This window comes from Aedes albopictus, chromosome 2 (genome assembly GCF_035046485.1).
Source record: "Aedes albopictus strain Foshan chromosome 2, AalbF5, whole genome shotgun sequence".
Classification (NCBI taxonomy): domain Eukaryota; kingdom Metazoa; phylum Arthropoda; class Insecta; order Diptera; family Culicidae; genus Aedes; species Aedes albopictus.
This window is the reverse complement of record NC_085137.1, coordinates 112,117,727-112,189,815: the sequence shown is the minus strand read 5'-3', so window position 1 is coordinate 112,189,815 and position 72,089 is coordinate 112,117,727. Positions and strand designations below refer to the sequence as shown.

Sequence of the window (72,089 nt, the reverse complement as noted above, 5' to 3'; positions counted from 1 at the left end):
GATGAGATGAGATGAGATGAGATGAGATGAGATGAGATGAGATGAGATGAGATGAGATGAGATGAGATGAGATGAGATGAGATGAGATGAGATGAGATGAGATGAGATGAGATGAGATGAGATGAGATGAGATGAGATGAGATGAGATGAGATGAGATGAGATGAGATGAGATGAGATGAGATGAGATGAGATGAGATGAGATGAGATGAGATGAGATGAGATGAGATGAGATGAGATGAGATGAGATGAGATGAGATGAGATGAGATGAGATGAGATGAGATGAGATGAGATGAGATGAGATGAGATGAGATGAGATGAGATGAGATGAGATGAGATGAGATGAGATGAGATGAGATGAGATGAGATGAGATGAGATGAGATGAGATGAGATGAGATGAGATGAGATGAGATGAGATGAGATGAGATGAGATGAGATGAGATGAGATGAGATGAGATGAGATGAGATGAGATGAGATGAGATGAGATGAGATGAGATGAGATGAGATGAGATGAGATGAGATGAGATGAGATGAGATGAGATGAGATGAGATGAGATGAGATGAGATGAGATGAGATGAGATGAGATGAGATGAGATGAGATGAGATGAGATGAGATGAGATGAGATGAGATGAGATGAGATGAGATGAGATGAGATGAGATGAGATGAGATGAGATGAGATGAGATGAGATGAGATGAGATGAGATGAGATGAGATGAGATGAGATGAGATGAGATGAGATGAGATGAGATGAGATGAGATGAGATGAGATGAGATGAGATGAGATGAGATGAGATGAGATGAGATGAGATGAGATGAGATGAGATGAGATGAGATGAGATGAGATGAGATGAGATGAGATGAGATGAGATGAGATGAGATGAGATGAGATGAGATGAGATGAGATGAGATGAGATGAGATGAGATGAGATGAGATGAGATGAGATGAGATGAGATGAGATGAGATGAGATGAGATGAGATGAGATGAGATGAGATGAGATGAGATGAGATGAGATGAGATGAGATGAGATGAGATGAGATGAGATGAGATGAGATGAGATGAGATGAGATGAGATGAGATGAGATGAGATGAGATGAGATGAGATGAGATGAGATGAGATGAGATGAGATGAGATGAGATGAGATGAGATGAGATGAGATGAGATGAGATGAGATGAGATGAGATGAGATGAGATGAGATGAGATGAGATGAGATGAGATGAGATGAGATGAGATGAGATGAGATGAGATGAGATGAGATGAGATGAGATGAGATGAGATGAGATGAGATGAGATGAGATGAGATGAGATGAGATGAGATGAGATGAGATGAGATGAGATGAGATGAGATGAGATGAGATGAGATGAGATGAGATGAGATGAGATGAGATGAGATGAGATGAGATGAGATGAGATGAGATGAGATGAGATGAGATGAGATGAGATGAGATGAGATGAGATGAGATGAGATGAGATGAGATGAGATGAGATGAGATGAGATGAGATGAGATGAGATGAGATGAGATGAGATGAGATGAGATGAGATGAGATGAGATGAGATGAGATGAGATGAGATGAGATGAGATGAGATGAGATGAGATGAGATGAGATGAGATGAGATGAGATGAGATGAGATGAGATGAGATGAGATGAGATGAGATGAGATGAGATGAGATGAGATGAGATGAGATGAGATGAGATGAGATGAGATGAGATGAGATGAGATGAGATGAGATGAGATGAGATGAGATGAGATGAGATGAGATGAGATGAGATGAGATGAGATGAGATGAGATGAGATGAGATGAGATGAGATGAGATGAGATGAGATGAGATGAGATGAGATGAGATGAGATGAGATGAGATGAGATGAGATGAGATGAGATGAGATGAGATGAGATTCCCCCTCAAAAGTTTCCCAAGAGTTCTGTCTAGGAGTTCCTTAGAGTTTCTTTTGAGGGATAATCCTAGCAGCTCTTTCTGGGGTTAGGAAGGATTATTTATTGAGTTCCTTTAGGGACTCCTCCCTAGGTATTCTTTCAGGAATTTCAGTAAAGCTCCTGAAATTCTGTTTGTCATTCCTATAAAACTTCAATCAGATTTATCTTGAATTTTTCAGTGATCGCTCCATGGGTTCCATCAAGGATATCTTCAGAAGTTCCTTCACAGATTAGTTAAGGAGTTCCATAAGGGATTAGTCCAGGACTTCATTTAGAGATTACTCCAGGACATCATTCAGGGGTTTGTCTAGGAGTTCTTTCAGGGATTCCTCCAGGAGTCACTTCAAGGATTATTTGACGAGTTCCTTCAGGTATTCCTCCTGGAATTTCTTCTAAAATTCCTCTTAAATTTCAGTCAGAGATTTCTCCACGAGTTTCTTCAGAGATCTCTCCAGAAGTTCCTTTAGAGGCTCATCCAGGAGGATTTTGTGTTTTCTCCAGGAGTTCAATCAGGGAAGAGATGAGAACTTCTTTCAGTGATACATATAGGAGTTCATACAGTAATTGCTTCGAAAGCCCCTAGCCAGATCTCTACAGAAGTTCCGCTATGGATTCCTACAGAAGTTCGATTAGGGATTACTTCACGAATTCTTTCAAGGATTCCTGCAGAAGTGGCATCCATAAAGTACATCACGCTCATAGGGGGGAGGGGGATACGGAAAGTGTGGCAAGCAATGTACAGTCGAACCTCCACGAGTCGATGTTCCTTGACTCGATATCGACTCATGGAGGTATTTTTTTTTTCATACTGAACAATAATTTCTGGCTTACTATGATGCCCAACCCCCCCTCCCCCCCAAAAAAAACTACCTAAAGGATTTTTGTTCCACGACTCGATGTTTCCTTGAGTCGATGCCATCGATTCGATGGTCCCTTCAATATCGACTAATGGAGGTTTAACTGTATTTTGCATACGAAAAACCCGTTCGAAGGTACGGAGGGTCTAAAATTCCAAAATTTTGCGTGACGTACTAAATGAATGCACCCTTAGAGATTCCTCCTGGGATTCCCTCAGAAATTCCTCTATCTATTCCATCGGGGATTCTAGCTATAATTCCTTAGGTGATTCCTAATTTGAACTATGTCAAACTAAAAATTCTACGCTGTTCACAACCGCTGGGAAACATGCGGCGAAGCCGCATATAGAGGATTGAGGAAACAAGGCGGCAGCAGGCCGCCGAAGTTTCCGATATCCGACGCGCCGTGTTTGTATCGGTTCGGTTCTAGGCAAACCGCAGATCCAAGATATTGCTCGGTATAATGCAAACAGAGATGTTATCCTTATTTTTAGTCCGACGAGCGTTAGCGAGTTCGGACAGCAAGCGATTTCTCGGTCTATTGCACGCATAGTTTTTTAACGTCTCTCTAATCTTTCTATCATGTGCCATTCGGCATTTTGTTTTCTTTAATTTTCTATTAACGGATTATATGATAATTTCTTCAAACTATTTTTTCGATATTTCCTTAATATGAATTTTCAAATATATTTGTCGAAAAAAAAAATCTTGGCAGCACTTTTTTATGATAATTGCAAGGATGTTTATTACACTGTTTTCATTGCCTAATATTTAATTCCGTTTGTTTTATTGAAATTTTATTGTGCATTTTTTTTATTAATTTGTGTTTGATTCCACCAATTTTTCATGCAGTTTTAGGAGAGGGATTAATCGAAGATAGTTTTATCCAAAAGTGCACACAAAACACCAATTGGAGAAGCAGGCTCAATTCCAAAGGGAGCAGTATGTCAATAAAAAAACAATTTTGAATGTTATATTCATGAAACAAAACAAAAAAATGATGACAAAAGAGCACAAAAGAGCAAACTGCTGACGGGCGCCACGGCGCCTTCATATTCACTAGTTATGCAATAACAAGCTAACCGGAGCCGAACGGCTAAAAACGATTAGAATAACAAATTTGAAAAATAGCATGTATGTCGCTTAGTGGCGATACTGGAATATTAACAGCATACTAACGAAGCGGTGCGCATAGCATGAAGAAGACTAGGATAACAAATTGGTGATGGTGCACAAAGCACATAACGCCTCCCCTCCGAAGAAATACTGCATGGTGGTACCGGAGGGGAATTTAAGGTGGAGGTGAACTAGGAGAGTGTTTTTAGTGGGTAGGCGTACATTCGAATCCCACACAGCGTCACACAGCGTCACACACACACACACACACACACACACACACACACACACACACACACACACACACACACACACACACACACACACACACACACACACACACACACACACACACACACACACACACACACACACACACACACACACACACACACACACACACACACACACACACACACACACACACACACACACACACACACACACACACACACACACACACACACACACACACACACACACACACACACACACACACACACACACACACACACACACACACACACACACACACACACACACACACATACACACACACACACACACCGTCGGGGACAATACCGAGTAGACCGTGACGTAGTACTGGTTTGTGGTCGTCGGGGCGCCAGTGAACCGGAAGCCAACCTCCAACCGGAATCGCTGGGTCGACCTCGGCACCTGGCCGGTCGTGATTGAACTGCGCGTTCGGGAGAACTTCCGTCGCCGGGGATTTTCTCCGTCGGAGTAGGCTAGGTCCACCGCCGGGGACTAGACAGAGTAGGCCGTGAAAAGCACCGGAGAACGGTCGTTGGGGCGCCTTTGAACCGGAAGCCAGTCTCCAACCGGAATCTCAGGACTGACCTTGACGCCGACCCGGGAAGATCGGTTCGGAAGAACTTCCATCGCCGGGGAACTCTTCGTCGGAGTAGGATGGGTCCACCGCCGGGGGCTATCCGAGTAGCGAGCGACCGTGGTGAACTGATAGTTTTGGACTAACAGGAGCCGAAGTAAGTCGCTTAAGGACAAGGTATTTGGAGTACATAGCTCAAAATTTCTAGAGCACCGTTTTTCAGAACCGTTGAACGGATTTGAATGAAAATGCATCACGCTAATTGTTCAGTGGTTGTCAACAGCGTGATGCATTTTAATCCAAATCCGTTCAACGGTTCTAAAAAACGGTGCTCTAGAAATTTTGAGCTATGTACTCCAAATACCTTGTCCTTAATGGCGAAAAAACGTAGAAGATTAACAAATTGCAAATTAACAAATTAACAAATTGTAATGTGCACTGACTGGAGTTGAAGTGTCGCTGAATGGCGACAAAAGTAGGAAAATAACAAATTCACTAACATGAGCTAAATGGCTCAGCACGACGCATGTTGCACGCTGATCGGTGAAACGCTAGAAATTAAACAAATTAATAGCAAGAGCTAAATGGCTCAGCATGAAGGTAGCGAAAGAGCTTAGGAAACTATAACAACAAAAGCGTAGAATAACAAATTGGTGATGGTGCACAAGGCACAAAACGCCTCCCCTCCGAAGAAATACTGCATGGTGGTACCGGAGGGGAATTTAAGGTGGAGGTGAACTAGGAGAGTGTTTTTAGTGGGTAGGCGCACATTCGAATCCCACACAGCGTCTTTAGAAGATTTTTGGACTCCTAGAATAAAAAAAAAAAAAAAAAACACACACACACACACACACACACACACACACACACACACGCACACACACACACACACACACACACACACACACACACACACACACACACACACACACACACACACACACACACACACACACACACATCACCTCAATTCGTCGAGCTGAGTTGATTGGTATATGTGACTCGACCCTCCGGACCTTCTATCAAAAAGTCATTTTTGGAGTGAATATATAGCCTTTCCAGTACACTTAGTGTACGAGAAAGGCAAAACCAGAGCCTAAAGATAGATTATTGATGTTTTTTGCCTTTCTCGTACACCAAGGTGTACTGAAAGGCTATATGTTCACTCCAAAAACGAAAGTTTGATAGAGCCCCCGGAGGGGCAAGTCTTATATACCAATCGACTTAGCTCGACGAGTTGAGGTGATGTCTGTGTGTGTATGTGTGTGTGTGTATGTATGTGTGTGCGTATGTGTGTATGTGTACAAAAAAGGTCACTTAACTTTTAGATAGTAAATATCAACCGATATTAACGACCGACGGCTTATTCGACGCAGAATCTGGTCCCATTGTTTCCTATTGAAAATGGTTTGGATGCGTCCAGCCGTTCCGGAGTTATGGCTATTTAGGTGTTCCGGACCGGTACCTCTTGGAAGAGGCCAGACATGAAAATGCAACAATCCCATACATGCGGCACATCAAACTGCGGCATTTTTAATAACTTGATCAACCATTAGCAAGAAAATAGTCTCAGACCATATCTGAACCGGTAGTGTTTCGGAACCGGTTCCGGGTGTTCCACCGGAAGTGGCCTTATATAAATGTGAACCAAACCCATACATGCGGCACATCAAATCACGGCCTTTTCAATAACGTGATGACCAGTTATCAAGAAAGTACGCTAAGACCACATTGAGGACTGCTGGTAGTACAGGAACCAGCTCCGGGTGTCCCTCCGAATGTGGCCAAATATAAAATTGAACCAAACCCACGCATGCGACACATCACAGCGCGGCTTTTTGATAACCTAATGAACGTTAAAAAGCAGATAGACTAAATAAGTCTATATAAGATGCTACCGGTAGTCTTCCAGAACCGGTTCCGGGTGTCCCGCCGGAAGTGCCCAAATCTAAAAGTGAACCAAACCCATGCATGCGACACCTCAAAACACGGCTTTTTAGGTAACTTGATGAACAGTTGGCATGCAAAAAGTTTCAAACCATATTTGAACAACATGTCGTGTCTGTGATCCGAATCTGGTTGGTCAAATATCAACCCAAAACTTCAATTAGTTGTTTTTTAGGTAACCTGGTGAACAGTTGACAATAAAATAGTCTCAGACCATATTTGGGACAACCGGTAGTGTCATGGAATCGGTTCCAGGTGTCCTGCTTGAAGTACTCAAACGTAAAATTGAACCAAATCCATACATGTGGCACATTGAATAGCGAAATTATAGAAGTGAACAAAACAATGTTAGTGATAAATCAAATCATGGCATTTTTTATAGCCTGGTAAACTTTGGGTAGGATTAAAAGTGAGGAAATGATCTACATATATGCAAGAGAAAAAAATCGTTACCAAAGCGATCTCATCAAATCACACCATTTCAGAATATTGAGGTGTAAATATATTGTAGGATGGATCAACGTTTTATGGGAAAATTATATTTTGAACACATCAACAACCGAATAAAAGAGACGAACCAATCAAGGGCTGAAAGTCTCTTAAATAATGACAAATCAATCAACCGAATGAAGTTTTTCAATGTCCTTTTGCGTCCAAAATTTCTGTTCACAATTTAGGTGTGGCTGGTTGAGCCTTCACTCTTCTCATTACGATTGAAATTCAAATGGAAAATTTTGCTTTTTTGCATTTTTCTCATAAGGAGGTCAATTTTTTCATGATTCGTGTTACCAAGTAAAATATAGCCTAATGTGTGCTGAAAAAGACTTTGTCGAAGATCGCAAAGTGATCTGTGATTGTGAATGAAGTTTAGGTGGTCAAGCAGTCAACTGAGGTCTAAAATTTTTCAGCTCTGTCTTGTCATTGAACATAACATCGGAATATGTGCCATCAATAAGTTTCCAAAAACGAAGATGGCTTTATTAAAATTGTTGCTTTTCTATATAAAGTGTTCTCAGGATTCAGGAACATTTCGGCTAACGTCTACGAAAAGATCATATTCGATCCACCACTAGGTGGATTAATCTGGTTTTTTTTATCAGAAACGCGCTTTTGAAACAATTTCGCGGCTCTTGTTGTTGAAAACAATTAAGTCCTTTGGATTTGCGGGTTCTGCATATATGTAGATGTTTCGAAAGCTATTTGTGTGACAGAACCCAACGGACTGTTTTCAATGATTCAAATTTAAGCCCCGTAGCGAATAGCCTTGGCGTACCACAGGGGAGTGTATTAGGGCCTGTTTTATTCATTCTGTATATAAATGGCATGCGGCGAGTTTTACGATTTTGCAATATTAATCTTTATGTCGATGAAACCGTTATATAAATTGCAGCCAAAGATTTAAGGGAAGCCGTTTCACAAATAAATGCAGATTTACGTTCTCTGAGTAAATGGTTGAAGTACAAACAGATCAAATTGAACATAAGTAAAACTAAATTCATGATCATTTCGCTGAATTGATTAAGCTATGAAATCTCTGTAGGAATTGTCAGTGAGACAATTGATCTCGTGCGCGAAACCAAACATCTTGGCTTGATTATTGATGACAGACTAAAGTTTAACGCTCACATCGACAATGTCATCAAGAAAATAGTCAAAAAGTATGGTATTCTATGTCGATTAATAAACGATTTGACTATTGCTAGTGAAATACAGTTGTACAAATCAATCATTTCCCCACACATTGAATTCTGCCCGTCTATTTTGTGTTTAGCTAATTAAACACAAATATCAAGCGTTTGCAAAATAAAATAGAGCGGCTGATTTTAAAATGTGACAGATTCACATCCTCAACTTTTTGTTGGACGCCCTTCAGTGACATTCATAGTTATAACACTAGAAACGTGGATCAAATACGATCACCCCACTTTTTGCATGGTGCTTCACAAAATTGCTTGTAATATAAAGGTATAAATGTTTTCAATTCGATGCCTGACCACATCACGAATGCAGTAACACTATCACACTTTAAGAGACTATGTATCTCACTATCATAAACTATCAAATTCAATTTTGTAAAATGAAATATTTTACATGAGTCGTTAACATCTTCTTCTTCTTCTTCTTGGCGTAACGTCCTCACTGGGACAAAGCCTGCTTCTCAGCAGTGTTCTATGAGCACTTCCACAGTTATTAACTGAGAGCTTCCTCTGCCAATGACCATTTTGCATGTGTATATCGTGTGGCAGGCACGAAGATACTCTATGCCCAAGGAAGTCAAGGAAATTTCCTTTACGAAAAGATCCTGGACCGACCGGGAATCGAACCCGTCACCCTCAGCCTGGTCATGCTGAATACCCGTGCGTTTACCGCCTCGGCTATATGGGCCCGAGTCGTTAACATACATACATATTAATTGACCAATTTACCTTTTGATGATATAAAAAATATTTCCATGCTTAATGGCTTGATGTAAAAAAAAAGCCCTAAATCGTATATTATACTGTTTAAATAGGGGTATAGTTCAAAATTGTGACGTGATGGAGCAAATCTGAGCTCGGATTCGGATTCAGCGGCCCAAAATCCGTCAGAGACACATTAGTTTGCTCTTGAGGCAGACCAATTGTTTTGCTGTGAATTTTATGAAAAAAAAAATAAAATACAGTAACCTTAGACGATTTTTTCAAAAATATATTGAAAACTTGTCCATGATCCCCGCTAATTTGATAGAAACTACTTTACCTATTTCGCTAGTTATCACAAGCACTATAGCCATAAACTTGCCAATTAATTCTGCCAAGTCATCCCGAAAAGATTGAAGGAGTGTTTAAGGACAGACTTGTTAGAATCCCAAAAAATGGCCGCCACAATGGCCGACTTTGGTACCTACTCACGATTTCGAATGCACAAATCTCTTCGTAAACAAAACCAGCGCAACTGATCTTCATATTTTAAGCTTTTTACAAGTGAGCAAGAATAGAATAATAATAAACACTGTTGTTTTGCAAGTGTAGAATTAGCATTAGTTAAAATACACAATAACAATAATAATAACAATAAGGTTTTTATCTATAAACAAGTTACATATTTACTAGGAAGATCGCAGCAGGCTACGCGCGCGAGCAGGTGTATTTTTGCAAGCTGTCACATTTTTCTCGGTTCTCCGCGATTTTTGATTCAAACGGCCGAATTGGGCATCGAAAAATCGTTTGGCCAATAATAGAAAAGTGAAAAATATTCGTTGTGTTTGTGATTGATAGGACCCGTAATTATTATGCGGAGTCAATGAAAAGTATGAAGCCGAAAAAAGGCGTGAGATTGGTACTATGTCAACCGGATTGCAGCACGTGCGAAACGGAGTTCGTCGGTTTCATTTCATTACCTTTCGTTGCCTAAAAAGTGATTAGTGGCAGGCTTGACAGAAACTCCCTCGCGAGAAAATGAGGAAGCGATTTCGGCGATTTTCTGAGGAGTGAAAATAAAACTCAGAAATCACAACGCAAATCCTCAACAGCACTGAGGGCGAGCTTGCCGCGCAGCGAGGAGTTCGTCCAACACTCAAAATTGTTTGTTGTGTTTCTCACGTCCACTCACACTCAAAAAGCTCTCGCGAGTTCCACTCCCATACAAAGAAAGACTCTCGAGGCGAAAATCACACTCAAAAACCCGAAATAATCATCGACTCTTTTTTCGTTCCCCTCTTCCTCGCTCAGTTTTTATTGCCTCTCTGTTTGGGGTTCGTTCGCTCCCTCGCGACGAGACAAAAGCAAAACACCGCTCTAGAGCATGTTGCACAACTCTTTTGATTTCGAGGAGGATTATCTAGCCTGATTAGTGGCATATCAACCGGAAGAATGAAAATCACAGTGAATTAAAGCTTTCAAGTGTGCAGCGGCTGTAAGGTAGTGGAGTTAGTGGAGCGCTTTGGATGCAGAATATGCCGGTTCCCTGGGCGCATGTGCGAAGGCATGAAGCAGATGTGAAACAAGCTCAGGTCGATGGAGTGATCGAGATGCACAACGCCAGGAATCCGGGATTCCAAGGCATCAAACTGCTGTAGGCTGCAGGAAACCGTTTAATGGTGTTGAGGATAATAGGCACCGCAGGTTCCAGATACACTGGTGAGATCGTTTCTGGCTATGTTTTCCCTCTTGCTATTGTTGGGGCGCCTATAAACTAGTAATGTTTGATTACACCACATTTCTATGAGCCCAGGAAATGGTATTTTGATTATTTTTCATTTCAGAGAGCGAGCAAAGGCGCTTAAGCCTAGGCATAAGGGCCAGGACACAGATCAAATACCTGTGTTCCATCCCAGGAAACCAAGGACCCAGGACCAAGGGGTGACATTAACCTTCTTAGCATCGTCACCTCCACCGATTTTCTCGAATATTGCTTTCTATAAAACTGAGCGGTTGGTACGAGATGTCCCCACTCATTAGTTATATGGTAAAATCAAAACGCTGCACAGTAGGCCTGGCCGCTTTAATGCTTGTAATGTATTTCTGATGCACTGCAAACATTAATAATGACAAGAAAAATGATAGAAGTAGTCGATTCTATCATTTTCCAGGATTCTTTCAATGAATGGCTGTGTATGTGTAGACTAGACTAGACTAGACTAGACTAGACAATAACAATAATAATAACAATAATAAAAACTTGTTTGAAGCTTGCTTCTTGAGATTTGTGCGACTAAAAAAAAACAATTTAATTTTCCTTTTTTTAAGTTAAGTAAAATTTACATTTTTGAAGGTGACATTTTTACCATCCAGTTAAACATCCTTATTTGTCCTCTGTCAATTCCGGAGAGCGATAAATCGATTACCGTCACGCACTTACTAATGCCGTTTTTCTTTATTATCCAGTTCCAACCTGGGTTGGAACTGGATCAGATCACAGTTTCAACCCCAACCCAACTTCGGTTTCGCTTGTACTAAAGTTTGTTTGACGTTGTTTGTTTACACATTTTCCACCAATCCAGTTCCAACCCAGGTTAGAAAAAAAAACGGCATAAATTACAGTGTCAAATTACACACATGTCACCTGTCCGCTCGACCGAACAGAGGGTGTGCGTTGGTTATCCTCAATCACCACAGTCTACACGCAATCCAAAAGGTACCGCATCATTGTTGACTCATCACGTATTAAGTTCCTCCTCACATCCTCCGCACGAAACATGTCATCGCTCACTCGAATTATTATGGAGATTAGAACTAACTTACATCGCGTGGTAAACCATCACGCAGCGGCGGCAGCTCATTGACACACCATTTGATTTTGATGGCACATCAGGCAGGCTACAATCGAAACGATGCTTACCGCTGACACCCTACTGAAAGCTCGTAAATCTAAGTCCTTTATCTATGGATAGATATCATAAAGCGATAGCCTTACTCTCCCTTCTCATTGCAGCGCTCCCTGCTACTCCCGGAAAACCCACCGGATAATGAAATTCAGTGAATCTAATTTCGGGATCCTTGATGAAACAAAATGCTTTTTGGACTCTTCGGTGCCGGCCGGATGGGATGAGGTAGGTTGGTACATCATCCATTGCCCCCACACCCTCACAAAGCTACAAATTGAGTCATCATAATATGTTCCTCGTCGTCGATTCGGCTTCACTCACTTCACGTGGTTGCTGGTTCAATCGAGGGTCGGTGTGGTGGTTCAGCGAAACTCAAATTAAACACCCTCTCCTCGTGGACGGCGCGAACTTACTTTGTCAAGTTTAGTCTGTATCTATATAGCTACGACATGGCCTCTTCCAATTTTCGTATATTTCAACGATTTTTGATTACACCATCGGGACCGGGACCGAGACCGGGGTGCGCGCGCTATTTCAGGAACCCTCTTTGATGAGGAGGAACATTTTCCATTCCGTGCATCTGGTGCGGGAGCTGTTGACACAATCACGTTTATTATCAATGGTAGCAAAGGCAGCTACTTTCAAAAAGAGAACTGCGAAGGGATGGTGTGCCCACAGTTTCGGGCCAAAGAGCGAGTGATGTTTGATGTGCTTCTGATGGGTTTCTCCGTAGCGCGAAAACTGAAGAAAGTATGTCTCCAAGCTTGTACTGCCACTTGGTTGCCTCGACCGACCTGGAATGCTTTGAACTGACTGATTGTTGTACCTACTGTTTCTGTTTCGTGAATTGAAGGAAAATTGATAACAAAAAGACGATGTAGTACATTTGCGGAAGAAAGATCATTCCGCAGGCGTATGTAGAATGTTTGAGAAGGATTATGGTCCACTGATCATACTTCAAACCGACGACTTGGTGGAGCGGACCTAGCAGGATGATTAGAACACTTGACTATCACTCCGACGCCGAGGACCTGGAAGCGAATCCCACTGTAGACAAATTCATAAAATGTGGGTTGTTCCTTCGGAACGGAAGAGAAGCGTGAGTGAGATGAACAAGCTCCGGGTTGAACGACTCGTTGTAAATGAGCATGAGCATACAGTGTATCAAACAATTGTCCGTACAGCAATTTTTTCGTCAAAATAATTTTTCGTTCAAATGTTCATAACTTTTTTGAACGTCAATCAAAAACGCTGAAATTTTGACCAATCATAAACCATATATTGAAGCTCCATTGGTAAAGTTTTAAGCGAGATTGAATTAGTGTTCTGAAAGTTATAGAGCTTTTAGTTAATCTTGATGGATTATTAAACAAAATTTTAATAGTATATATCTCAAAGAATATTGCATAAAATACTTTCAAACTTTTTTTAGGGAACACTACACATGAACATTCAATACACAATCTTGTAAGGGTTAATTTGTTCACTACAAAAGATATGAAAAATCCGCTAATGTAGTTAACGATGTTTATAAATTTACCATATTATGCACATATAATCTGCCAAACGTTTTCAACTAATAAAAGTGCATTAACTTAACGAAAAATGCATAGAACCTATTCTACATATGTAATTTAGTAGGTCCTGTACAAAAATATTACATTAAGAGAGTGTGAAAAACTTGAAAACACTTATTGGCACTTGTTTTGGTCAAAATATGATAAATTTCCAAAGAGTACTCAGAACATATACAGATTTTTCATATTTGTTGTAGTGAATATAAAACCTCAAACGCAGCTGCATATGAAAGCCTAAGATACAAGATGTAACACAACAAAAAATGAAAAAGTTTCGCCAAATACATATTGAGATATAATGTTTTAAAAATTCGTTAAAAAATCTTAAATGTTTTACTAAAACTCACATAACTTTCAAACACTTGTTCAATCTCGCTTAAAACTTTACCAATGGAGCTTCAATATATGGTTTATGATTAGTCAAAATCAGCGTTTTTCATTGACGTATATAAAAGTTATGAACATTTGAACGAAACATTATTTTGGCGAAAAAAATGCTGTACGGACAATTGTTTGATATACTGTACATCGCACAATTTGTGGTTGCTACTCAGTGATCGCGATCGAAATTGCACAGATAACCAATGAATGGGGCTTTGGATTAGCATTACGTTACATTACATCATTCTCAATGTACACGGTTTGAGAATTCGCAACTATAGCAAGGTCAATACCGGCGCCGTTCACGTTATTACGGTCATTGAGGATGGGTACGAATGTTATTAAGGCTCAAGCATCCGTCATCATTTTTCGGAAAACGAAAAGCAGTTTTTTCACTGTAAATCAAAACAATGACCATGAAAATATATTCACTGTATTCCATTCCTCGTGTGGAGTGCAGTGAATACATTTGCATGGCAAAATCTTTTGTTTTGGACGTGAAAACTGCTTTCAAATTCTTGATGATGGCAATGATTTCAATGACGAATGGTTCAACGTTAAGACAAACGTTGACCGAGAATTGATGCATCTCCATGGTTGGTGATATGATCTGACAATGGATCTATTTATACAAACCACAAATGCAGAATAAGATACTAAAGTGGAGGCCATATACTTACATGCTTTCATTTACCATTTACGCATATCGCCTCCACTATAGCAATTTATTCAACAGCAATTGAGTTAGTATCTGTTTTCGATCTTACTTCGGATGATCTTTCAGCTGCGTATGTACAAATATAGCGTAGAAGCATCAGTTTTGGTCTGTCAGGTGTTTAACCATAGTGCGGTATTCAGTCTGTTGCGATCCAAATCGAAATAACTTTATTTTTTACGAGTAGGTCCTAATATAAAATAATGACGCTGTGATAATAACGGATTTTGATTAAAAATGGTAGAAAAAAAATAATTTTCCTTAAAAAACTAGCTCTCATATATCTGTTATGGCCAGGATGCTTCTATTTTGGCCACTCTCATAAGAATTACACTTGATTGGTCAAAATAGAAAACAAAATTGAGAATATGGCCAAAACTGAAGCAGTGCTTCTATTTTGGACAGTGCCATTTTTAACGTAAAAATCAAGTATTAGCTTGATTTCTGCATTTTTCCTTTAAAATATAAATTGATACCTTTCATTCGATACATTGATAGTTATCATAGTACTATTAGCTATTTTTATATAAATAATTCCACTTAGACTGACTAAAACCGGTGCCCACAACCTATAGCTCCCTGACTAGATGCACAAGATCATAACAAAAGTATAACAACTGTTGTTAGAAATAACAATAGTTGATATATTTCTGTTATAAGGATTTTTCCATGTAAATATCCATAAAAAATATATTAACATTTGTTATAAGTTTGGAAACAAAATTATAACAAAACTTGTTTCATTTCATCTGTTTGAAGATGAGTAACAACTGGTAGTTTCTGATACTCGGAGTTTTCGGCTATTCAGTCTTAAGATTTCAAACGGTTGTTTGTTAACTGCCAATAGCTGAATAGCCGAAAACTCCGAGTAGATGATTAACAACATTTGTTATAATATGCATTGCCTCCAACATAATTTCGTTACACGTTTTTTGCATACTTTGTTATATTTTTGTAACAAAGTTATTTCAGAATTTATAACATTTTTTTGTGGTTCCGTGACAAAGATTGATAATTTTTGTTATTTTGGTCACTCAAGCCAAGAGATTTATAACAAAACTAGTAACAAATTTGTTCTGAAATATGTAACAGAACTTATTTTGTTACGATTTCGCAAGTTTATTCCAACAAAATTTGATATAATCTTGTTATGGTTATATCTCAACTTGTTATATTTTTGTTTAATTGGAAAGAGTTTTGTTAGTTTTTTTGTTATTTTAACTACTCACGGTACAACTACTTCACGGCAACATTTATCATTGAGATCTGATGAATTCAATTCGGCTTTGACCCTATGAATTCATCCATGTGAGTAATGTTCTACAACGCGGAGAACCTTTTTTCGAAAATTCTCCATAGTAATTCCCATATAAACCTATTTTACTTTTGGGCCACCATTAAATCACCACCGAAATAGCTGAAAATTTGACAGGACTCTAGTTTTCCACCAAGGATTGCAATGAACATATGGGAGCTTTGAATTTTTGACATGTTTAAAGTCTGAACTGCCCTAATGCGCACCCATCCAACATCTCCATCCACGCACACTAACCCACGCAGGCGGCTACGCTACCTTCGCCCCTGAGAACGTTGGTCGGATGATATGAATCATGGATAGGAGAAAAACAATTTCACGTGCAACAGGTGGTGAATTCTTATCTTTAGTAAAAACCTAAGTTATATTAAATATTTCGACACTATTATTCTAAACCATAGTGTAGAGTCAGGCAGGTACAGTGCTACAGTGTTTAGAGCCTATAGAGCTCGTTCTTGAGTTTGCTCTAACCTAAACTATATCCTAAAACTAAAAACCTACATGCAAAGGTAAAATACTGATGTTAAAATCTTAATGAAATACTTATGACTAGATGTTTTAGTACGGTGGATTTGAGGCTACATATAACGACCAAGACCAAGCAGACAAGGACTCAATCGACCTTTGTAAACCTGATCACAAACGAACATTCACACAGCAGGACTAAACGTAAGTTACAAGGTACAAAATACCAACTGAACATTTATCTGAATTCTAATCGAACATAGGCTTATGTTAAGACTAAGACATGCAACTTATGAAGAACATGTAAATAACCAATTAAAGGAATGTAATAATATCCACTTTAAACGTAAATCCTATACCTCCGGTCCTTTGTGGTGTTATTTATTTGGAAACACCCTCGTGTTATAATAAGTTGGCAAATTCTCAACAATAAGTATATGCAAAAGAAGAAGAAGAAGAACATGCTTGCCATTTGCGGACTCCCGGAATCTTCCCTATACCAAATAAATCCATCTATATTTACCAAGCACTCAATCAGCCTGAAAAAAAAAACCCGAAACACCACCAAAAAAAAACCATAAGTTTTCAATTTGTATATATTCTATATGGAAATTTTTGCCATTGCAACAGAGTTCTTCTGTGTGAAATTTTGCAAATAAACATGATTGATATGAATGACCGAAAAAATATTAAATTTTGAATTATGTATTTAAAACTTGCAATTTTCCACTATTTTAGATTCATTTTTAACAGTTTTCAAAACGGCTTGCGGCCTACACAACATCCTATCTATACTGTATAGTATACTACACGACTATGTGACAAAGCCAAATAGAATATATAACCTTTTAAAGAATGCCCTTAACTACCTCCTGTAGGGGAGTCCGTTTGGCACAACTTCGGGTACTGTAGGGTGGGCCAACTTCGGTGGTCTATGGGAGGCGCAGGTCAAGTCCTTTAAAGGACACTTCGAAGGTGTTGAAGGTGGACGAAATGTTGTGCCCACTGGTGTTACGGCACCATCCAAGTTTTTAATTGTGTTAAGAAAAATTAAGGTCAAGTTGGTATCGTCTTGTGTACGTTATGTGGTATGGTGAGGGTCTCGGAGTACATTGTGCAAACAAAGTTACACATCGTTAGTAGCACCACAGCGCTCGCTACCGTCTCTCATCCGGAGGAATGCATGGTAACCTCATCAAAGCAGTCGTCAACCTTGTGGTAGTGAGCTTGGCCAGCCCTTCTATGCGATCAGCGCATCGATAGGATAATGGACGTATTTTTGCCCAGGGCATGTGTGTTGGCCCACCCTGGCTTTTTTGACGTAGGACTACGTCTCTCTTTTCTATACCGGGTGTCATTCTAAATTTTCAGAAATCAGCCGCGTTACGTTTGAAGTGGAGATTTTGAGCGTTAATAACTCAGCCATTTCTCGTTAAATTTTCAAAATTTTGGCTCCAATCGATTGCAAATCTTTACACCAATTATGTCCAATATTAACATTTGCTGATTTTCAATAACAAACTATTGAAAAATTGGGAAAAGTAAACCCATGTTTATTCCAGCCAATCACGAACGAGCACATTTTGGATGCTCCCGTCGAATATAAAAGCTACTGCTTCTTCGCATCTTCCCTCATTTGTCTTTGTCGTCTCGAGGTGAACGCATCGAACGAGAGCTGCCGACTTTCTTCGTTTGCGTTTTCGCTCATTATTCTTTGACGGCCGTGTCGGCTCGGTGTCGGTGGTTGTCGGCAAGGGTGCTGTTGCACATTCGCCATCTAACCGTCTAACGCGGCAGACCAAGGAAGGAATACTTTTCATCGATTGCTCGGCGGTGGTGGCAGAGGCAGCAGCAAAATCCACCAAAGAAAGATCCGCCACAACGAATGTGCGAGTTGCGTCGCTTTTCCTCGGGGCTCGGTCCTTTCACGGATTGATTGACGGTGGCGTATTGCTGATAGCATCAGGAAGAATATCCAGGTCAGCAAGCGGCGGGCCAATTCTCAACGGCGTCCAGCATTCAGCGCTAATAAGATCAATGCGCATTGGGTGGCATGATGAATTGATTTTAATTTCTACCTAAAACCGTCCAAAATTCAAACGGTTCTTTTCAGAACCATCGAAAATGCTTCCTAGAGAGTTAATTGGATAAATTTTCTGCATCGACCGAGAAAGTGTAGTGAAAACAAGCAGTGAAAGATTGAATTCTTGGTGGTGGCTCAGCAACAGTGAAGGCGATCACTAATCTCATCCACGGCAGCAAGCGGCGGGCCAATTTTCGACGGCGTTCAGCATTCAACACGGAGAAATCTAACACGCATTGCGTGGCATGATAAATTCATGTCAATTTTATGTCTGAAATCGTCCAATATTCAAACGGTTCTTTTCAGGACCATAAAAAATTATTCCTCAAGAGTTGTGAATCAGATAATTATTTCATTCCATCGCTCTGTAAACGTGTGGTGCAACCGAAAAGTGAAAAATTGTATGCTTGGTGGCCCCGCAACAATAATGATGCCGGCCACTAATGATTCCACCAGGAATTTAGCAACGCTTTATCCTATCCAGACCATTTTTGTGAAACATTGTTTAATTTAATCATTTTTCCAATTAAAATAATCTAAATCTTCCAATATTTTGGTTACTTTATTCGTTAAATGAAAATCTTCCCATTTCTCGGTTGATTAACCGGTTCAAGCGTCTGGTGCATGCGGGGCGGGACATGCAAACGAAATAAACTGGAAAGCCAGTCGAATGGGAGGAGCTTCATCTGCCAATCTAGGGACATAAAAGCTGTTCCCCCTGATTTCTTTCGTCATTTTCGTTGGATCAGTCAGGCGGGGTGGATGTCAGATGTCACCTCCACAGCTGAGCAGTGGCACATCAACCCAGCCGCAGCTCTCGGCTATCGTGCGGATAGCACCAGGAATCTCATCCATGGCAGAAAGCGGCGTACCAGTTTTCGGTGGCATCCTGTATTTAGCAAGGAGAAAACCAACACGCATTGCGTGACATGATGTTTTCATGCCATTTCGTTCCTAAAATCGTCAATTAATCAAACGGTCCTTTTCAGGACCACCGAATATAATTCCTCAAGAGTTGTAAATCAGATAATTTCATTCCATCAATCGAGAAAACTGTGGTTCAATCGAAAAATGAAAGATTGAATTCCGGCCACTAATCGTTCCACCCAGAATTTAGCAACGCATTGTCCTATCAGAACCATTTTTCGTGAAACATTGGGGAGCGTCCAGAAATTACGTCACGTTTAAAGGGCGGTGGGGTCAGCAAAGTGTGACGATCCATACAAAAATTTCAGAGGTCCCATGCAAAACGTGTGACATAGGGATGAGGAGGGGTTGAAAATGTCAAACTTTTGTGTGCCGTAATTCAAGGACGATCCCTTGTTTAATTCTAGCATTTTTCAAATTAAAATGATCTAAATCTTTCTATATTTTGGTTACGTTATTTGTTTAATGAATTTTTTTCTCATTTCTTGGTTGAAAATCGTTTCAAGCGTCTGAAGCAAGCGGGGCGGGTCATGCAATCGAAATAAACTGAAAAGCCAGTTGAATGGGAGGAGCTTCATCTGCTAATCTAGGGGCTCTGATTTCTTTCGTCATTTTCGTTGGATCAGTCAGGGAGGTCGGAGGTGGATATCACCTCCACGGCTGCGCAGCGACGAGTGATAGCACCAGGAATCCCATCCACTGACCACGGCTGTAAGCGGTGGGCCCGGCAAGTATAATGGAAGTTACCTCCGCAGCTGGGTAGCTGCGCACCAACACAGCGACGACTCTCGACTATCTATCTGATAGAACCAGGAATGTCATTCACGGCAGCAGGCGGCGGCAGTTTTCGATGGCTTCCCGTATTCAGTGTGGATAATTTTCAATTGTCTTTCTAAAATCAACCGTTATTTGAACGGACCTATTCAGGACCAGAGAAAATTATTCCTTAAGAGTTATGAATCGGATAATTTTCGGATATATTTCAACGATCGGTAAAAGTGTAGTGCATTCGAAAAGTGAATGGTTGAATGCTTGGTGGCTCAGAACAGCAAAATCGGTCACTAATCTTTCTACTCGAAATTTAGCAACGCGTTATCTTATTCTGACAATTGTACCTGAAACATTGTTTCATTCTAATATTTATCGAATTAAAATGATCTTAATTATTCAATACTTCGATTAGTTTATCCGTTCGATTAGAAATTGTCTCAAAGAACGGTTGCAGTCGTTTGAAGCGTCTGCATTAATGTGGGTGGGTCATGCAAACGAAATAAACTGGAAAGCCCGCCGAATGGGAGGAGCTTCATCTGCGAATCTAGGGGCATAAAAGCTGTTTCCTCTGTTATCTTTCGTCATTTTCCTTGGGTCAGTCAAGGAGAAGGCAGTTGCCACCTCCCAGCTAGGCAGCAGCACACAAACTCAGCGATGACTCTCGGCTATCGTATTGTGGAATGAGTTTCACGTTAAACTTTAATTGAAAAGATCTATCTAACGCCGTTCAATTATCTAATAATTTTATCCGCTCTATGAAAATTCTCTCGTATAACAGTAATTTGACCATTTCTCTTCAAAACGAAATAACTCTTGAACTAGTCAACATCTTTCCAAGTAACCGAATCAGCTGAATAACAGCTTCTTGAACTAAAGTTAGCTTAAGAGTGATTTGTTTTACTCTTATACAGCAAAAATGTTTGTTGGGTTATAAATGCGTTCAGTGAAAGCGATCACACAACAACTTTACTCAACACATCAGTCCACCATTTGTATTATCATAACAACAAGCATTGTATTATTGAAAAATAAAAGTCGAAATCTCGTTCCAGCCTTTGTCCTACGTCAACATTGCGGTTATGTCTCAGACATTACCCACTCCTAGTTTTTATTACATTTATCATATAATCTCTACCAAATCTTGACAAATGATTATTGGAACTTCCAATAATCATTTGCCAAGATTTTGTAGAGATTATATGATAAATGTAATAAAAAACCCAGGATGGCCCAAAATACGTCCACTACCCTAGCACGAAGCACGAAACACGAAGTTACGAAATCGAAAAAGGGCGGTCATTCGACCTCAAAAGTACCTAAGCCCGGTAGAGACTACCACTCAGGATTGCACTCTACGGAGGATGCGCCCTTCTTGCCCAGGTAGGCAAGTTGTTCCGGCTGCAAAATACTACATACAGCCAACTACAGCAAATTATTTTCGAGAAAATCGTCAACTAAACCATCGCCATACGCACCACCATTACGAAGTATCGCGAGAAGCAAGGAAGGAAGCCACTTATCAATCGATAAGGCGGCGCAAGGTCATTTTTTGGCATTATGACCTTTTCTGCATAATATCTGTTACGGGAACAAGCGGCTCTGTCCGAATTTTATGAGCAGTTCGCTAACTCAGTATTGTGGTGCGAGAAAGCCATAAACTGAAATATTTATTGTTTGTTAAATTTAGGTTTACATACAAATAATCCACTAACAATTTGTTAAGCTACTTTTACATTAGTTCAATAATAGTTTGTGATTGCTTGTGTTCCTGTGGTAAGAGTTTATGTAGGTTAGAATCAACTTAATCCTTTTTGTGGCTATGTTGGTCTTTTTCTACTCAGAGTAAATATAAGGGAGTAGAGATCAAAGTGGATAATGAAATGATATATATTATGCTGCGCATAATCGCATAGTTGACGTAACCACCATTGACAATGTCAGCACTCACAAGCTAATGTGTATCAAATGTGCATAACTGCATAATTGTGACCAGTTTTATTCAATAGAGCACAAGATCTAATAACTAGCTTGATATCAACGTGAAAAAAAAATCATAAACTTCTCAATAATCATTGTTAAAATTTCAAAAGTGTGTTGAAAACTACAGTGGCGCTTACGTCAACTATGCGAATATGGGCAGTATAGTATTCGCTAGGTTGCGATCAAGTATGAAAATTTATAGAAGGTGAAATTATGCAAGTAGGCCATGATTGAACAAATACATCGAATGCGTGAAACTTCTGCCGTACGACCTGTGCTTTTAAACAGATCGGCCTGGTGGGTAGTTCATACCACCTTACCAAGACTGGCAAAAGTTTCAGGCACCCGACTGCCTATGTATTATTCTGTTTTCACCACTTGCCTAATTTCACCTTCTAAAATTTTCATACTTGTTCACAGCCTAGCGAATACTATCATATCTATCATTTCATTATCCACTTTGATCTCTACTCCCTTATACTCTGAGTATAAAAAGACCGATATAGCCATAAAATGATTAAGTTAAATGTAGGATACGGTTGATAAATCAGAATCTGTTAGAATCAACAATATACATTCCTATGATTTACTTCGGATCTGTGATAGAATATCTGTGATAATATTTAAACAAAGATTAAGATAGTTTAAGTTCACTTATCATTTAGCTGTAAGATTTAACTGTTAATACTTTGTTGATTATCAAACCATTCAATTCTTATACCGAAGCACAGCTTTTTATACTTCTACTTACGAGTAACAATCTTATCTCTGAATTAAACACATCATCGCATCTGACAATGCCGTGTAGGCTAAGTGTCACAACCGATTGGATATGTGGCAGCAAAACAAGTTTTAAATTCTTTCTTTTATTGTGCGATCTTTAGTAGTTCTTAATCAAAATACCTTTTAATTGAATGGGCTCAACTGAATGTTATATGTAAATTGTTAAAATTGAAAATTTATCTTGCAGTCTTCTCATTCCAGAGCTACGCCCCTGAACGAGCCGTAGCTAAAAAGATGACAGATGGAAAATTGATGTTTGCATAGCCTTATCGCGCAAGAGGTTGTCATTTCGGTCTATACTGGAGCAGGGTGTGGGTCGCCGTCGATGGTGGAAGTTACGCTCCGCCGAGAATCGCATTATCGTCTATCTGGTTGCAGTCAGTACGGAAAAGGAGAACTTCTGGCCTGTCTCCAGTTCAAGGTAGAAGAAGGTGGGCAGATTGCTCTGCCCCGATCTATTGCTGGTAAGGACAGGCGCAGTTCAATATTTAAGTTTCCTTTGCACTACCGTCTCGAGAACCGATTCACCTTTGTACAGCTTCCGCTTCTTGTTGGAGACGATGCGATGATGGTGCTGACTGAGCTGGCAAGGAAAGTAGAAACTCGATGAGTGGTTTGTTTTGTGGAAGATGAAACCATGGTCATGGCGGTGAAGTGCGGAAATCGCATTCGGAAGCATCGTTGTTATTCCAAAACGTCCGATGGAAGCAATCGGGGCAATGACGAGGAAGGAATGTGATTTGCTACCATGGAAGCCTTCCAACAGAGCTGGATTCTTCAGACTATATTGTATACTTCCACCGAGTAAAGGAAGCCCATTGGAGGTTGGTGAAACAAAATGAAGTTTTTTTTACGATTGTTTGAATGTAACGCGATTTTCGGTTCGTTAACCACTATTAGAATGGATTTTATTTGATTTTCTCCTGGAGAGATTTCCAAAGTGAGACATCATCCACTGAGTGTTTGTTTTCCATCGGATTAACATTGTTTGCTTCCCATTTAACTATAATTTATATTCATTATTTTTCTGAAGAGTAAACTGGCAAGATGAAAATATGTACCCCAGGGAATGTTCACTTTAATGAACATTCCACCAGGACATCTAGATCAGGATTATTCTCCAACTTTCATCAAGTCACCCCTCAATTCCGCGATTGTAGGTGCATGATTAAATTTCATTAGCTCATTACTATTCCCCCTCGAGCGGGAAATGAAGCTAACACTCACGCATTCAAATCATCCAGCAGCTAGCTTGAGCTTAGTTCTCGCGAGGGTAGCCCGCAACCTAAACCGAATTAACACATTTAATTCCTGCAACGCTTATCAGCTATCCACCGGACGGATCGTAAAGCCAACAATGACCTAGGCTTCCTGGAAATGTATGTTACGTTCCACGAATAGGGAAGGAAAATTGTCGTAAAAAAGTGGAAACCATTTTCCTTGGTTATGGCTGGCCTTCGAGGGGGGAATAAAATTCCTACAGATAAAAATTATTAGTCGCTTTTTACAGCGTGGTCTCTTTTTTATGGCCTGCGGAGGGATTCATGCTAAACCTTGGCAATTGGTGGGGATAAGAGAATACGTATAATGCTCTTACTGCACACAAGCGGAAAAATATCGTAGCTGTTTTTGTTACTGTTACCAACAGTGCTTAATACATACGAAAAAGTGCTTAATGCATATGAAAGGCCTGAATTGGACAGGGTCAAATATCTGACAAGGAAAGAACTTACGAAACAACATCAGTGTGACAATAATGAAAATAATGCGAGTGCCCGCCCTGAACGTCGTTGATTTGTGCGGTCCGCTTTTAAGTCGAAATTCTATCCATCTGCGATCGATTATAATTACTGAATTGTGACTGAATTGAAGAAAAGTTATCATCTTACGTCTAACGATAGTCGTACTCACGCTCAGCATAAACTAATTGCTGTGAAACATGGAAGCAGAGCCGTAGCGTAGTTCCACGGCGCCCTTGGCAAGCATTCTGATTTGAGCCCCATAGTAATGTCTATTTTTTTCATTTTTATAAAATTTCTTCAAAAGTTGTTTTGTTTTGATATTTTGGTGACATTTTTTGAGAAAAAATATATTTTTCTCGAGAATTTCATATTTGTTTCGAATTTCCATTAAAAACTGTTTTGAAAGCATTGTATTATTTTTTTTTGTATTTTCAACGTTATATTTTTTGAGATATTTAGACATTTATTTGTTTATTTCTACCAAACTGTTTTACATGTTTTATTAGGAATTCATTCAGTTTTTGATATCACTTTTCAGCACAACTTCAATAGATTTTTTAACAGCATACTTCCTAAAGTTTATAACTATCCTGGAGTCCTCTAAGAAGCCTCACATGATCCATTCTTATATTTCCGTGAAAAGTTCATTCAGTTTTGTGCGTACCACAGGTGCTTTATGAAATTTTCAAGATATTAAATCGAAATATTTCATAAGTAGATCTGTAGTAGTTAATTGCAAAAGTAATAGAGATTGGTAGGGGCTGTTTTTGTTTGTTTGTTTGTTTGTTTTATTAACGACCCTTTAAGGGCGGACGGGACGGTTGAGAAAATATCCGCCATTGCTCTGTTGCTACTAAGATGGTAATCTCAGATTCTACTTCATATTTTGCAACAAAAACCTATCATTGTGTATGCTCACTTGCAGTGCATATGCTGATTGGTTTTCAGCATCTTCAGTGCGATAGGTCTCGAGATTACCATCTTCAAAATCGCGAGGCAAATTGTTAGAAAGAGAGGCAAGATCATTCGGGTCGGAATACGAATTCATTAAACATAATAAAATTCAATTACAAATTATTTACTACAGTTCCGTCGTCTTCCTCTTTCGATCCTACGTTCTATCCCGCTAAGCCATGCGTCCGTATCATTGCGATCGGGTTCGGGCTCGGACTCGTCATCATTCCATTGGGTACCGCTCATTTCGAAATCTTTTGTGCACTCTCCACGCTGCGATTGTTCCACTTTGCGAAAAAATGTCTCGTTTTTATCCTGCTTCTTCCTCGGCGGCGATTCCGTTGTCGCTACGCACGCGGGCTGCTGTACGCGCTGTTGTTGCTCTTTCGGTTTTCTCCTCTTTTTCCCACCGCCGCCGGTTGCGACGTCGTCGATCGATGGCTTGTTCTTCGGTGGCTCGTCCACTGCACTGGAGTAGCGTGAACAGACGTTCGGCTCGTTCAATTTGATTGCATGATTGAGTATCGGGCTATCATCGCCCGCGGGATCGTTTGATGCCGACGGGTTGTCGGGTTTGACTTTGGTGGCCTTTTTATTTTGCACACATGTACTACCGGGGTGCAGTGGTTGAGTACAATGTTTGCATGAGGCTGGTTGATTACGGTATGTAACTAATGTTTCTTCACCTTGTATCGTTACAAACGATCGGATGTGGGTACGAAGTGTCATACGTGCTACACGTACGCCAGAAGAAATATGTTGATATGGGAATGAGGGACCCCAACTCAATTCCTTCACATCATGCACATCGCCGAAATGACGCAAAAAACCGTCACATCTTCATTGCTCACACTCTCGGAGAGGTCATGAACTTTGACCTCAGTGCGACCGTTGTCAATCACCAACCGTATTCGATGCTTGCTGCCTTGCACCTCCAGCTCATGGCGCCCGTCGTGTTCTTCAACTATTTTTTCAGCCATTGCTTGGTCCACACATTTCACATGCACACACTTCGAAGCATGATTAATCTGCAGGCGCTTCACTTGATTAGGATGTATACCTAGTGTCCGATTAACGAAACCATGAATTTGTTCATAAGTAGGCCGTCGCAGAAAATTTGATAAATCTACTTTAAACGTGTTCTCTCGCGAATTGAGAGCCATCACATTACATTGACGAAGAAGCTTCTCGCAATTGAAAACACGTCCAACCGATACGAAGACTGATCGCAACTGGCTGTTTTTGGAATTAGTTGCTCTAATAACAAAATCTATCTTATCAACCTTAACTTTCATCAACTTATGTTGATTCGGGGAGCACGGACTATGGAAAGAACGCTTGGAATAGCCAATAAATTATTTAAAAAACATAACTAAGACAAACAACTTGTAGCCATACAGCTAGATTTTCACAGGAACCATATTTATTGATGAGATCAAGTTTTAAAATGCAATGCTCAAGATTTTTCGAAATGGTTGATTTGGTTGAAAATATATTTGGAAGATAACTTGAGACATAGTGAGAATGCTGATGGATTTAATAAAACTTCTACAGAAATTGTGATTTTTTGAAAATTTACACAAAACTTCCTGTAAACTCTTCGATCACAGGTCCCTGGGTGATATCAATCCTACAGGTCGTTACTTTGATTGCTGGACACTTCTTTTCGCGAATAAATTAACACGGGACTCGTACAGAAACACGACTGATAAAGTGCACGGTTCATTGCAAACTGATCTGGTTGGGTATGATCGGATGATCTTCGGGTGTCTACTTCAACTGATATTTTACATATGAGTATTGAATGTTTGCAGAGAATGAGATAGAGTTCCCTCTCACAATCATCATTGAAGATGATGATTGTTGCAGAGTGGTTTAAAATACTAAATTGGATTAACTAATTTACATAACCGCCCGCCTTGAAAGACGCGGGATTTCAATTTGATAACCTAGGCAAAATCGATCTCTTCTAGTCTTATAATCTAACACATCTCATTCCTTGCTGAGCGCTTGTACGAGTAGGTTGACAGGATCCCTATCTCCATCACAAGGCACTTTTTGCAGACGTTTTTTGGTGTCATTTCCACCGCCCGTGTGGACTTTTTTTACCACTAATTAGTTTATTAGTAGTTTGTTAGTGCAAACATTAGTGCCACAGGTGATCGCGCTTTGCGAAGGGAGCGAATCAGGTGGACAAAGATCCACCCGATATCGTGCCACATTTAACAAAATCACCATCATCATCATCGAACGAAGGTGTGTGATTCCATCCCGGTTTGTAGCAGCAAACAGACAAAAGGCGGCTCCGTTGCTACCGACGACGCTGTGGACGGACGGTCGACTGCTACAGTCAACAAACGGGAACGGCTGAGTATAATTCTTAACACTTTTTTTCGCTTTGAATTGTATCGCTTCTCCACAACAGTGTGTTTAGGTTTGAAGGTCATTTTTTTCGCTTCGTTTTTTTTTTTTTTTTTTCTCGTGGAGCATTAGGGTGAGACGCGCCAAAGAAATTAAATCATATATTTTTTTTCTCCTCACTTTGGGAGTTTTTTTTTTGTTTTTTTTTGGCTGCAGACCATACAGTGTGGGTCAAAATTATAGCCAAACTTCAAAGAGAATTGCACTAGTGTTTTTTTACTTTTCTCTTTTGGTCACTTTTTGGAATAAACTTTGGCGGTTGAGTGTTCGTTCCCGTATGGATGGATCGAATGGAGGAGGCGGAATGCCTCCCAAAGATATCATTGCGCGAACGCGGTTTTACCAGCCATCTTCGCCTGGGCCTTGGGTTGTCTATTTCCGGCGCAAAAGCAAACCTTTGAATATGCTCTCGATTTCTCGAGAGCTGACGCGTAAGTATCCTGGGACTGTTATTCATCAAGTGAAACAGTCCAAGCTGCGTGTAACCGCACCTAGTTACAAAGCAGCAAATGAAATTGTTCAGCACGAGTGCTTCAATGCTGAATATTCGCTATACATATTGTCACGAGAAGTGGAGGTGGAGGGGAAGATCCTCGACGAAACGCTGACCTGCGATGATATTAAGACCGGCGTAGGACGCTTCAACAACAGGTCGATCGCTGATGTGAGTATTCTTGATTGTAAACCTCTCCAAAAGGCAACCATGGAAGGGGACAAGAAAGTTTACTCACCGTCAGGGTCTTTTCGAGTGACTTTCCCAGGCTCCGTCCTCCCGGAATTTGTTGTAATTGATAATGCTTTTTACACAGTACGTCTTTTTAGGCCGAAGGTTTTTAACTGTACCAATTGCAAGCAGTTTGGTCACAGTGCTAGCTTTTGCGACAACAAGCCCCGTTGTGGCAAATGCAACCAAGCTCATCTCGAAGAGTCTTGCACACAGGAAGCTGAAAAATGTAGCTACTGTGGTCAAGAACTACACGAATTGCAAAAATGCCCGGCATACAAAAAGCGTATTCAAAATGAGAGTCGCTCAATTATTAAGCGCTCCAAGAAGACTTATGCGGAAATGGTGAAATCATTTAATACGCCCGCTAATATGTCTGAGTCAGCTGTCCCAGTTGAAAATCCCTATCAGGAGTTGTCTTCCGATGATCAGGACGACGGCGAAACTGATGAGGGTGGATCTCTTTCGGAGGTACTCGCATCCGGAAAAAGGAAGTCACCATCTTCCCCGGGATTGCGCCGGAAGGTTTTCTTAAAGTCTTCCCTCAAAAGTTTGACAACTACCAAAGGAGGCGGAGGGAATTTAAAAACTCCGAAGAAGCAGGTCTCTGATGGTGCAGTTCCTTGCTGCAGCAAGGACCTAGAACCTCCGCCTCCAACTGTTAAGTATACTTCAAAAAGAAATACTCGGCAAGGTGGCAAGAAAAAAGCCACAAAAGCTCCTCGAATTCCAGCAAAACCTATCAAGCCCAAACGAGGACTATTCACTTTTAGGGCCCATGTAGATCGCTTATATGATGCCCTCGGACTTTCAGACTCCTTCAGAGGCATACTAGACATTTTTCTCCAAGCAGTAGAAGAGTATCTTCGGAATTTGACACAATCATGGCCCCTCCTTGCTTCGATCATATCTTTTGATGGATAATTCATCAACCGAGGTTCAAGATATGATCACTGTGCTACAGTGGAACTGTCATAGTTTAAAACCTAAATTAGACCTGTTTAAATTTTTGGTACACAACTCTGATTGTGATATATTTGCACTTTGTGAAACATGGCTTTCTTCTGAAGACGAACTCAACTTCCACGATTTTAACATTATTCGCCAGGACCGAGATGATCATTATGGCGGGGTACTTTTGGGGATCAAAAAAAGTTACTCATTTTATAAAATTCCAATCCCAACTCATCCTGGCGTAGAAATCGTCGCTTGCCAAATAAACGTAAAGGGTAAAGATCTTTGCGTAGCTTCCGTTTACATTCCTCCAAGAATTTCAATCAACCGCCGTCATCTTTGGAATGCGGTTTCTGCACTATCACATCCAGTTTTAATTCTGGGTGATATGAACGCACATGGTACTGGGTGGGGCGAACCATATGACGACCACAGGGCGGCCATTTTCTATGATTTATGCGACGATTTCAACTTGAACGTTTTGAATACAGGTGAAGTGACACGTATTGCATCTGACGGCAAAGAAAGTCGTCTTGACCTATCACTGGGATCAAGTTCATTATCATTCGATTGCTCGTGGAAGGTGATCGAAGATCCTCATGGTAGTGATCACTTGCCCATTATAACCACCATAAAGCATAATAGTGAAAGGTCGGACCAACCAATTCAGGTTCCTTTCGACCTCACAAGGAATATCGATTGGCAAAAATATGCAGAAGCGGTATCTTTTGGCATCGAATCATTCAATCCCCTCCCACCTTTGGATGAGTATCGATTCCTGTCTGAACTGATATACAAGAGTGCATTAGAATCACAAAAACGACGTGTTCCAAGTGCAACCTTCAAAAGAAGACCAGCCACACTAGGCTGGGATGATGATTGCACCCAGTTGTATCTTAAAAAATCTGATGCTTTCAAAACTTTTCGTAGGCACGGTACCTCAGATCTTTATCAAGAGTATGCTAAGCTCGAAAGACAGCTGAAGAACCTGCTGAAAGCGAAAAAGCGTAGTTATTGGCGTCACTTCATTGAGGGCCTCTCTAGAGAAACTTCAATGACAACGCTTTGGAGAGTGGCTCGCAACATGCGAAACCACTCTTCTTCTAATGAGAGTGACGAATACTCCAACCGTTGGATATTTAGCTTCGCGAAAAAGGTCTGTCCAGACTCAGTCCCAGCACAACCGATTTATTGGGAAACATCCTCAAGAGATGGTTCTCTGGACAGACCCTTCACTATGCTGGAATTTTCTATGGCTCTTCTTTCATCCAACAATTCCGCTCCGGGACGCGATATGATCAAGTTCAGTCTTCTTAAAAATCTCCCAGATATCGCGAAAAGACGATTACTGGACCTGTTCAACTCATTTATGGAGAATAACATTGTTCCGCCAGAATGGAGACAGGTCAAAGTAATAGCTATTCAAAAGCCTGGTAAACCAGCGTCTGATCCAAATTCATACCGCCCAATAGCTATGTTATCATGTTTAAGGAAATTGTTAGAAAAAATGATCCTATCGCGACTCGACCATTGGGTTGAATCGAATAATTTGCTTTCAAATACACAGTTCGGGTTTCGCAAGGGCAAAGGAACAAACGATTGTCTAGCGTTGCTTTCAACAGATATTCAACTGGCCTATGCGGAAAAGGAGCAACTGGCTTCAGTTTTCTTGGATATTAAGGGAACCTTTGATTCAGTTTCCATAGGAATATTGTCAGAAAAACTGCACAATAGTGGACTTCCAGGAATTTTAAATAATTTCTTGTATAATTTGTTGTCAGAAAAACATATGAGTTTCAATCTCGGACAACTGACAACTTCCAGAATTAGTTACATGGGCCTACCCCAAGGCTCATGTTTAAGTCCCTTGCTTTATAATTTTTACGTGAAAGACGTTGATAGTTGCTTGGAAGGACAATGCACGCTAAGACAACTTGCAGATGATGCTGTGGTTTCTCTAAAAGGCCCACATGCAGAAATATTGCAAAGACCATTGCAACATTCTCTAAATAATCTGTCAACCTGGGCAAGAGATTTGGGGATCGAGTTTGCTCCGCAAAAAACTCAATTGGTTGTGTTTTCTAAAAAGCGGAACCCAGCCCAACTGAAACTCAATCTTTTGGGAATAGAAATCGACCAATCTTTGACTTCGAAATACCTTGGGGTCTGGTTTGATTCAAAAGGCACTTGGGGTACCCAAATCAAGTATTTGGTGCAAAAATGTCAACAAAGGATCAATTTTCTACGCACAATTACCGGAACATGGTGGGGTGCTCACCCGGAAGACCTCATAAAACTTTACAAAACGACTATTCTCTCTGTTATTGAGTATGGCTCTTTCTGCTTCCACTCAGCAGCAAATTGTCACCTAATAAAGCTGGAACGAATTCAATACCGTTGTTTGCGTATTGCCCTCGGCTGTATGCACTTAACGCATAATGCGAGCCTGGAGGTCCTGGCAGGGGTGAAACCTCTCCAGAACCGCTTCTGGGAGCTCTCGCTAAGGTTACTTATCAAGTGTGGAGTGAGCAACACACTTGTCATTGAAAATTTCGAAGAAATGCTCAGTCTGAACACTCAGTCAAAATTCATGAGAATCTATCTTTTCTACATGTCATCTGATATAAGCCTCCCAGGTTATAATCCTCCTCGTGTACACTTCACCAATGACAGTTCCTCTGTTAAATACGATCTGTCCATGAAACAAGCTGTTCAGGGAATACCAGATCAACTTCGGTGTATATCTATTCCTCGCATTTTTAACGGAAAGTACCAAAATGTCAATTCCTGTAAGAGATTCTTCACTGATGGGTCCCGCATCAATGGGTCTACTGGCTTCGGTGTTTTCAATGAAAATTCCACCGCCTTCCGAAAACTTCAAGAACCTTGTTCTGTTTATGTTGCTGAACTGGCAGCAATCGAATTCGCTTTGGGGATGATTTCCAACATGCCCGTAGACCATTTCTTCATCTTCTCGGATAGTCTTAGTTCTATTGAGGCACTCCGGTCGATGAAACCTGTAAGGCATGCATCTTACTTTCTTACAAAAATAAGAGAGCAGATGTGTGCACTGGTCGAAAGATCATACAAGATTACCTTTGTATGGGTCCCCTCTCATTGCTCAATTTATGGCAATGAGAAGGCGGATTCTCTCGCAAAGGTGGGCGCACAGGAAGGCGAGATCTATGATAGAAGAATTTCACATGATGAATTTTTCCATTTAGTTCGCCAGAGTTCTCTTCAAAGTTGGCAACATGATTGGCGAGATGATCAACTGGGACGGTGGTTACATTCGATTATTCCTAAAGTTTCTTTGCGAGCGTGGCATTACGGTTTGAACGTAGGTCGAGACTTTATTCGCGTAATGTCAAGACTTATGTCAAACCACTACTCGCTAGGCGCACATTTGCATAGAATAAACCTCGCGCTCAACAATGTTTGCACTAAGTGCGGTTCCGGTTATGATGACATCGACCACGTAGTTTGGCAATGCCCGGATAATGACGCCTCCAGAGCACTACTATTGGATACCCTTGAGGCCCGAGGTAGACAACCCTTCGTTCCAGTAAGGGATGTGTTGGGAACCCGCGATCTCCCCTATATGCAATCCATTTATGAATTTCTCCGCTCATCTGGTATAAGAGTTTAATTCGCTTGTGTTTGCTTCTCCATTTTTTTCTCTGTTTTGTCCTCCGCTCATCTGATATAAAAGCTTAATTCGCTTGTGTTTTCTTCTCCAGTTTTTTTTTTCTGTTTTGTCCTCCTCGTGTTACCGAGCTGCTCCTGGCCATCCGGAAGACCAAGCCCCTCAACAAGCTGGTACCATCACCACAAGACACCGAACACGTTAGAACAATGCGATTACCACCCGGATGAGCTGCAGTGAAACCTTTGGTCCAGTCCTCACCCTGTCCATCCTTCAAAATGTGACCTTCTAACCTCGAGCTGCCACGAGTACCCTGGCCTCCACCCATCACTAACAAACATGATTGAAAAGTTATTATCTTGTACATAGTATATTATTAAGTGCAAAAAGAGATATTCGGCTCCGTAAAGCGTTATACGCGATTGAGCCTCAAATAAATGAACTAGATAAAAAAAAAAATCTAACACATCTAACACATTGATTTAAATACTAAGAATACACAGAACATGTCAAAATGAAGATGTATCAACTCGATGTTGCAACTTATGCGGAACGCATCGCTTGTTGAACCAGTTACTAGCCGATGTCATCAGCTGCCTCGCGTGGATCTTCGTCTGGTCGTCGTCGTAGCGATATCTTCTTCTCGTACCGAATGCAGTGGGTTGACCTTCACCACCGCGATCCTTCCTCGAACTGCGAGCTCGCAGTGGACAGAACAAATAACTGAAAAATATGAGAGGCGCTTTTTTACAAATTTTAAACAAGCTTTCAACGACTTCCCTGTCGCGGAGGCTTGCGCGCCTCCGCGGGCGCTCCTACGCCGATGACGATGCGTTCGCCAGGTTGAACGTGTCCGATGAATTGTTGGTTGCAGATGAACGGTTGATGGATGACTACGTGGATGAGGTACTCGGATGAGCACATGTTGTTGTGGGCAGCCGGCGTTTACAGACCGCCGAAGTGGGCAACAGGTCTCCGGAGCATGCCGGATTCCATCATGTGAATGCGTTGTTGCATTGGATGCGGGTATCATGGGTTGAGAAGATGAGCCAGCGATTGAGCAGTCAAACGGACGATGTTTAGCGGGATGTGGCAGATGATGGTGACTTCGGTGAAGGCCGGCGGCCTTCGGACGGGTAGCTGGGGGACAAAACATTCCTTGAGTTTTTTGAAAGGTATTTACAACACAACACTTAACTGGAATGCGGGAGCCGGATGGCTCCCGCAGGCGCCCCTGCGCCTTCGATGGAGGAGGCCTAGTTCTCCCCAGCGAGCTGCAGTTCTTCGTTTTCTTTGAAGGGCAAGATACATATTTTCGAGACTGCCCGGACAATGCTCCCGTCCTTTGTCCTTATGGTGACAACTCTGACGTTCCCGTCAGCACCCGGATGGATGTGAGTTACTCGTCCGAGAAGCCACCTAAGAGGTGGCAGATTGTCCTCCTTGATTAGGACCATCGTCCATCGGATGAACAAGTTGTTCCTCCGCTGCGTCCACTTGGTCCTGTTATGTAGATCTGACAGGTATTGGGTTGACCATCTGCACCAGATCCGTTGAACAAAGTTCTGAGCCTGCTGCCACCTGGATAGCCTATTTTCTGGAACATCTCGTAGCGACGGTTCTGCTACCGCTGTCAGTGGTCGCTGGACAAGGAAATGTCCAGGGGTTAGCACGCTGAGATCGTTAGGATCACTGCTCATTTGAGTAATCGGTCTTGAGTTGAGACATGCTTCGACTTGCGCGAACACCGTGTTCAACTCTTCGGGCGTGATAGATTTCAAACCGATTGTTTTCCGCAGATGCTGTTTCATCGACTTTACAGCCGCCTCCCACAAGCCGCCAAAGTTTGGAGATTTGGCTGGAATGAATTTAAATTCAATTCCGATGTCCGCTGCACCTCCCGCAATAGACTGCTGGGAATGCTGGGTTTTGAACAGCATAGCGAGCTCATCAAGCTCCCGTCGAGCACCCACGAAATTTGTCCCATTATCGCACATGATCATCGCTGGTTTCCCTCGCCTAGCAACAAATCTCTTCAACGCAGCCAAGAATCCTTGGGTTGTGAGATCGGAAACCATTTCAATATGGACCGCCTTCGTGACAAGGCAGACAAAAATTGCGGCGTAGTGTTTCACGGAGATTTTCGTTCGATTCGGATAGCGAACAACAAAAGGTCCGCAATAGTCGATCCCAACTCGCAAGAATGGCGGAGCTGGAGTAACTCGTTCGGCCGGTAGATCGGCCATCAATTGATCTTGTGATGTTGGCTTGCTGCGGAAACAGGTGATGCACCTGTGTATAATCTTCCTGGCGAGACTACGGGCACTGAGCGGCCAGAATCGTTCTCGTACACTGGCCACCAACAGTTGCGGGCCCGCGTGTAGGTGTTCATAGTGGTAGTGTCGCATAATCATGGAAGTTAGAGGGTGGTTTTTGTCTAGGAGAATAGGATGTTTCCGGTCCATCGATATGCGGGCATTTTCAAGCCGGCCGCCGACCCGGAGTACGCCTTCAACCCATTGCGGATGAAGCGTACGAATGCGAGAGGTCGACCGCACTTCCCCGTGACGTTCTAATTCAGCTATATCTCGAGCGAAACACTCCCATTGTGACAGCTTCACCAACTGCATTAATGCTTCTTCCCGCTCCTTCAGGGTCAGTGGTCCAGTTCTCCTACAGTTGTCGCGAGTACGAAGTGCATTGTGCTTGAATCGTAGCAAATACGCTACTAGTTTTACCGAGCGGTGTAGAGTAGATCGCAGGCTGAAGATCTCACTGGGCTCTGGTATTGTAGCAACAGACGCGACCACAAATCCCTCTTCGAGGTACGATTTCTCCAGGTCTTCCAGGAGCACTTCTTGTGTTTTGGGCCAACAATCCTTATCTTCTCGCAGCCAACTTGGTCCATACCACCACAACGAGTCCTGCTTCAGTTCAGCTGCTGGAATACCGCGAGAGAGGGCGTCCGCAGGGTTCTCTGTACCGGCAACATGTCGCCACGTACCGGCCCTCGTGAGGTGTTGTACTTCCGATATTCTGTTTGCTACGAACATCTGGTATCGTGACGGTTGAGAAGACAACCAATACCGAACGATCATGGAATCGGTATGAAAGTACGACTGCGTTGAAATCGTGAGGCTAGCAGACGTTTTTTCGTAGAGGTGAGCCAGTAATACAGCAGAGGACAACTCCAAGCGGGGAATCGTGAGTTTCTTTCGTTTCTTCTCTACTTCGGACAGCGGCGCGACTCTTGATTTTGTGACTAGTAGGTTGGACGTGATGGTGCCATCGAAGTGGGTGCATCGCACATACAAACAGGCTCCATAGGCTTTCATAGACGCGTCGCAAAAGCCGTGGAGCTCCACCGAAAGGCAATCCTTTCTGAAAGCAACCCACCTCGGAATCTGCAAGTTTCCAAGCTGCGATAGGCTGGATCTAAACTCCAGCCATTGGGCTTGAAGATCACATGTTAGCGGTTCGTCCCACGATATCTTCTGTTTCCAGAGATTCTGGACAAACATTCTTGCGGAAACGATCACTGTTCCGATAAGCCCGAGTGGATCAAATATCCGAGCTAAATCAGAAATGACCGTGCGTTTACAGATTTCCGATGTGTTCCACTCCGGTATTTTGAACCGGAAGACGTCCAACCTGGGCTCCCAGATGAGACCCAGCGTTTTGATAATAGCACTAGAATCGTCCAACTCGAAAGATGTTCGATCGTCCTGAAGCTCCTTAGGTATATTCTCTAATACTGCTGGACAGTTACTGCTCCACTTCCTGAGGTTGAACCCTCCGCCTTGCAAGAGTTGCTGAATATCGCTGCATATCTTGACTCCTTCCTCAATGCCGTCAACACCGGACATCATGTCGTCGACATAGAAATCTTTGCAGAGAATCTTGGCCGCTTCTGGGAGCTTGTTCCCATCTAGTTCTGCTAGACGTTTGAGGTACTTGGTAGCCAAATACGGCGCCGATGCCGTACCGTATGTTACAGTGTTTAGCTGAAACACTCGAATAGGTTCGTTCTGGTTGTCACGCCACAGGATTTTATGCAGCCTTCTATCCGCCAGTTGTTGCTGTACCATGCGGTACATTTTCTCCACATCTGCCACTATGGCGATTCTGTGGAATCGAAAACGGAGGACGATCGAGATGATGTCATCCTGCACCGTAGGTCCTACCATCAATGCGTTGTTCAGCGAGAGGCCGCTCGATGTGGGACACGACGCATCAAACACAACCCGTAGTTTAGTGGTCGTGCTTTCGAGTTTGATGACACAATGATGAGGAATGAAATACTCTGGAACTTTCTTCGTCTCCAACAATTTCTTCCATGTGTCCCATTTGGAGATACTCGTGAATGAAATCACGATACATCCGCTTCAACTCAGGATCTGCAGTAAGGCGGCGCTCGAGTGAAAGGAAGCGCTTCATGGCTATGTTCCTCGAATCCCCGAGTTGTTGAATAAGGTAATCCTTTTTGGGCAGTGTAACTACAAATCTTCCTGTTGCATCTCGGACCGTAGTGCGATCGAAAAACTTCTCGCAGGCATATTCCTCCAATGAGAAAACACTGTCCGTTTTACACGTCTCTAACTCCCAAAAACGTGTCAAAAGTTCATCCAGTTTCTCCGTACATGTGTTGGCAACGTGAGGTCTTCGCACGTCCGAGTTGTCCGGCAAGTTTCCACAAACAATCCAGCCGAGGGTGGTGTTCTGCGCTACTGGTCCACTTTCTCTCAGGTAGATCTTCTCGTGATTTCCTGAAGGAATTTCTGGAGGAATTCCTGGAGGAATCCCTGAAGGAATTCCTGGAGGAATCCCCGAAGGAATTCCTGGAGGAATCCCCGAAGGAATTCCTGGAGGAATCCCCGAAGGAATTCCTGGAGGAATCCCCGAAGGAATTCCTGGAGGAATCCCCGAAGGAATTCCTGGAGGAATCTCTGAAGGAATTTCTGGAGGAATCCCTGAAGGAACTCCTGGAGGAATCCCTGAAGGAATTCCCGGAGGAATCCCTGAAGGAATCCCTGGAGGAATTCCTGAAGGAACTCCTGGAGGAATTTTTGAAGGAATTCCTGGAGGAATCCCTGAAGAAATTCGTGGAGTAATCCCTGAAAGAATTCCTGGAGGAAACCCTGAAGGAATTCCTGGAGGAATCCCTGGAGAAATTCGTGGAGGAATCTCTGAAGGAATTTCTGGAGGAATCTCTGAAGGAATTCCTGGAGGAATCCCTGAAGGAATTCCTGCAAGAATCCCTGAAGGAATTCCTGGAGCAATCCCTGGAGAAATTCGTGGAGGAATCTCTGAAGGAATTTCTGGAGGAATCTCTGAAGGAATTCCTGGAGGAATCCCTGAAGGAATTCCTGCAACAATCCCTGAAGGAATTCCTGCAAGAATCCCTGAAGGAATTCCTGCAAGAATCCCTGAAGGAATTCCTGGAGGAATCCCCGAAGGAATTCCTGGAGGAATCCCTGAAGGAATTCCTGGAGGAATCATCGAAGGAATTCCTGGAGGAATCCCCGAAGGAATTCCTGGAGGAATCCCCGAAGGGATTCGTGGAGGAATCCCCGAAGGAATTCCTGGAGGAATCTCTAAAGGAATTTCTGGAGGAATCCCTGAAGGAACTCCTGGAGGAATCCCTGAAGGAATTCCCGGAGGAATCCCTGAAGGAATCCCTGGAGGAATTCCTGAAGGAACTCCTGGAGGAATTTTTGAAGGAATTCCTGGAGGAATCCCTGAAGAAATTCGTGGAGTAATCCCTGAAAGAATTCCTGGAGGAAACCCTGAAGGAATTCCTGGAGGAATCCCTGGAGAAATTCGTGGAGGAATCTCTGAAGGAATTTCTGGAGGAATCTCTGAAGGAATTCCTGGAGGAATCCCTGAAGGAATTCCTGCAGGAATCCCTGAAGGAATTCCTGGAGGAATCCCTGAAGGAGTTCCTGGAAGAATGCCTGACGGAATTCCTGGAGCAATCCCCGAAGGAATTCCTGGAGGAATCCCTGAAGGAATTCCTGGAGGAATCCCTGAAGAGATTCCTGGAGGAATCCCTGAAGAGATTCCTGGAGGAATCCCTGAAGAGATTCCTGGAGGAATCCCTGAAGAGATTCCTGGAGGAATCCCTGAAGAGATTCCTGGAGGAATCCCTGAAGAGATTCCTGGAGGAATCCCTGAAGGAATTCCTGGAGGAATCCCTGAAGGAATTCCTGGAGGAATCCCTGAAGGAATTCCTGGAGGAATCCCTGAAGGAATTCCTGGAGGAATCCCTGAAGGAATTCCTGGAGGAATCCCTGAAGGAATTCCTGGAGGAATCCCTGAAGGAATTCCTGGAGGAATCCCTGAAGGAATTCCTGGAGGAATCCCTGAAGGAATTCCTGGAGGAATCCCTGAAGGAATTCCTGGAGGAATCCCTGAAGGAATTCCTGGAGGAATCCCTGAAGGAATTCCTGGAGGAATCCCTGAAGGAATTCCTGGACGAATCCCTGAAGGAATTCCTGGAGGAATCCCTGCAGGATTTTCTGGAGGAATCCCTGAAGGAATTCCTGGAGGAATCCCTGAAGGAATTCCTGGAGGAATCCCTGAAGGAATTCCTGAAGGAAACCCTGAAGGAATTCCTGGAGGAATCCCTGAAGGAATTCCTGGAGGAATCCCTGCAGGATTTTCTGGAGGAATCCCTGAAGGAATTCCTGGAGGAATCCCTGAAGGAATTCCTGGAGGAATCCCTGAAGGAATTCCTGGAGGAATCCCTGAAGGAATTCCTGGAGGAATCCCTGAAGGAATTCCTGGAGGAATCCCTGAAGGAATTCCTGGAGGAATCCCTGAAGGAATTCCTGAAGGAAACCCTGAAGGAATTCCTGGAGGAATCCCTGAAGGAATTCCTGAAGGAATCCCTGAAGGAATTCCTGAAGGAATCCCTGAAGGAATTCCTGAAGGAATCCCTGAAGGAATTCCTGAAGGAATCCCTGAAGGAATTCCTGAAGGAATCCCTGAAGGAATTCCTGAAGGAATCCCTGAAGGAATTCCTAGAGGAATCCCTGAAGGAATTCCTAGAGGAATCCCTGAAGGAATTCCTAGAGGAATCCCTGAAGGAATTTCTGGAGGAATTCCGGAAGGAATTTCTGGAGGAATTCCGGAGGGAATTTCTGGAGGAATTCCGGAGGGAATTTCTGGAGGAATTCCGGAGGGAATTTCTGGAGGAATTCCGGAGGGAATTACTGGAGGAATTCCGGAGGGAATTTCTGGAGGAATTCCTAGAAGAATCCTTGAGGAATTATTGGTAGAATCTCTGAAGGAATTTCTTGAGGAATCCCTGAATGAATTCCTGAAGAAATCCCTGAATGAATTCCTGAAGGAATCCCTGAAGGAATTCGTGGGGAAACCCTGAAGGAATTCCAGGAGGAATCTCTGATGGAATTCGTGGAGGAAACCCTGTCAGTTCAGATGATAATGGGAATGGAAGTAAACAACTCCCTCGCTGAGTTATGTTATAGATACTATTCAAGGGCTCAAGAAAAATAAGCAGCTGGTTTGGATTGTATTCCTGCTGAACTTATCATGATAGGGTAAGTGTGCCCATCGTTGTGGTATTAAGGTAAATTCATTTTAAAAACAATGATCGTACCATCTAATGAAGGGTTGCAAAACGTTAATTGGTAGTTTTCTATCCAAATTGGCTTGGAAAAATATAAAAACTATCGTTTCTCTCTGTTTTCGATCATAAATCGCTTACCACAACATTAGGCACACTGTTCCTATTCTGGAGGTAAAATTAAATTTTGGTTCCTATTGTTGCGGTATCCCATTGAAATCATATGGAATACCGAAACAATAGGAACACAGCAGCAAACATTTGAAGGAAAATATTTTTTTTAAATAGGTTTTTGGGCAAATCTTAAGCACACAAATGGTACATATACATTTATTTGTTCAACATCATTAAGACAAGACATAATCAACGCCACAATACTCGGTTTGTGGCTGCCGCTCTCCATCCTCGGTCGCGCCCAATGCTCGCCAGGTCACCCTCCACCTGGTCCGCCCATCGTGCTCTCTGCGCTCCACGCCTTATTGTGCCAACCGGATCAGTTGCAAACACCAGCTTTGCAGGGTTGTTGTCCGACATTCTTGAAACATGCCCTGCCCACCGTATCCTTCCGGCTTTGGCCACCTTCTGGATGCTGGGTCCGCCGTAAAGTGCAGCGAGCTCGTGGTTCATCCTTCTCCGCCACACACCGTTCTCCTGCACACCGCCGAAGATCGTCCTTAGCACGCGTCGCTCCAAAACTCCGAGTGCTTGTAGGTTCTCCTCGAGCATGGTCCATGTCTCGTGCCCGTAGAAGACCACCGGTCTTATTAGCGTTTTGTACATGGTGCATTTGGTGCGTGGGTGAATCTTTTTCGACCGCAGTTTCTTCTGGAGCCCGTAGTAGGCCCGACTTCCGCTGATGATGCGCCTCCGAATTTCACGGCTCACGTTGTTGTCAGCCGTCAGTAAGGATCCGAGGTAGACGAATTCCTCCACCACCTCGAAAGTATCCCCGTCCATCGTAACATTACTACCCAGACGGATCCGGTCGTGTTCGGTTCCGCCCACCAGCATGTACTTTGTTTTTGAGGCATTCACCATCAGTCCGACCTTTGCTGCTTCGCGTTTCAGGCGGGTGTACAGCTCTGCCACCGTTCCAAATGTTCTAGCGATAATGTCCATGTCGTCCGCAAAGCACACAAATTGACCGGATTTTGTGAAAATCGTTCCCCGGCTGTTGAGCCCGGCTCGTCGCATCACACCTTCCAGAGCGATGTTGAAGAGTAGGCATGAGAGTCCATCACCTTGTCGCAGTCCCCGGCGAGATTCGAATGAACTGGATAGTTCACCCGAAACCCTTACGCAGTTTTGCACACCGTCCATCGTTGCTTCAATCAGTCTAGTCAGCTTCCCAGGAAAGCCGTTTTCGTCCATGATTCTCCATAACTTTGCGCGGTCGATACTGTCGTATGCCGCCTTGAAGTCGATGAACAGTAGTATGGGACAAACATCAAATTCTCGCTCCAGTCGACTTTTTTGATTCCATTTAGGTCCAATATGAACTGTACAAAATTTCAGCGCAATCAGTGAAACTATAATTTAGCGCAAGCGGTTTAAAGTTTTCATAGGATTTACTATGGGAAAAGTTACACTTTCAGATAAAAAATACCAGAGGTCGCCCCTTGTCCCCTTAATTCGAATCGATCAATGCTTCTTGTAGAAAAATCATTTATGAAACTTTCCTTTGAAGACCGCAAAATGATTGCCTGCTTGTGGAAAAAGTTATAGATTTATTACCGATTAGTGATCGCACGAACGGCTTTTTGTTTTGTTTTATTAGCAGCACTGTAGCTGCTGCCTTGGCTGCTGCTGTTTCTGGGGGTGGTGATGCCTCCCGCCACCCCATGCAACTACGGCAGCAGCAGTGCTGCTGATGAAACAAAACAAAAACCCGTTCGTTGGATTACTAATCGGTAATAAATCAATAACTTTTTCCACAAGCATCCAATCGTTTTGCGGTCTTCGAAGGAAAGTTTCGTAAATGTTGTTTCTACAAGAAGCATTGATCGATTTGAATTAAGGAGACAAAGGGCGACCTCTGGGATTTTTTGTTTGAAAGTGTAACTTTTCACATAGTAATTCCTATGCAAACTTTGAACCGCTTGCGCTAAATTATAGTTTCACCGATTGCGCTGAAATTTTGTACAGTTCATATGGGGCCTAAATGGGATCTAAAAAGTCGACTGGAGCGAGGATTCATTTTGTTCATACAAGCGTGTCCCACACTAATGAACAGGTGATGCGTTGGGACCTGGTATCCACGGCATTTCTGGAGGATTTGCCGTACGGTAAAAATCTGGTCCGTTGTCGACCGGCCGTCGATGAAGCCGGCTTGATAACTTCCCACGAACTCATTTGTTTTAGGTAACAGACGACGGAAGATGATCTGGGATAGCACTTTGTAGGCAGCATTCAAAATAGTGATCGCCCTGAAGTTCTCACATTCCAAATGGTCGCCTTTCTTGTGAATGGGGCAGATTACCCCTGCCTTCCACTCCTCCGGTAGCTGTTCGGTTTCCCAGATCCTGACTATCAGCCAATGCAGACAGGTGGCCAACTTTTATGGGCCCATCTTGATGAGTTCAGCTGCGATACCATCCTTACCAGCTGCTTTGTTGGTTTTGAGCTGGTGAATGGCATCCTTACCTTCCCTCAGCGTGGGAGTTGGTTCATTTCCGTCCTCCGCTGCACTGGCGTCGTCGTTTCCTCCGTTGCCATGGGCACCCGTGCCTACATTCTCCACGCCGTTCAGGTGCTGATCGAAGTGCTGCTTCCACCTTTCGATCACTTCACATCCGTCCGTCAAGAGGTCTCCGTCTTTATCCCTGCATATTTCGGCTCGCGGCACGAAGCCGTTGCGGGATGCGTTCCATTTCTTCATACTCCGCTTCTTCCAGGCGGCACTTTTTCTCCCGAAAGAGGTGGGTCTGCTGTTTCCGCTTCTGTTTGTAACGTTCCACGTTCTGTCGAGTCCCTTGCTGCAGCATTACCGCCCTCGCTGCGTTCTTCTCCTCCAAAACCGTTCGTTCCGTCGATTCCGTTCCACGTACCCGATGGTGCTCTCGGCTGCGTCGTTGATGGCTGCTTTCACTGTACTCCAGCAGTCCTCTAGAGGGACCTCATTGAGCTCGCCCTCATCTGGCAACGCGGCCTCGAGATTCTGCGCGTATGCTGAGGCGACATCCGGTTGCTTCAGTCGCTCTAGGTTGTACCGTGGCGATCGCCGGTACCGTACATTGTTGATGACGGAGAGTTTTGGGCGCAGTTTGACCATCACCAGATAGTGGTCAGAGTCGATGTTGGCGCCACGATAGGTCCTGACGTCGATAATGTCGGAGAAGTGCCGTCCGTCAATCAGAACGTGGTCGATTTGAAGCACACAAATGGAGCAATCTCATAATTTAAGCATAACACATCTATTAAAAATGTCTTTTGGTAACATTTCAGTCTAAAAAGTGCTTAATTGCCATTACCGAAACATTAGGTACTACCACAACGAAGGGAACAATTACCATTGGCGTAGCTAGGGGGGGTTCCAGGGGTGCCTGGCACCCCCTAGAACAAATTTGGCACCCCTTAGAATTTTTCCTTGTCAATCACCAAAAATTTAAAATTTCACACAATGAATTTCATACTTATTAAAAGCACATTTGAATAAAACTTAAACACTCCTGGAATTATATAAGTAAACCTGTTGCACGTTTTGGCGTTTTGGATATTGGTAAGAACAATCAACAGACTTCTCCATGGATTCCTTCAGTATTACCTTTATCTATTCAAACAGTGATTTTTCTAGGCTTCCTTTATGGATTCCTCCCGATATTTCTTTGATAAACTTCTCTCAGGATTCTCCAGGCAGTTCAGATGGGGTTGTACATACTAGAAATTTCAGCGGAGATTGATCCAGCAATTTTGGGTAGTATTTCTTCAGAATTTCTTACTATGGTACTTCTTGGAATTTTTCTAGGTATTCTTCTAAAAATTTATCTTGGGATTTCTTCAGGAATTCCTGATGGGGTTATTCAGGACAACATTCCTGGGATTCTTTCAGAAGTTTCATCCGGTGATTCTTCCAGGAATTCCATCAGAGATTTTATTTAGAGATTCTTCCAGAAATTTCTCAAGAAATTCCTCCAGGAGCTTATATTGGCCTTACTCCGGGAACTGTGGCTAGGATTCCAGCAAGTTTTCTTAGAACTTCTCCAATAATTCTCACTGTGATACCTTCAGGAATTCTACTAGGGAAGTTCTTTCGGAAATTCTTCCAGAAAATCATCCTGGGTTTTTTTTTCTAAAAATCCCTTCGGTGATTCTTCCAGAGATTTCTTCAAGGATTTAATCGGGACTTCCTCCAGAGGTTATTCCAGAAATTCCGCAGGGGATCTCTCCAAGAACTTCTATTGGCCTTCCTCCATGAAATTCGGCTGGAATTTTTCAAGCAATTCCCATTATAACTCCTTCAGAAATACTTCTAGGGATTTCACATGGCATATTTACATGCTGCAATACTTTCGGGAAATCTTCTTGAGATTCCTTAAAAAAATCTTCCTGCGATTCTATCAGGGATTCCTCCAGTATACATCTACCGATTCTTTCAAGGAGAACTGTAGTTATTCCTCCGGACACTTGGTAGAGGAACTTCTTTTAGGATACCCCCGGCATTCCTGATTCAAGGATTTCTCTGGAAATTACTTCTATGATACCTCCATGAATTCTATGAATTCCTACAGATCCGCGCTTCCCAAACTCCCAAGATCCGCTTCCCAATTTTGGGAAGCGCTGCTCCAGTTATTCCAGCTGGGATTCTTCTACCAATTCCTGCGGTTCTTCCAGCTATTCTTCCTTAATACATTCTAACTATGGTAGTTCAGAAATTATGCTACGGATTCTTCTAGAGCTTTCTCTTGGCTTTTCTGCTTGAATCTTTCCAGGTAATCTTCCTGGAATTCTTGCAGAAATTTCTTTGATTGTCCCACCAGGGATTTTTCCAAGGACTCATTCAGGAATTCCTATAGAAATTCCTCATGGAATTCCTGCAGAAACTCCCTTTAGCCTTCCTTTAAGAATACCTCGAACAACTCCTCCTAAGGTTCTTCCAGCAATTCCTTCAGAAATTCTTAAAACGATACGTCCAGATATTCTTCTTGTTATTCCTTTACGAATTTATCCTAGCATTATAGCTGGAATTCTTCCGAGAAATCTTCCTGATATTTCTTCAGAAATTCCCCGCGATTCCTTCATGACCTTCTCTAAAGATTCTTCCAGAATACCTCAACCGGTTCGTGCAGGGACTTCTCTTGGCATTCCAAGGATTTTTTCTTTGGATTCCGCCAGGCATTCCTGATTGGGTTTCTCTATAAATTCTTGTATAGTTTCCTCCAGCAATACCTCCTAGGATTTCTGCTGAGATTTCTACAATGATATACCCCAGAATCCTGTTAACAATACCTCCTGAGATTTTTCCTGTGATTTCTTCAGAAGCTCTTCGGTGATCCTCCAGGCATTTTTCTAGAGACTCACCCAGGAATTATTCTAGAGTTTTATTTGTGGACTACTATAGAAATTAATCACGGTATTAATCCTGGAACTCCTCTTGGGCTTCTTAAAGGAATGCCAGCAGAAATCTCTAGAAGAATACCTAATCGAATTTCGGGAATAGTTGGAATTTCCAGAGAAATCCTAGAAGGTATTACTATAAAAATCTCTAGTGAAATCCTATAGGAATGTACGGGAAAAAACTTATTATTAATTAGAAGGCACAGAATGTTGCTAATTGACAAATTGAGAGATGAATTTGCGAAAAAAATCACGTTCTGGTGAGTTTCGAACCTACGACTTCGTATTCGCTATACCGTAGTATGACCATTTCTTTGAGGATTCCTTCGACATGGTTATTATTATGTTTTTTTTGAAAATTTCTGCGGTAGTTTCATTAGAATTTCATCAGCAAATTCTTTGATTTTTTTTTGCTTAATTTCAATGGCTATTCTTCTGAAATTATATCAGCAATTTCTTTTTCAGTTATTTTGCGGATTTATTAGGCAATTTTATTGTGATTATTTTTGAAATTCTTTATGATTTAACTGTATTTATATTCATTACTTCCGAAAGTTCATGAATTGGAAAATCTAAAATTCTCAACTGGTCTTGGTCAAAGAAAATCCCATGAAATTCACGAAAAACTTACAGAAAAAAATCCCAAAGAAATTGTCGGAAAAAATCCATCAAAATTACATTAGAGCTTTCAAAGTAGTTGCCAAAACAATTCATATAAGAATTACCAGAGGAATTCCTGAATAAAACATTTTAAGACTTTTTAAGGAAATTGGCCAAAATAAATTGCCGAAATATTCTATCTATTCTATAAAGAAACAAAGAAATGGATTCGAAGAAATTCTCAAAGAATTTTCCGAAAGCATTAAAGGAATTTCTAAAGAAAATTTAAAAAGAACCCCTAAAGTAATTTCCGTAGAATCACCGTAACAGAATTTTTAAAGAACCGCCAATTTTTCAAAAAAATTCCCGAAGGAAATCACTAAGAAAATTGCCGTATCAATTTCCAAAGGAATTACCAAAGAAGTTCCCTAAAGTAATAATAATCGAAGTTGCCGAAAATTTCGAATGAATTGCTGATGAAACTTCCGAATAAATGTTCAATGTAAGTAACATTGGAATTGCCGAAGGTTTTCCGGAATCATCTGCTGCAGGAATTCCTTATATAAAAACTGAAGAAATCTAGAAGAAAGTGTCTGAAGATTTTTCAATAAAATTATGGAAGCGATTTATGAAAGACTTTCCGAAGGAGTTCTCGAAGAAATTGGCGAAGGAATACCGAATAGCATAAATAACAAAAGTCCAAAAAATGGACGAAAATCCAAAAAAGCAGAATGACTTGCCGAAGAAAAATTGGAGAATTTTTAAAAGCAAATGGTCGGCGTTAAGTCAGAGAGGACCATGTGTCTTTTACTTAATTTCTAGAAAAACGACTTTAAAGTTTACAACTCTATAAGTTTTGAGTTTTTCAACAAATTTTCTTGAATTTTTGACATAAATCTTAATAACTATTCATCACAAGATCGCTCTGTATTGATTGCGAAAAAACGTAAAATAAAACTTGAAACCGAGAAATTGCTAAGTGATTGATTGTACTTAGTCCACTCTGACTGAACGATTTATGAAAAATCTTCAACCAACTACAGTTTACACTCAAGTTTTTACATATTTGATGAAAAAATAATGCACAAGTAGGACAACAGTTAATAGGGGTAGTGTATAATGTGGGCAGGAAGTTTGAAATTTGTTATTTCGGTTATTACACTGTTGATTGCCATTTTCAATTTTTATGTTCAGTCAGAGTGGACCAAGTACAACAGCTCAATATCATATGAAGGGTAGTCAATGAATGAGTTATTTGATAATTTTTAACTTGAACATTTAATAGCTAACCACTTTTTAATGAATTTTCATAGTTCGGCACGTTTTTGAAATATTGTAGTTACACAGTTCATAATAATTTATTCAGAGGACTGGCATTTTTCAAAAATTCGTTCAGACAGTGTGAACCAAGTACACAATTCTTAAATAATCGGTAAAATCAACTTCTTCAAGAAACGGGTATTGGTACATTTCAATATGATGCCCAACAGCTACTAAACAAACATATTTTGATTTGGAAAGGATTACGAAGAATAAGGTAATTTCAACTATTTTTCTTAGAGACACATGGTCCACTCTGTCTGCACGCGAAATGCCACAATATGCTTCAACACGATGATCTGTAAAATACGATATGGACCATAATAAAATAGAATTTCACGTGCTTTCTTGACCAATAGTCATCAGGAAATGCGTTAGGGAGTCATACGATTTGGAAACGTATCACATTTTGATGATAAACTACTTTATTTATTGGATTTTAACCAATACATATTTTTTCAACTCTCTTGACATCAAGCATATGGTCCACTTTGACTGCACACTAGTATCGATTTTTGCAGTTCATTCAAAAGAAAATTGTGCTATAACTCTCGTTAATTGTAATGTTAAGAAAATTGGGTGAATGTTCCAAGTAGCTTAAGTAATTCTTTATCCAATGCCCTAAAAATCTAATTTTCGTCAATTTTGTTACTTGGTCCCCTCTGACTTAACGCCGACCAAATATCAATAGAATTGCTGACATTAACAAAACAATACTTGAAATACTATTTAAAAAATCAGCTTCATACAGCATACCAATCCAGTCGAAATTGGAATTTGGTGCGAACATTAGGATCCCGATGAGATAAATGGAAGTTCGTTCGCACCAAATTCCGGGTTTATGTTTGTGAAGCTTCAGAATGGAACTCAGGATAATCGAGTGGGAATTTTGTAGCTATGAGAATCATACTCACAATTTTTCTGTAAAAGTATTTTCTTGTACACGTAGTAATATTCAACTAATTAAAAGAACGCTTTTAGCCATTAATTTTGTGGCCAAACCAAAAATGCAAATATGTATTCTGATTTTGAAATTTTAAGTATTTATATTCCTTAAAATTGTTATTGAAAGCTATTTTGATAAGGGTTGTTATCATGCAATAAAACAAAGAGGATGTCACGATGAATACAAGTTACACGCAAATTTGTGGATATTTTATAGTTTCCGAGATTTACAGTCTAATAATTGCTTCGAAAATGTATTCTAATGGACCTGATTGTTTTCAATCCACAAAACAGGGGATGTCGCGATGATTGTGAAGTACTTAAGTTCAAATAGAAAATACAAATTCTATTTTCCCGCGACGCAGTATATCATTATACTAAAAAAAAGAGGTCGGATCGGTATTTCATTAAAAAAAAGCAACCTGAGAGCCACTGAAACTGGCACCCCCTAGGCACCCCCTAGGAAAAAATCCTAGATACGCCAATGACAATTACCCTAGTCCCGAAAATCTATCAAAATATCAATTAAATAAAAGTAAATAAGTTACCTTCAAAAATTAAATCTTGATCACACAGTAGAGCAAGTCAAGCGATTCTATGAAAGAAAAACACCTACAAATCAAACGTTTTACAAATAACACAGCGTAACAAAAATTAACTTTTGGTCTGTCTCAAGAGCAAACTTATGTGTCTCTGACAGATTTTGAGCAGCCAAGGGCTGAAAGTCTCTCAAATAAAGACAAATCAATCAAACAGATTTTGAGCCGCTGAATCCGAATCCGGGCTCAGATTTGCTCCAGCACGTCACAATTTTGAGCTATACCTCAATGTATCTGGCAAAATATGCGATTTTGGGCTTTTATGACTGCAAGACATTAAGCATGAAAATATTTATTTTAACCAACCAAAGGATAAATTGGTCAATTAATATCTAAATTCATGCAAAATATTTCGTTTTACCAAATCGAGTTAATAGTTTTAGACGATTTATGTTAGGTACGATATTTCCCATACAAGTCACCCTCCAACAGTTGCATGCAAGTTTACATACTGACAAAAAATGCTTAAATCTAAGAAATTTGGTTTGGTAAAACGAAATATTTTGCATGAATCATTAATTTAGAAGGTAATAGACCAATTTATCCCTTCTCTCTCTCTTCTTGGCGTAACGTCCTCATTGGGACAAGGCCTGTATCTCAGCTATGTTCTATGAGCACTTCCACAGTTATTAACTGAGAGCTTCCTCTGCCAATGACCATTTTGCATGCGTATATCGTGTGGCAGGCACGAAGATACTCTACAGGGGATGGCCAAAATGTTTGGGATATGCAACTTTTTTTCTCCCACAAAAAAATTCAACATGCTGTAACTTTTTATAGAGTGCATCAAAAAATCTCAAATTTGCATCATTGGTACAAATTTGGGCTCGATTGATTATTTTTTCGCGAAGTTAGAACCGTTCGAGTAAAACACTATTTTTTAGACAACTAATTTTTGTACTGTCATATCTCGGAAACCAGTAAACCGAATTGAATGAATTTTTTAACGTTTATCAACAATAAATTGACACTTAATACGACGTTATAAAATGTAATATTTTTTCACGGCGAATTAAGTTATACCGGGTTGAAATTTTTACCCATATAGAGGAAAATAAGTCAAATTTACAATATCACACAAAAATTATTAAATGTGTTCTTCCTTCAATCTAAATAGGCTCCAATATATCTGATTAGAGATAATTTGAGAACAGAAGTGAAAAATTTTTGGATATCAACACTTAAATTTATTGACATTGATGTAAAAATATTACATTTTTTCGAGAAAAATCCAAAAAGTGTCAATCCATGATAACTTTTTTCAACGATTAAAAAGTACCTATGTTTTAATGGTTTGTGAAGCATTTACATATTGTTAGTGAACGTTCAAAATTTCATTCGATTCGGTTCACTGGTTTCCGAGATATGACAGCTCGAAAATGAGTTGTTTAAAAAATAGTGTTTTACCCGAACGTTTCTAACTTTGCGAAACATTAATCACTCTCTCTCTCTCTTCTTGGCGTAACGTCCTCATTGGGACAAAGCCTGCTTCTCAGCTTAGTGTTCTATGAGCACTTCCACAGTTATTAACTGAGAGCTTCCTCTGCCAATGACCATTTTGCATGCGTATATCGTGTGGCAGGCACGAAGATACTCTATGCCCAAGGAAGTCAAGGAAATTTCCTTTACGAAAAGATCCTGGACCGACCGGGAATCGAACCCGTCACCCTCAGCATGGTCATGCTGAATACCCGTGCGTTTACCGCCTCGACTATATAGGTCTCTTTATCCTTTGATTGCTTAAAAAATATATTTCCATGCTTAATGACTTGCTTAGCTTAGCTTAGCTTAGCTTAGACTGACTGCACATATCTATGGTTGCTACTCCGTGATTGACCCGAACCAATGACAGTTGCACAATGAATCAACTGAATAATTGACTGGGAGTGGTCAACATTCTCACTGTGCACGCTTCAGAGGCTCTCTTTAACGGTACAATAACGGCGCCGGCCACGTCCTTGCAGTCAGGTTGGATGAGGGAAGGAATGTTAATAGCAACCTTTGTTATGTGAAAGTTGGCGTTTACCGCATGTCCCCACCAAAGGCTACAGGAAGGAGTGATTTTTAGTAGGAAAGGTATCGTTGGGTCAGGATTCATTTTGATAAGTAATAAGACCTTTTGAAGTTGAAGCATGCCGTGCAGACTGCAGTGATGTTGTTCGCTTCACGCGGAAAGCAAACAAACGACCACCCACGTAAGGTGCTAGCTCAATATTCATTCATAAAAATACTGACAACAAATATACATAGACAGATACATAGAAAAACAGTATGTCGTTAGGAGATTGCACAAAAAAAATGAAATTCAAGAAAAAGAAATAATTTGTAAGATGCCATCCCGAACAGTGACAAAACGGAACAAAATTCCAAGTCGACACTCATGGTGACGAACTATGCAAAGTCAATGAAAAAATATTTGAAAAGATGACATTATAAACATATGAATACACCTATGGTATAAAATTGAATTTATATAATAATTGATATAGAGCACAACAAGGAACAAACTCACCGGATAATCGCCTGCCATCAATCGAACTAAAAAAGCGAAAGGAAAAAAAATAAATCGGAGTACCGAGCACAACGCGCGCGAATCCTGTCTCCAGCTGCCGAGCCGTCACAACACACTCAGCACGCCGACACCGACGACCACCACGAAAAACCGACCGCACTTTCCGAGCATCTCCAACGCACTCTATTTCCATGCTTAATGACTTGCAGTCAAAAAAGCCCAAAATCGCGTATTTTGCCATTTAAATTGAGGTATAGCCCAAAATTGTGACGTGCTCGAGCAAATCTGAGCCCGGATTCGAATTCAGCGGCCCAAAATCTGTCAGAGACCCATAGGTTTGCTCTTGAGACAAAAAAATATTGCGCTGTGTAATCATTACGAATGAATAAGTTACTGAAACTCCATCCAGGGAATTTGTGCCAGACCATTAAAGCGAATTGAAGCAACTGTAGGGCACTTCAGGAAAAGCACTAGCTTATAATTCCTTAGAAACAGCTCCTACCATGAAATCTCAAAGTCACTGGCTTCAATTGAGGACATTTTCCACGTGCCTCATCCGCCCCAAGGATAGTGCGGTGCATCCCAGAAATGAGCGAGGTTGGTGAGTAAGTATGCTGGTGGTGGGATGCGCGCAGCAAGTTTGAGCAAATACTAGCAGCTGTTGGTGCATCACAAGCAGCAGCAGCAATTGCACAAAGAAAAGAAAAACAAGGACAAGTGGCACTCCAAGCAAATACCCAGTTGAAATGGTTCAGCAGAGAGCCTTAAGCTAGCAACAGGATCTCGTTGTCAGTGACGATGACAACTACGCTGCTGTGGACTCGTAAACATTTCCTGTTTGTGTTTATGTGTTATTCCATTTCGAGGCCGAGCGTAAGTAGCACCCCGCAGCGCAGGGTGGGTGACATCGAGGTCCGGACGGCCGACGCGACACGGGAACGACTGACGGTAATAAATGATGTGCACAAACCTTGTGGCGACTGTTGGTGGCTTTAACTTTCCGAATGACACTTGGTTTTAGCTTGCAGAAAGGAATGAAAACCCCACTTATTGGCAATTTGAATGGCGAACCGATTTCCGAATTGCCCTTCTTTTCCTGGTGAATGGGATTCATTTGAGAGCCGCAGATAACGAGGGCCATTCCGGATGAGGGTGAATAAATGGGCCGTCTCGAAATGGCTTTTCATTGTTGTGTCTTAATTATTGGCGGGTGCACTCCCTGTGGACTCAGTTTTATTCCTCCGGATCAGTACCTGAAAATGCAGTGCGAATCATATCTTCGTTAGGCGGAAGCGAAATAAATTGGGAGAAATTCTTCTATACCCCGAATCGTTGAGGATGGGGACGAAAACAAAGAGACCACTTCAGCTGCGTCATTAGGTGCTTCATTATTCGGTACATTGAAACTCTATCAGGCAGATACATAATTCATGAGATTATTGGACAGTTTGTTGGGATGATCCTATATATCTTTTTATAGTCATACATTATGGTACATACAATACGGCTGATTTTTAGTATAACCGATCTCATAAAGTGATATGTTTTATGTATGGTTTGAAATCCACTCTTTAAAACTTTCAAACAAATTCTAAATCAAAAGCGTGAATTGTTTTTTTTTTCTTTCTCGACCTATGTTTGACCCATTTTTATGCACCGAATAGTGCACAAGAGTTATGCTTGCCCATTGAAACAAGCTGTTGTGCTCCGACAGTCAAACCATATTTCAGCAAGAGGTGTACTCAAAATTCCATCCATGCAGTACGACACTATTGTAACTGCTGTAAGTGTTACTAGTACTCCTATGGAAATGCGGGAAACTCCTAGTTTGGAATGCAATTTATGGAGTGCTTCCAATTTCGAGGCGAGAAGTGTGTGCTCCATTCAAAATGGTGTATCGTTAGCAAGCTGATTTCGGTTGACATCACAAAGAATGAATGTAAATCATTTGGGATTGATTCTGCGCCGTTAGACTCTTTTATCTTGGAGCAAGAGCATATCTCGGATCAACAGTGTAGAAAGTTTCAGTTAAAAAGACTCTCATTCAAGGTTGTTGACCTATAAATTCGAAAAGAAACAGACTCGTTCATTGCTTCTTGACAGCTTCTTTTGTAGCTAAATTCTTGATGACACTAGGTGATACGTTCATGAATCCTCACATATCGATAATAAATTCAAGTTTAGGGGAATCAGCATAGCATAGCATAGGCGATTGTACACATCGTGGGTGGCTATACAATGCTCAGCATCATATATTTTGAAAGATCTAACACGCAGTGTCGCTAAAATAACGTTTGGGATTAACGCCTTTTTCTACGTGTTAGAGTTGGTCGAAACATGCATCACATTGTATACCTGGCCACGTCCTTAAAATCGCTAGGAAAGGGTAGGAATGTTAAATTAAAGTCTACTTGAAGATACAGGGTACCCAAACTATCTCCATAGAGGAGGAAGGAAAAGGAATTTGTTTTAGTAGGGTGGGATTGTTATGAGGAGCTCTATTCGACAATCTAGAGCGCAGTTGAAATTTGATGGATGGTTTACAGATCTGTTAAATGAACTTACCTTGATATTCCTGAAAAATAGTATATTAGTGTTCAAAAACAAAAATATAAATAACACACACGTCTGCATATCAATACTGAAGATATTGAAGGGGCCGAAGGATTGAGACAACCAATCAATGTTTGACAAACACAAGATTGAAGATGACAAAAAAAAAACAAAGAAAAACATAAATCGTTCGCAGTAAAAGTCAAAACATTCAAAAACAGAAACATCACAAAAACACACTGTAAGGTCGTCTTCAGTGTCTTGAACTTGACTCGACTCGAGTCAAGTAAAAGACACTGAAGACGACCTTACAGTTGAGGTCGAAATACGTATCTGTCAAATGATGCAAATTCTTAGTGGAATTCAAAGGAACAGTACTTAACGCGATTTTCTTTTTACTTACAGATATTCCCCTAACAAGCCCAGGTTAATCATCATTCTTTCTTATATTTTCTTTCATTTGCAAAAGTCTTTTTTGTGATATTGGAAGAGTGCTGGAGCCATAAAACAAGATATATAAAAATGCTCATGATTTTTTTTTTTCCGAAATTTTGCGCGGCTTGATTTATGAGAAGTTATCAGTGGGTAATTCTCGCTGAGACCGGCCCACTATTTACACCTTGTCTTCAAAAATGTTCAAGGTGTCGATTTTCTGAAAGCCCTCGCCTAAAAAGTAAGAAAAATGCATTTGGTTACTCAAATTGATGGACCCCCCGTTAGTTAGAGCCACAGCAGTTTTTGCAGACCCCTCGATTTTGGTCAAATGGTGGCTCACTTAAACCGTTATTACTCGAAAGTTTCTCCAACAACCACCTCAAAACGAATTGTTGTTGAAAAGAGGAAAGATAGAGCTACTATTTACAATAATAAAAAGTTGGGTCGGCCATATTGATTTTGGCCGCCATCTTGGATTTTTATACCAAAACATTTTTTTCACCATGAGGGCAACCACCGATTTCCAAAATTTTTACATCAATTGAAAGCTGGGACATTTATACAAAACATATAAAAAAAATAGAGATGTCTTTTTCGTCTTTCAAAAGTTATCTGCCGTTTCGTAAATCATGCCACTTTTGCGCACAGGGCCTGGTGCCGACCGTTTACCTAAATGCAAAGTATCTAAATACCAAGGTAAGAGACTCCCGCTAATATTAACGGATTAGTGAGAAAAGGAAAAAAGCAAAAAATAGTTATAAAGTTTGCGCTGATTTGTATGGGCGCATCACTATTTAGCAAACTTTCTTAAGAAATTAAGCACTCCCATCTTAGAAGCAATTATTTAACTGCATCTCACTGGATTAAAAGTGACTTCCATGCAATAAAACAGGAAATATCGCCATTTGAAAATCGGTGACAATTTTTTTTTAATTGGTTCTAAACATGTTTTTTCAGCATTTAGAAACATCCAAACTAATAAAACTTCACAAACTTTGCTGAAATAATGACATTTTAGTGTAAAAACACCAACTTTTCATAACTAACGCAGATGTGTTGGTGAGTCTCATTTTTGACATTTGTGGGAATCTCTTACCTTGGTATTTAGATACTTTGACCTAAATGCAGCGTTATTCCGCAGTGTTTACGAACACGAATTAAAATTCTGAACCCACCAATGGAAAGCTGAAGGTTCAAGCTTTTCAAAACACTATACAAGTTATAAAAACAATGCCCGCATCATTGAGAAACAGTCAAAAACGGAAACGAACCTCCGATTTGGCCAAATTTTGCGGCACGCGCCTTTGTGTATACATGCAGGCGTAAACTCGGATGCTGTTGCATGCCTTTGCCGGTGCGCATGGAAATGTATGGAGAAAACGTGGCTAAATTTACAAAACTGCAGATAACTTTTGAAAGAAGAAAAAGACATCTCTAATTTATTGATATGTTATGTATAAATGTCCCAGCTTTCAATTGATGCAAAAATTTTGAAAACCGGTGGTTGCCCTCATGGTGAAAAAAATATTTTGGTATAAAAATCCAAGATGGCAGCCAAAATCAATATGGCCAACCCAACTTTTTATTATTGTAAATAGTAGCCCTATCTTTCCTCTTTTTAACAACAATTCGTTTTGAAGTGGTTGTTGGAGAAACTTTCGAGTAATAACGGTTTAAGTGAGCCACCATTTGACCAAAATCCCATTTGGTCTGCAAAAACTGCTGTGGCTCTAACTAACGGGGGGTCCATCAATTTGAGTAACCAAATGCATTTTTCTTACTTTTTAGGCGAGGGATTTCAGAAAATCAACACCTTGAACATTTTTTAAGACAAGGTGTAAATAGTGGGCCGGTCTCAGCGAGAATTACCCCAGTGTAATTTTTTTTAAATGTTTTACTTCCCCATATTATGACAAAAATCTCCTTTTCTAGCATTAGGAAAATTTTTCGAACTATTCTGCGCCTCCGCAAATCATGATTAATCATTTATGTAAAAATGACAATTCTTGTGCCTCCATACGTATGAAATCCATTGTGATATTGATAAGTGCGCCCCTGAATATAAAAATCCTAATTAAAATGTTTTTTTTGCAGCCGCGTCACGCAGAAAAATAAATTGTAAACACAATTAAATTCTAGTTCAATTCAACCGATTTTTCAGTTTACTATAACGACAAACTGATTTCTAGTTTAAACTGTTTTTGTGTTTGATAATACAAATATATTCATTTGCCGAAATTTTTGACAGTTTGTTAAAACAAATAGAGATATGGTATTTTCAACATGAAATAATGGATTGATTCAAACGACTGCACTTTTGCCACTAACAAACCCGGATTGTGATTGTGTTGGTGACGGCAGCAACTGCGGCAGCTCGGAAATCTATTTTTTTGACCGTCGGTAAGCGGATGGGGAGGAGAATGACTAAAAAAAAGACGAAAAAGGCCGTCGTGAGTACCTGCGCGTTATCCATCCCGGCCAAAGCTGCACTTGGAAGTTGGCGTGATGGATTTGCTGCACCTTCTTCCCTGTGGCGATGTTGGGGTAAGCATTTTATAGATGTGTGAGTGCTTTCGGACCATGTTTATGGTTTTTATTTTGTTGAAACAAATGAAATTTTTAACATTGTATGAAATGATGGTAATCGGTTGTTTTTGTCGATAGACTCTAAATGAAAACAATTAAATATAACTTTGCAATAAGTAAATTCTCAGTTTGAAAATCAACCATGCGTTTTATTGTTTTAAATAAGCGCCATAAAATCCCTGAAGTTATTTTTAGATGAAATCCTGGTACAAGCTTTGGAAGATTACCTGAAATACCTCTAAAGGAATTCCGTAAAGAATTTCATGAGAAACTTCAAAAGGAATTCTGAAAATAATTCCAAAAATGTTTAATCCTGGAGGAGTTTCTGGAGTAATTTTGAGGAAATCCCTGATGAAGTTTTCAATAGACACGCTTGAGGAGCTACTACTACTACGAGGAGGAGTTTTGATCACCAATATTTTGCTAAATTTTATAGAATTTCAGTGAATATATACTAATCGCTTGGAATGATTACCGATGATTCTGTAAAGTTTATAAAACTTAATTCGTCGTAATTTCTTGTAGGAACTTCAGTTTTTTTTTGTTCAATGCTCTGTAGTTCGAGCCTTTAAATCTAAATCTGATTTTTTGCGAAATAAAATAAAGCATGCATCCACAATAATCGGGACACTTAAATACGGCTGTAACGATGTTTGTTTAATTGCTCTCATCACCTGACATGCGTTTGTTGCGGAGGCCTTTGTTACCAACATGTACCGCCTAGGACAAAGCGTTTTTTTTTCGGCGTGATCCGTTTTTTCGTACCCTGCCAAGCATAAAAGATGTCTGAACTTAAAATACAGTTTGCTTTTATCTTTTTTGAAATAACTTATTTTGAATATATTTTGTTCTCAATAATTCGATAATAGCTGATTCAGTAAATCTACATTTCAAAATATTTTGTCCTTGGTTTGTTCTTATAATGATAAAATTACTTATTATTGAGTTATTTTCCGGTACAAAGTCAGTTTTTGAGTTACATACAAAAGGCTGAACCATGAAAGGCTGAAATTACAAAAGGCTGAAATAACTTAAGGCTTAAATAGCTATTCGACTAGTTTTCGAACGGTGCCAGCCGGAAGAAATTATACTAGAGATCATCTCTGCACCAACAACAAAGACAAACAGGCGCTGCACTCCAATTATAAAACTGTTTGTCTGAAATTCAATCTCATGTTATGCATTGTTTAACACCTGCATTACAATGGCAGTATTTCTCAAAATAATATCATATATTTCAAAGAAGGAAAAATCTCTGATAACACTAGTTTACAGCATTTTTGAACTCGGTAAGCTGATGATCGTTTTTGGTGTAGAATCATGCCCTGAGTTCGAAAAAGCGAAGGAAAAAAATTACAGTGGATCGGAATTTTTTTCGACTTTCCATACAAGTTTGATGATTTGAAATCGATTTTTGTTCTATTTTTAAGCAAAGTCGCTCACTTCACACATCTCATTCTCCGTAATCAATGCTTCGATTGAGCTTTTTTACTGTAATTCGCCTACATATGATTTGTCAAATAAAAGTTGAGAGAGAATTTTTAATTTTTTTTTTATTGAATTGATTGATTTGTCTTTATTAAAGAGACTTTCAGCCCTTGTTTTCTTATTAAAAAAAAAATACATTTATTTATATATTTTTGGAAAATTTACTAAAATTTAAGGAGATCATCCCCAAAACTCGCCAATATCTTGAATTTCATCATCTGACTCAAAATCTGCATTCAGCTGATCGAATTGTATTATATTCAGCTTTTAATTTATGGAAAGAGATTTAAATTTGGTTGAACAAAAACACAAGATTTTTTACTTTTATTAAATTCCATATTTTAAAAATTTGTAAAACTCGATATTGAGCTAAAACTCAAAAACTGTTCTTCTGTTAATTTTTTGAAGCACGGTTTCGAAATCAGCGCTAAATAATGCTTCAAAAATTTGGTCGTTGACTGCAGTTCACGACTTTAGTTTTTTTTTGTAAACTAGTGTAATATTGTGAGCAGCTGTTATACCAACAATCTCCAAAAACATCACTCGAAAAAATTTGATTCTTTTTTTGTTATTTCCTTCTGCTTGGGTGATGTTTGCTAGAGCATTTCAACTTTAAATATCCTAGGAGTTGGCAAGTTTATATATGTGTATCTGTACTTTTTCTCCATCAAATCAAACAAAATATCATTACAGAACTTTCTATCTTTCCCAACCTTGAAAACAGTCACGTCAATATCCTCTCAAATTGGCGTGTCAATAATATTTCCTGTTATAGCTCATGAGAGGCTATCACTTCCATTATTCGCTTGATTGCTTCGCTTTCCGCTGAAAACCTCATTACTGATAAACGAATTTATCAAGCCTCGGTTTGTTCCCAAGAAACCGTCGTCTCCTTTTCGCTTCATATCCCGATTTGTCGCACAAAAATGATACATTTCAGGATTCCATTAGCACCACCTCAACCCATCCGTCCACCATTCGTGACACCCTGCTTGGATTCATTCCTCTTTTTTTTTAAGATCGCAGAACAATCTAATTCTCCTCGCCAGAAAGGGATAAAACTGTCTGTTTACTCGGATGAAAGCAATCCTTACCACAATGCACTGCACTGTGCGAGGCTACAGAACTAGGTACATGTATGTTGTGAAAGCTCCATGATCCGTCATGATTCCGTTGTAGAAGTAGATACCGCCAGGCGAGCTTCCGCCAACACTAGGTCGCGCCGAGGACCGAGAACGAGCAGAAAATGATAGTAATTGAAAAAGGAGATTATCCTTCCGGGGTGGCGTTGATCGACTGTTATGCAATTATTTTGACAACTTTAGCTGCCCGCTGGGTGCCAGTGGGACCGGCCGGCTGGCTGGAGAACGCTCTCTGCTCCGAGATTCCGAGATTGGAAAGCACCGGGCACGTCTCCTTTTCAAAGCAAAGTTCTGTGGCGAGTGCCGGCTTCCGGGTTCCCGGGCGGAAACTGATTTAATATTCATGAAGTAATTGTCTGGTCCGTCACGTCCTTCGGTATTTTCCCAGTATTTTTTTTCGCTCTTCATCCATTCTATTTGGGTGCCCTTCATGAATATTTTATTTTGCAACGTTCCAGATTGGGTTGGTTGTAACCAACCAGCCTCAATGGAAACCATGTTGCAGTTGTTTTCATTCGATTCCGAGGAAAAAAATCAATCCCATTGCATCCAGCCACCATTAAAATGAATGCCAGCGCAAAGTACGGATGCTCTAGGAAAATGTTTTCCTCGGCAGTGCCCCCCTTGAATCAAAGATTCCACAGTCAATTTATAAAATGCCAATAAAACTCGATGACACTGAACGGGATTCTTATACCACACTTGACAATAAAACTATCGTCAGTCTGTGCAGCTCTGTCTCTCCTCGTAGACTGCTTTTTCTAACTATATGACCGTCTCAGAAATCGACGAAGTTTATTTTTTGAGTTATTTACGGATTGTACTACCTACTATATGTGCCTCCTGGATTAAAACCTTCTCTACATCTCAACAAAAAAAATGAACTATTCCTTACGAAACAGATCCTTCGAAGATTCTTCGAGGAGCTCCTTCCTGAATGAAACTCCTGAGATAACCCCAGGACTACTTTCTCGAAATCTTTCAAGAATTCCCTCCGTGGTTTCTCCAGAATTCTTCCACAATGCCCTCAGCATTTCTCCAGGAGTTTCCTCTAGAGTTCCTCAGGGACCTCCTGATGAGATTCTCGAGGAGATTATGTAGGATTCCTTCAAAAGTTGCCTTTATGATTCCTTTATGAATTACTTTAATGATTCCTCTAGGAGAAATTTCTTGTGGAGGTCCTGTAGAAATGGATGCCAAATGAACTGCTTTCCGGGCAAATGTTCGTGGGGTGGCTAGGCTAGGCTTTTGTCACGAAAAAACAACCATCCTGTTGTAAGAAACTCTCAGAGGATTACAGCTATGTTCCGTTTTTGTCACTATCCGATTTCATCAACATTTCATTCCGTTTTTGTCAACACTAAAGTTTTTGTCAAACTTGTTCCCTCGAACACGAGTTATTTAAAGTTTAACATTAATCTTGAGGCAATGCGTCCATGAATGAATTTGAAGCAACCACCAATAATGATATACAGAAGAAGAGGTATACGTTACAGTAGTTTTCAACATATTTTAAATTAATGTGTAAATTCATGTGTTAATTTCTCTCACGCATAATTTTACTCCTTATTTGAACATGAAAAAAAAAATTAAACCAATGGTCCAATAGAAGAATTAAACCGAGCCAATTTAATTAATGCAAACCTTACAGGAGGTGGCAGGAAGTAACACGTGAATATCAATATCATCATCAACAATTTTGTCGGGTTTGTTTTGTAAAATGACTCAATCATTTTACAAGTGTAACATAAGTAGCTAATCATAATAGATAAATAAGAAATGGGATGTGCATATAAAATCATCAAAGGACGGACTCGTTTTTCCGGCAATAGGAAAAATACACCCTGGATAATCGAACTTTTTTTCATTTCATTTACCTATTGTGTTAGGGGACCTTAATTGATATCTTTTCCGGGGATTGCTCCAGGAAGTCCATTGGGGTTTTTCTCCAAGGACTTCCATCTTAAGATCCTTCTTCTCATTTCTTCTTCTTCTTCTTTTTTACGGATCTACGTACCAACTGGAACTAGGCCTGCCTCTTCAAGTGTTTTTCGAGAATTTAAACAGTTTAGGGTTTATCTTTGACTGTCCTGTCATTGTCTGAATTTTTACACTACATTCATGTTACAAAACTTTTTTAAGTGAAATAAACTTAACGCTATTTTTTACACGATTTTCTTGAAATTACGCTATGTGCTGAATTCTTCTCTTCTGGTAGCTATTTCTTTCCGACGGGGCTCAAATTTCTACCAGAGATCTTTCTTACCATCCTTGATACCCTGTTCAAATTTTCCCGACCGAAACTGCTACATTCACTAGCCTAACTGGAGATTCCTATAGAATTTTGTCCGGGATTTCATCTTTCGATTGCTCCAAAATGCAATCTTGGCTTTCTTCAATCATTCCTACTATCGATTCTACCTTGTATTCCTCCATATTCCTTAATGGGTTTTTTCTTATTAATCGTCAAGAAATAATTCAGAAGCTTCTTTAGGTGAATAAGGAGTTACGCCTTTCAGATATAAGTTTCTTCAGCACGCCGAAAAAATATGGTAAAATCAAATTGATTGATTTGTCTTTATTAAAGAGACTTTCAGCCCTTGGCAGTGTTGAAAATTTCATTTCGTCATATCTAAATTCAATCGCCTACAGCTAATTTTAGAAGCTGAACCTGAGAATATGGTATATGAAAAACTTGTGCGGCTAGACCAGTTCTGCTAGAAAGTCACGGAAAAACCGATATTTTTCGAATATTTAAGGTAAATGTCACGGACCACCTTTGAAAAATGCTAAATGATATTCACCGTGAATATCATTTGGCATTTTTCAAAGGAAGCCCGTGACATTTACGTTAAATATTCGAAAAATGGCGGTTTTTTCGTGACTTTCTAGCAGAACTGGTCTAGCTGCACAAGTCTTTCATATACCATATTCTCAGGTTCAGTCTCCAAAATGAGCTGTATGTGATTGAATTTAGATATGACGAAATGAATTTTTCAGCACTGGCCCTTGGCTGGTTCGTCTCTGGTAAAATCAAAGCTGTGTGAGGAAAATTTAAATAAATTGTCAATTTGTTCAGGCAACAAAAATAAAACTGTTTGAAGAAAATCGAGCGTAACATTTGAAGCCAATGCAATCCATGTTTGAAACAAACATGCATCTTCTGACAGGTTATGTTAGAAATTAATGTATTTTTATTTTGTTTTTTTTTTTTTGCGGCAGGTTGGCGGAAATATTTGTTTTCCCATTAAATTTCATTTTCTTCGTTGAAAAAAAAAACACCTCCCGCGTGGCATTTCCAAACACCATGTAGATAACATACACTCCCGAAAACAACGGAATTTCGAGGAAACTTCTGGTGAAACATGATTCTTTTTGCAGGAGGAAATCTTGTTTGGAGTGGCAGCTGGAACTTGTGAATTTTTGTTTATGTTCTCGACGGTGGAACAGGGGGCTCCTCAATTGGTATTGTAGAAATCGATATGTAATAGAATTAGTTTTAAGAATTAAAATTTTAGTTTTAAAAATTTTATCAGTTTACCGAATAAACATGAATATTTTTGTTTCAAACGAACGAAATTTGTCTCCGTGATAGGAAAGAGGAGTCTAGGATCCTGGAAAACAATCTGGGGATTTCTCCAGCAACTCCAGAAGGGTTCTCAGAAGAACAAGAAACTAAGGACTCTCAAAAAATCCTAAAGAAATCCTATCAATTCTGAGACTTTTCCTTGAGGAACAATTCGATGATTTCTTGAAAGAACTTTCTCAAGTTTTCTCATTATGATCTTTTGGAGGATTCTCAGAACGAACTCTCCGGAGATTTCTATACAGAACATTAGGAAGACTCCCTGAAGAAACTTCTTGAGTATTTGAGGAAAAAAATTCTGGAAGATTACTGGACTAAACTTCTAGGAGATTCCAGACTAAACTTCTGAGAGACGCAGTAAGAAATCGAGGAGAATTATTATTATAGTATTTTTATTAACGATATTTTCTGCCCAAGGCTGGTTCATCTAGTAATCATGGGGAAATAACAAAGATGAAAGATAGAGAATCCTCTTGGAAAATCTCTTGGGAGTATTCATCCCAAGTAACATTTTGTTTTGTTCGGCTCTATAAGAAATCTTCATGACCAATTTTGTAAAACTTGCAATAAAATAAAAATACATCACAACCTCTTGATAACTTCTTTAAGAGCATCATCCGGCTAAGTGGAACACTCTCGGAGAGGTTTTGCAAACCACATTAAGAGTAGCAATAAAACTGCTTTAAAACCTAGTTGAAAAAAATTCTATTCTCGAAAATAGGTTATGATGATTGCTGTTGTTTTTTTCACCAAAAATTATGACAGCTTAAGATGCCAAGAAGTTTCTTCGATGGCGCGTAAAAATCAGGAGGACACATCATTCGTAAGTAGAAAGCATTCATTTCAAAGTGATATTTTAGTAGTTATTTTGTTGGTAGGCTTATGCGCATTCAATTTTACCGTAAATATTGGGGTAGTATGAACATACAATTAATGCGCTTCGGAAATGGTGAATATTATCATCTTGGAATGAAATAAATCAATTTGTTAATGTAGTAAAACTATCTCCAATCACAAGAAAACTCAGCTGAAAGTGTTTATTTATGTGGACATATCATGGAAATGGCGGCAAACTATCAATTATTTCTTACTTGAGCAAAATTAATTATTTTCGTTTGACGTTAGCTAATTCTTCAATATGGCGACGACCATAATTAGCGTAAATAAAACGAAAGCATGTTTACTTTTATGATGATTGCAATAAACCTAGCTGTGTCGTAGTTTCTGCTTTTTCACCAACAGATGTCGTTATTAATCGACCGTATCGCCATCTGTTGAGAGTTTGAACAGTTTTATTATGGTAATAATGAATGCCAGAAGGTTTACATACCGGAGAGTTTTGTTTATTCTTAAAATCTGGCATTATGGATATCTTCAAGTATACTATAAAACATTTCATCAATGGTTTTCATAAAAGTAGTCAGAAAACTGGGAGTTTTAATTATTCCCTGGCCAAGATCACAGGGTTTGACGGTATTAAAGTGAAGGAAGTTAATTGTAATTCTTGTATTGAAAATATCACCTTTAACACTTTAATGCGCCTCCAACGGTTCATTGTGAACCGGCTGCTACAGATGGAGTATGGCTGATTTATCAGAAATGCTCGATAAACAGGAGGGACCTGCTAGGGCTCAGTAGTTTCTATACTCAGAAAACAGTTCCGGTCGGTTGATTCTGGAAGGGCTTTGAGAGTCGTTGTGGATCATAATGAAAATATTTGTGTTTTGTGACGAATCTTGTAATCTTTTTGGAGTCAGCAGACTTTGAATTGTTGTCTGGGCTTCCCACTATTCGGTTAATTTTAACAAACACTATAGAAATCAATAATGTAATAATTAGTTGTATCTAGTGTATTCAATTTGCTTATACCTAGTTCTCAACATTTGATTTGCTTACGTGATTTAATTTTAACTTTTATTATTTTTATATCTGATAGTTTTGTGAGTAAACCCTAATATATTTTGAATGTCTGATGCTTAATAACTTTTTCATGCAATATCAATTTGAATTAACTAAGAAACTAATAGTGGGAAAGTGCAGCATTTAATAGTGCTTGCTTATAGATTCGAAGCTAACGTGTGATCAAGACTTAAGACGCATATTTGACGAAATCGACTAAAACTGACTAATTCGACATTTACTAACGTAACCTATTTATGACAAATTAGACGTTAATGATGTGTATGAAATGTTTTCTTTAGTTAGGACCTGTTTGGACAGATGCTGATAGTGCTAGGGATATGGACGAAAGACAACTTTCAAAGATAAAAAACTCGCAGAGACAGGGAACATGCTATAAATGAATCAACATAGCTAACTCACCACTAACCTTCAAAATAGCCGTTATCAACCAATAGTACCAAGTGAGTTGATGAATGTGCAAAAGCAGTGTCTACGTCCCTTCCAAAATTATTCTATTGCAAAAATTCGCGTAAAATCCATATGTAAGTCTACTCAGAAAACTCCCTACAAAAACAACAAAACTAAATCCCATATTACAGGTGTAGAAATGCTACAAGAAGCTCCAAAAGAAACTGTGGCACTAGTTATAAAATATAACAAAAAACGATAGACAGCGTTAAAATTATCTTGTACATGTCCCTAATTGTAAAACTGTTCTCTTTTAGTTTACCCTTGAAAAAGATTGGATTCCCTAGACTGAGAAAGCCAAAATCTCCAAAAGATAAAAAAAAAAAACAGTACTAAAATGAGGATCAAAAAATTGACATAACGAACACATCGACCATGTAACGGATCATAGACACACCAAAGATTAGTGGATTACAGGGCACAACATGAATTTGAACATTAACATTCTTTGAACCGTGACATGACAAAAGAACAAATACAAACAAAATCGATCATATGACAAAACCAAAACTTTCACACCTTCTACCGTAACCTTCTGAGTCAGTACGCAACAGTGTCTTACTGGACGACATGTTCCGTGCACGGCTGATGAACTGCTTCTGAAGGATTACGTTCTCTATCCTATCCAAAGGCCTAGTGAACTGTCGTTGTCCGCGCAAACGCATCGTGCTCCTCCATATAGACGCGAGACGATTGTGCGCACAGTGATGGGAGAGGTTTCTACGTCCCTCGGCGTGCCGCTAGGAACCTTTCAAAAAGAAAAAGAAAAAGAAAAGAAAACTGGGAGTTTTAATTATTGCGGTGATAAAACCCTAATAAAAGTCAAACAAAACCAATCAGTAATGGAATTGTTACTTGGGATAATAATAGTTCCAGTAGGTGTAGGTGTTTCTACTGCGCATAAATACCAAAAAAAAAGTCCTGTCGGAATCCTTCAAATAATTTTTTAAATGGAGGACATTCCAGGAAAAAAATATCATAAAAAAACTCTTTAAAGAATCCAAAAAGAACTTCTGATTAAACCTGGAAAAACCGCAGAAAAAACTCCTGGAGAAATATCAGAAACATTTTCTGGGGGGATTTCAGAGAGTAATCTTGGAAGAATTCCCGTATGAAATTCTGAAGAAACGGCGAAAATCCTTTAATTCTAAAGTAAAATCTTAGTGAATCTCTAAAGCAACTCTTGGATGAATTTCAACAGGATGTCTACGTCAGCGAGCTGTTTCCAACATAATGCATAAGGAAGGTTAATAAATCCCAATTCCTGGGAGAATATTTGAAGGGATCCTCAAAGAAACTCCAGAGAAATTTAAACAGAGACATCTTGATCCGAGAAGGACTTCTTAAGAAATCATTAGGGGCAGAACCTCTTTTCTTTAACCTTCGAGCGATCGCGCTGTTGTATTTTGTACAACACGCTGAAAAAATCTCGCTTTTTGTATTCAGCATAAGTGTGGTGCTGGCGGTGGTGGCCAACCACGCGAGTTACGGAAGGTTAAAATTCTTATCTTATTCCAAAGGATAAACAAGTGGCATGTAGTACAAGGTAACCTAGAAAAATTCTGGAGGAACTTCTCGGGAAATCCAATATTCTGGAGAAGTTACAAGTGATTACTTAGAAAAAAATCCTGGAGATTTCCTAAAAGTATCCTAGACGAAAGTTTTACAGGAACCTGTGAAGATGATACTCGTGGAGAAATGCCTTCTGGAAGAAAGTAAACATATCCATTTTTGTTAGGATATCGAAATTATGTTCCTGGAGATAAATCATTCCTGGAAGTAGGTATGTCATATTTCAAAACGTCGACCCAGGTACTGGAACTATAATATGTGTCATTCTTGCGTTCAACGAAGATAAATTTCCAAAAATGTTGTGAAAACCTATTGTCGACATCACGGTCAGAAAACTGTAAATTGAACTGTGCAACCAAGATGTACTAAAAAATATAAAAAAAAACAATTAAATTTCATAGTAAACTGCATACTTTTACTTTTGGAATGTGTTCTACAGTAAAACATTCAATTCGTATTAAAATGTTGCAAAATATTTTGCCAAAGAAAATTATTCCTTTTTTTATCACTATTCTGTTTTTGTCAGCTGGCAATCGCGGACCGTGTTGATAAAAACGGAACATACCTGTAGTGGGTTTCGTGGCTGTGCGGTTAGGAGCATCAGCCGCTTGGCCATTTCGTAAGCCTCAGAGTGGGGGTTCGAATCCCACTCCAGTCGGAGATTTTTTTTCTTGAAATGGAAAATTTTCTTCTGGACCAGTGGATATTTTATTTGTTGTCCATTATCTAATGTTAGTAATCGCTTACAAATGCACTTCAAAGCTTGTCTGGGAATGCATTCTTTCACTGCGCAGGCTGTGCCAAGGGAACTCAGTAAACTTATACTGGGTTCCAGGTCACTGTGGCATTGAAGGGAATGAAATGGCAGACGAGCTTGCTAAAAGTGGTTCCAATTTACAGTTTGCTGGCCCAGGACCATTATGTGGTGTATCAAACTGTACAATAATAATTGACCTGAAATGCTGGGCTGAGCAGAGAATGATATCATGATATCCTATTGGATGGATGTCAAAAATTGTAATCATTCAAAACGGTTCATAACACCAAATGCTTATAAAACCAAAACGCTGCTAGAGCTCAACAAGAGAGCTCTTTGTACATACACTGGCTTAGTAACTGGACACTGCCCGAGCAGGTATCACTTGAAGAATATTGGCCAGGTTCAGAGTGATATCTGTCGTTTCTGTAATACGCAACGTGAAAACTCGGAACATCTGCTTTGCAGTTGTGGTGCTTTATACACGCGCAGGCAAAGATTTCTAAATAGGGTAATTTGCCAATTGTTGAACGGTTAGTACTGGCATTTTTGTTTTCGTTTATTTTTCCATGCAAAATTCCACTTTAGTTGAAAAACATCCAGTGAACGTCTACATCCACTCATTCTGTATACTTCCTATTGAATTTAAATTCCATTTTCTAAGAGAAAATAGAATGGGAAGTCTGTTACCCAAATGTTGAACACTTCCTTAAGCTAGCTCATCCTATTGATGGACGATTCTCGCTAATTGTTGAACGGTACAATAAGCTTTGTTCGTAATTGATGACGTATAACCCGACATCAATCTATCATTGACCAGGATTTTCGGAGCGTACCTGGTGGGATGGTTATAACACATGACTATCATGCCGAGACCTGGGATTGAACCTCACTACCGAGAAATTCACTTAATGTGGGTTCTTCTTTCAAAAGTGAAGTCAAGCCATGGATCCCATGATGAAGTTACCACTCGTTAAAAATCTCGTTAATAAAGACAAAACAAGGTGGAAGATTTTTAAAGTAGGAATTTCTGGAAAATTGAAAACAAAAATCCTGGAAGATTTGAAGAATGAACTCAGATATTATTTGCAGAAGTAACCTCTAGCGGAGTTCCAGAAGGAATTCTTGGAGGAAACACAGTTTTAAATCCTGGAAAAATCCAAGAAGCATTCTTGATGAAACACAGTTGAAATTCTCAGAAGGAGGACCTATAGGAATTCCAAAACGAACTACTGCTGGAATACCAGAAGGAAGTAATGGAGGAATTTCTGGATGGATTGCAGAAGAATTACTCCAAATAATGCTGGAAGAAGCACATTTCTCTGAAGAATCCCAGAAGAAACTCCTGATGAAATCCTATATCCTTTTTCGAAGTAACCCCAGTATGTTCTTCTTCTGGAAATTCTAGAACAACAGGAATCTTCTAGGATCTATCTAAACGGAAGCTTTTTATCGAATTTCAAGAGATATAATCCAACGAATCCAAAAGAGTCGTACGAGATTGCCAAGAGGAATCCCAAATTTATTTCTGGAGGACTCCTAGAAGAACCCCCTTAGGAACACATAAATAGATTTCTGTGGGAGATCCAAGACATTAAATAGAAACATTCTCATGAGATTTTATTGAGGTATTCCAGTAGAAATACCTAAATAAATCAGTAAATCATAACTTGTAGGAATCTTAACCTCTAACGAAAATCCCAAATAAATTATTGTTGAATCTGTAGTGGAACTTCTGGTGGTAATCCCATTTTTACGAACAATAGTATGCTTGCATATATGCGAAGGAAAAACCAAAGATGCGCACATATTGATAGCTGGAAGTCCTTGTTGTGAGTGATGTGTGTTTGCATTGCATTTCCTTTGCCTCACTTCTGGACATCCCTCCCGGAAGCAATGCACCACCGGATCAGGAAATAGAAGTGCCGTATCGAGTGGCACAAAGCGAATCACTCTTCTCCTCGAACAAATCGATGGCAAAGCTCAATGCCGGCCGTTATGATACCTGCGGGAGTGGGAAAATGAGATTTTTATTGCATCTACATAGCTGGCATATAGCCCCGGATTGGCTCTTCCGCCACCAGCACCACCGCTAACCAGAGCGGTGCATCTCCATTCTCCACCACCGGAACGGAAAAGTCAGGCGGGCGCATCAACAGCGGCATTTGAAGAATGGATTTATATCCTGCTTTGAAAACAGCAGAAGAGCACTCGATGTTCGAGCAATTTTTATGATAAAATCGATCTCGCACTCTAAATAGGTATAGTGCAGGTGGCTGAATGGTTGTCGCTCGTTAAAAGCCTTCCAGGTGGGATGATTTATCATTATTGTGTTATTTCGAGTGCTTGGTGGCATAGCTGGGATATTTTTTCTTGGTGGGAGGAGGGCAGCAGAGAGAGTGCTTAGTAATAAACTCCAGGTATTCAACACGATGGTTTGAGGATGACGGGATCGATTACATGTCGTTTTCGGGTCGCATTCCATTGCATGAGTTTGTAGATAGTGAGGCAGGCACAATGATACACTACATATTTTCAGGGAATCGAGAATTTTCTTGACCGGAACTTGAATCGAACCCGTCGTCTCCGGATTGGCGATCCATAGTCTTAACCACTAGTCTAACTGAAGACCCCTAAAGAAATCTCTAGAAACCCTGAAGGAACTCCGGAAGGAATCCCTGCAGAAATTCTTAAGGAATCCCTGGAGGAACTCCTGATGGAAATCCTGGAGGAGTTTCTGAAGGAATCCCTGGAGGAATTCCTGATGGAATTCCTGGAGGAATTCCTGATGGAATTCCTGGAGCAATTTCTTAAACAATCCGTGGAGGAAATCCATAAGGAATCCCTGGAGGAAATTCTGAAGGGATCCCTAAAAGAACTCCTGAAGGAATTCCTGAAGGAAGTCTTGAAGGAAGTCTTGAAGGAATCCCTGGAGGGATTCCTGTAGGAACCCCTGGAGGAATTCCTGCAGCAATCCGTGGAGGAATTCCTGCAGTAATCCGTGAAGAAATTCCTTAAGCAATGCCTG

General features: G+C 40.4%; 1 protein-coding gene across 1 annotated transcript; it reads right to left on the bottom strand.

The window, feature by feature from the left end:
* Positions 1–34,711: 34,711 nt before the first annotated feature.
* Positions 34,712–37,642, bottom strand: LOC134286159 (uncharacterized). Its single transcript, XM_062847731.1, has one exon. It carries the CDS (start codon positions 37,640–37,642, stop codon positions 34,712–34,714), a length of 2,931 nt encoding a protein of 976 aa, XP_062703715.1.
* Between the last annotated feature and the right edge of the window lie 34,447 nt (positions 37,643–72,089).

Excerpts from the sequence above, each read along its gene's own strand:
- LOC134286159 (XM_062847731.1), bottom strand. The coding sequence starts at position 37,642 with ATGGTAGGACCTACGGTGCAGGATGACATCATCTCGATCGTCCTCCGT.